Below are 68,693 nucleotides of genomic sequence, written 5' to 3'. Positions count from 1 at the left end.
ACCTGGCGGGTAGAGCTACACTAGTGACTGAGGGAAAAGACCAGATCCCCGGCAGTGTAAATGGGTGTCACTCCCCTGGAGTCAGTGGGGCCAGATCCCCGGCGGGTGTAAATCAGCACACTTGCACTGGCGTCCATGCAGCTCCTTGGCTTTCCTCCAGTGGCGGATCTGGCCCTAAGGCTCCCCGTGGCCTGACCCCGTTTGCTGACTGTTATAAATATTCAGGTCAGAACAGCCGGAGCTGAGCAGATGATGAGGCCAGTTTGGGGATGTGAAACTCCCCCGGTGAGCTGTAACCTCCCCCCTCCCAGAGCCGGGGCAGGGGGGGTGTACCTCAGTGCACTGGGGAACCAGAGCTATCGCTGGTGTAAACACACTCCAGTGGAGCGGCGGCGGATTCACACCAGCTGGGGATCTGGCCCCATTGACTCCAGTGGAGCTAGGGCGGATTGAGACCAGCCAGGGTTTGGCCTTTTCCCTGGGCCAGCTAAGCCAGACAGGGACAAGTCCCTCCACCGCCTTCCCGCTGCCTAGGGGCTCTGCACAGCTCATGACTTCGGCACCAGATGTTCCCCCGGGCAGCTCCTCACGCAGACGCCCGTCCCAGCTGGGCTTGCGTGCGATGCTGTCGGGGCTGGGCCCAGCCAGGGAGGGATTCCCTCTGGAGCTGGGACGCGCCCAGCGGGGGAACACGGTTGCGGCAGCAGGGCCTTGCTGATTACCCCCGGTCCTGGATCTCTCCTGCTTTGACCCGGGTCCAGCCAGCTCTGGATCACGGAGGAGTTCATTGCTTTGTAGCGATAGTGCCCACAAGTGCCCTGGGCAGTAGCGTGGCCTATTGGCCAGGACCCTAGACAAGGACTCAAAACGCCTAGGTTCTGTTCCCAGCCCAGTACTGACCTTGGGCAAGTTCCTGCCCTGATCTGTGCCTCAGTTTCCCTTCCCACCCTTTGACTGTTTAGACTGGAAACTCTTCAGGGCAGGGACTCTCTCCCACTCTGTGTGCAGCGCCCGGCGCGACGGGGCCCCAATCTTGGGTGGGTTCTGGGCAGCGCCCGGCGCGACGGGGCCCCAATCTCGGCTGGGGTCTGGGCAGCGCCCGGCGCGACGGGGCCCCAATCTCGGCTGAGGTCTGGGCAGCGCCCGGCGCGATGGGGCCCTGATCTCGGCTGGGGTCTGGACAGCGCCCGGCCCGACGGGGCCCTGATCTCAGCTGGGGTCTGGACAGCGCCCGGCGCGATGGGGCCCCCTGATCTTGGTCGGGATCTATGTGATGCCCGGCCCAATGGGTCCCCAATCCCAGCTGGAGCCTATAGTTGCTACCAGTACAAAGCCCGATGCCAACTCTGTCCACATATCTATTCAAGTGACATCATCATAGGGCCTAATCACATCAGCCATACCATCAGGGGCTCGTTCACCTGCACATCTACCAATGTGATAGATGCCATCATGTGCCAGCAATGCCCCTCTGCCATGTACATTGGCCAAACGGGACAGTCTCTACGCAAAAGAATTAATGGACACAAATCTGACATCAGGAATCATAATACTCAAAAACCAGTGGGAGAACACTTTAACCTGTCTGGCCATTCTTTGACAGACCTGCGGGTGGCTATCTTAAAACAGAAAAACTTCAAAAACAGACTCCAAGGAGAGACTGCTGAGCTGGAATTGATATGCAAACTAGACACAATCAACTCAGGGCTAAATAGGGACTGGGAATGGCTGAGCCATTACAAACATTGAATCTATCTCCCCTTGTAAGTATTTTCACACTTGCTTCTTATCAAACTGTCTGTACTGAGCCATCTTGATTATCACTTCAAAAGTTTTTTTTCTCTTACTTAATTGGCCTCTCAGAGTTGGTAAGACAACTCCCACCTGTTCATGCTCTCTGTATGTGTGTGTGTATATATATCTCCTCAATATATGTTTCACTCTATATGCATCCGAAGAAGTGGGTTGTAGCCCACGAAAGCTTATGCTCTAATAAATTTGTTAGTCTCTAAGGTGCCACAAGTACTCCTGTTCTTGAAGCGGGTTTAGATGAACACAGCTGCACCGATTTCGATGGCGGCTGGGCTGATAAGACGACAGTTGGGGATCTGAAAGTGACCCATCAGAGCGAGCGGGTGGCACTGAGCAGAGATGGGTGTAATGAGTTTGCAGGGTCTCGACTCGGTTCTTAGAGGGATGGCCCTCTTCATTGCAAAACCCCTCTTGCTGGCAGCCTCTGAATGGTGTGTGGAGACCAAGCTCCCGGCTGCCCCCTAGGCGGGGGGTGTGAGCGGGAAGAGGCGTTACAGCCTGGGGCAGTGGGTGCAGTGGATGGAGCTGTGCCGGGTCACGCCGGCCGGGGATCTGGCCCCTGAGAGGTTCGTCAGCGGAGGCAGAGGGTGAATGATTCCCCTTGGCTGCTGTCCCTCCCCCCAGCCCTGGGATGGGCTCCTGGCCCTGGGCTGGGTTTGCACTGCAATGGGAGACCTGAGGCACTGGCGCCCAATTCCCCTCTAAGTGATGGGAGCTGGGGGCTTCCCAGGGGTGGTTCCCCCTAACTGCCCACAAGGGTGGCTCCACAGCAGCTGGTACTGACCCACTAGCCCCAGCCCCTCCCAACCTAATGAAACGTCCACCCCAAATTTGGTTGTGCTCTGCCTTCCCTTTGCAGCCGGAATCGACTCAGCCCCTGTCGCCTCGCTATGGGTCCGCGAAGGGCTGAAATCTTGGCCGGACCCGCTGGTTTGTGTCAGATGGAAAAAAACCCACCAACGGCTCAGTTGCATTCCCCAGCCGTGAGGCTGTTGTCTTAGCAGGAAGGAATTTCCTGCCTCTTGACTTCGGTTATTTATTTTTTGGTCCTATTAATACGATCGCTATTTGCTTCCCCCAGTCTGTGGATTTCCAAGTTGTTTTGTTTTGCACTCGGATGACTGGTCGTTCCAGCGTTGCCCTGGGACAGGCGAGAGCTGGGTTCAGCTGCTGGCTCTGGCCAGACGGGGTGAGTCACTCCATGGCCTGCGTCAGTCTCTCCTCCCTTGGCCGATCAATCAGCCCAGCTCCACCCGTTTGTCCAGCTAGGAGCTGCGCTCAGGAGGGTTCTCCCCAGAGGAGGGAGCGCTCGCTCTTACGCACACGCGTGCTCTGCAGGGACCCCTCTAAGGGATGGGGAGGAGCGAGGGGCTCTATCGCCATGTGGCCCATTCGGACTTCGGCCTCTGGTGCTACCAGTTCATGCGGGCGGGTTTCTGCAGTGGAGCAGCTGGGCGGAGACCCTGCAAACTCATTGCTCCCGCCAGAGACGGGGAATCTCTTCTCTCTCCTCTGGGTCAGTTTCAGAGCCGCACAATCAGCTGGAAGTCACTGGAGCTGCCTGCAGCTGTGGCTCTGGCCCCCCCTTATTACAATAGCAGCTGTAGGCTGCAACTGACATCAGGCCTTGTGCTGCAGATAATAACCCTTCCCTCCTCTGTTTAAACTATCAGCTCCGGGGGGCAGGAATTGTCTCTCACTCTGGGTGTGTGCAGCGCCCGGCGCGATGGGGCCCTGATCTCGGTCTGTGTCTCTGCAGCGCCCAGCGACACGGGACCCTGATCTCGGTCTGTGTCTCTGCAGCGCCCGGCGCAACGGGGCCCTGATCTCGGTCTGTGTCTCTGCAGTGCCCGGCGCGACGGGGCCCTGATCTCAGTGGGGTCTGGGCAGCGCCCGGCGCGATGGGGCCCTGATCTCGGTCTGTGTCTCTGCAGCGCCCTGCGCGACGGGGCCCTGATCTCGGTCTGTGTCTCTGCAGCGCCCGGCGCGACGGGGCCCTGATCTCAGTGGGGTCTGGGCAGCGCCCGGCGCGATGGGGCCCTGATCTCGGTCTGTGTCTCTGCAGCGCCCTGCGCGACGGGGCCCTGATCTCGGTCTGTGTCTCTGCAGCGCCCGGCGCGACGGGGCCCTGATCTCGGTCTGTGTCTCTGCAGCGCCCGGCGCGACGGGGCCCTGATCTCGGTCTGTGTCTCTGCAGCGCCCGGCGCGACGGGGCCCTGATCTCGGTCTGTGTCTCTGCAGTGCCCGGCGCGACGGGGCCCTGATCTCAGTCTGTGTCTCTGCAGCGCCCGGCGCGACGGGGCCCTGATCTCGGTCTGTGTCTCTGCAGCGCCCGGCGCGACGGGGCCCTGATCTCAGTCTGTGTCTCTGCAGCGCCCGGCGCGATGGGGCCCTGATCTCGGTCTGTGTCTCTGCAGCGCCCGGCGCGATGGGGCCCTGATCTCGGTCTGTGTCTCTGCAGCGCCCGGCGCGACGGGGCCCTGATCTCGGTCTGTGTCTCTGCAGTGCCTGGCGCGACGGGGCCCTGATCTCGGTCTGTGTCTCTGCAGCGCCCAGCGACACGGGACCCTGATCTCGGTCTGTGTCTCTGCAGCGCCCAGCGACACGGGACCCTGATCTCGGTCTGTGTCTCTGCAGCGCCCAGCGACACGGGACCCTGATCTCAGTCTGTGTCTCTGCAGCGCCCGGTGCAACGGGGCCCTGATCTCGGTCTGTGTCTCTGCAGCGCCCGGCGACACGGGACCCTGATCTCGGTCTGTGTCTCTGCAGTGCCCGGCGCAACGGGGCCCTGATCTCAGTGGGGTCTGGGCAGCGCCCGGCCCGACGGGGCCCTGATCTCGGCCGGGGTCTGGGCGGCGCCCAGCGCCACGGGGCCTGATCTAGGTCGGGGTCTGGGCAGCATCCAGCCCGACGGGGCCCCCTGATCTTGGTCGGGGTCTGGGCGGCGCCCAGCCCGACGGGGCCTGATCTCGGTTGGGGTCTGGGCGGCATCCAGCCCGACGGGGCCTGATTTCGGCCGGGGTCTGGGCAGTGCCCAGCGCCACAGGGCCTGATCTCGGTCGGGGTCTGGGCGGCATCCAGCCCGACGGGGCCTGATCTCGGTCGGGGTCTGGGCGGCATCCAGTGCCACGGGGCCTGATCTTGGTCGGGGTCTGGACAGCGCCCGGCGCGATGGGGCCCTGATCTAGGTCGGGGTCTGGGCGGCGCCCAGCGCCACGGGGCCTGATCTCGGTCGGGGTCTGGGCGGCATCCAGCCCGACGGGGCCTGATCTCGGTCGGGGTCTGGGCAGCATCCAGCCCGACGGGGCCTGATCTCGGTCGGGGTCTGGGCAGCGCCCAGCGCCACGGGGCCTGATCTTGGCTGGGGTCTGGCCGGCATCCAGCCTGACGGGGCCTGATCTCAGTCGGGGTCTAGGTGGCGCCCGGCATGACGGGGCCTGATCTCGGTCAGGGCCTCCAGGTGCTATAATAAGAAAACATATTTGTACCCGTGTCATGCTGCACCTGGCAATCTGGGGAAGTGGGTGTGAAAACCGCAGACCAGGAGGTTTATCTAAACCTGCAACGCTGGGGAAAGAGGATGTCGGAGAGATTCACTGTAGTTGCACTAACGTATTTGCAATGAAATTAACAGCTCCTAAAAAATCAGAGGTTTTTCATCTCTGCTGCAGGGTTTTTTCACCTTCCTCTCAAGTGACCAGTACTGGGCATTGCCAGAGATGAGATCCTGAGCTGAATGGATTCCTGACGGATCCCCGTCATTCCTAGGTTTCATTTATAATTTGCCAACAATGACCTGGTTTCATGGGAATCCGGGAGATGTTTTGCATTCCCTCCACCAGTTTTGCAGTAAATAATAATATTTATCTTTGGCTTTTTTTTAGCAAACACCTTGAATTTCACAATTTCCTTCCAATAAAGAACAATTTTAGCAGTGACGTAATTTTCACGGCGCAACTGAGCACCCTGAGCTGAGACCTCAGAAGGCAGGACCCTCTGGAGCGCCAGGGCACTGGGTGCAGGGGCTGTGCTGGTCACAGTCTGTCTGGAGGTGACAGCTTCTATCCCTGCGGCCCCACACCCCGTCGCCTTGGCAGGCCTGCCCGTCGGAGTTCTCCGATTGGTGATGTCATGGCGAGCAGTGCCCAGCCAGGGAGGGGCTGGTTTGGGGGCCTTCTCCCCCCCTCCGGCCAGGGGAAATAGCATTTTGTAGCAGCGCTAACAACCCAGGGACTGGCTGCAGCCTCGGGGGGATAAAGGCCCTAGCGCCAGATGAAAAGGATGCGCCGACCGGGGCCAGATCCCCTGTTGGTGTGAACCACCATCGCTCCAGTTCCCCACTGACTCCAGTGGTGCTGTGACCTATTTACACCACCTGGGGATCTGGCCCATGATACCCCCCCAGCCGGGGGGCGGGGGGAGCGGCTGCCTGCGTGAGCTGCGATTGGCCGGCAGGGATGGGATTCCCCCAGCAGCGGGCTGCATTAGGGATTAGATTTGGCCTCTGCTCAAGGCTCTTGGCAGCTGGGCCCCCCCCCCCCCCCCGGGCTCTTTCCTGGCTCGCCGGTCTGATGGATGGTTTGATCCAGCATGAGCTCCTCCGGAATTCATCGGGGTTACCTCAGGAAATACGGTGAGCGCCCCCTCCCTTCCGCGCCGCCGGCCCAGGGGGTCGGTCCGTCCCCACTCCAGATAGCTGCCTTGATTCCTGTTGCGATTTTCCTTCCTGTATCAAAAACCTGGAATGAGAAGAAGCATCCGGACCGCAGTGAAACTTCCCTGGGATTCCGGGGTTGACTCTGGATTGATCCCCAGGGGGAGCTGAGATCAGAATCTGGCCCTGAGCCCATTGCAGTCAGGGGGTGCAGATCACGATCTGGCAGTCGCTGTGCTGTGTGAATAGCACCCCGGGAGCAGCACCAATTCTGCAGTCCCAGCCCAGGGACTCTGGAGTTGTTGGTGACAGGCATTAATTAGGCACCATTGTGGGGCCTGGAGTATCTCGCTGCCAGGAAGGAGAATCTCCAACCGAACCCATTAGTGCCAGTGGGTATCCCGGCTAAACGTCACCCCTTGTTTGAATGGCCTGGTACCCTCAGGTCCGGTTCTACCCCCTTCCCCTCAACTGCACCCCGATTGTAACCCCAGGCAGCCCAGCAGGGCCTTCAGCTCCCTTCGTTCAAACACCCCCGGCACCTGGGCTAAGGCGCTGGTCCAAAGCCTGTGGGTTCAAAGGGGGCTTTGGGAGGGGGGCCAGCTGGGGAACCCCCAGGATCTGTTCTCTGGACGTTGGAAAATGGTTGTTCTTTTTCTCAGTGGTGACTTTGTGAAAAGACCTGGTGGGGTTTTGAAAACCAAACCCCTAAACCTTTTGAACTTGAAAACCGCCCTGGAAAAACGAACGTTTTCACAGAATCTGGACCGTTTATATCAAACCTGATTTTTTTACAACAAACCGAAACCTGAATTTTTAACTGAAAACTATTTTTTAACCAAAAGCTTATTTTTTTTTAAACAAAAACCTCTTTTTCCCCAAATCCAAGCACTTTTACTGAATATTTTTTATTTTTCTTTGAAATGTCAATTCACATTGTCCTCTGTATGAGAAAGCCATTTTTGATCAAAAATATTTTGACGAAGAACATTTTGACCAGCTCTAACTGGTAGGGATCACAGTTGTGGCAAACTTTGCAGGGTAAATTGCTTTTGCCTTTGGAAATTAAAATCAATTCTTAATGAAACCAGGAGCCCGGTGAGTGGGCGAATGACTACATTAACAGCCCACGGAGCCATTCGCTCCCAACTGGCTCTGTCCACTGGCGAACCGAGGTGTTCTTTTTTCTACCAATCTCACCTGCCCCCAAAGGGTCACATTTTCTTCCGATGACCCCAGCAATCCCCACTTGCGTCCCTTGTCCTAGTTGCCCACAGGGATTTAGCATTGTCCCTCTGCTGCCTGTGTCTGTGCGTCCCCCCCGCGGGCCGGGATTAGAACCGCCAACCCTTGATTGAATTCTAATCCCAAAATGGCCAACCGAATTTAATCCGGGGTTTAAATCTGCCCGGTGCCCGGCTCTGGGAAGCGGCTGCCCATGCCTCCATCCCTGCCGGGCACCGCGGGAGAGTCACTGGGGCGGGTGGCTTTCTGGGGATGCTGTGACTGGCGCTCTGGAGAAAGCACCGGGCGCGGCTGGGTTGCAGATACGCGCGGGCTGCCTCCATGCCAGGCCCCGTGCCACATGCCCCGCCATGCCGGCTGAGTTCCGGCACCATCCCCTCACGTTTGCCATCTTTGAGGGGCTGGTTCCAAAACCAAAATGCTGCTAGAAGACCCTGGGTGATTACATCCCCCCCCACCAGTCCACCTCTCCCGCTCACCGTTCGACACCCAGGTCACCCTCCAATGCGTGGGGCTCTCTGCCCCCCGCCCGTGAGGCTGGTTCCACCAAGGGCCTGGCCTTCGGAAAGCCGTCGGAACTTGTGGCAGGGTCCCCGAATGCCGCCTGCAGTGCTAAGGCTCCCCCCAGTGACCCCTAACCCTCCCTTCAGCAGACAGGAACGACAGCTCTTTAGTGGGGTGGGACCCAGGCCTGGATCAAAGACCCCCGTCAAGATCCATCGGCCTCCTTCAAACGCTGCTCTGGCACCGAAAGCCTGGACGCTGGCTAGGCAGCGGTTTGTGGGCAGGCCGATCTCAGTGTCCCCTTCCGCTCCACCAGCCGTGCTACAAAATCCCCCCGCGTTTCCCGCGGTGAGTTTTCCCAGCCGTTGGCTCCTGCTCTGGTTACGTAGGAGTCGCCGTCCCTGTGTAGGTACCCACAGGCTGGGACGGAGTCCATAAGCCAAGCAGATGGTTTCTGGGTGTTTCACAGACCTTGACTCAGCCTCGCTCGGCTCTGAACCCTTTCCAATCTCCCAGCAAGCAATGGGCTCACCACCACAGATCACACCAGCGCTTGCACTGTAGCTCTCGGCAGGGGCCCCCTGCTGGTTTGTTATTGTAGGGTTGCTGATGAACACCATGTAGCACATAAATTATATACTGATGTATCATTGGTCCTGAGCACTGGGGATGTTGACACTACTTTGTTATTGTAGGACTTTTAAAAAATGTTGTCCCAGCCTCAGGGCTGCTCTAACTCATGCGCTATCCCCCCTATGGGCCCTGGGGGGCAGAGACTAGCCACAGCGCAGTGCGCCCCAGCCACACCTCTGATCTGCCCCCTATGCCCGGGGTTGGGAGCAGGGTGGGTGCCAGGCCCTTACGCCAGCTCCACTCTGGCCAGAGAGGCTCCTGTGCGGGGTGGGGGGGCTCTCAGGGGGACGATCCTGCACACTGCAGCACAGATGGGCCTCAGTGTGACTGAGAGTCAGGCCCTGGGAGTCTCTCCCGGCTCCCTGCAGGTGGGGCTGGCTCTCCCGCTCAGACTGAGCCGCTGGTGGCCCTGGGTTCACCCCCTGGAGGCTGGTGTGCAGTGAGACGCTGGTGCCAGAGGAAGAGCAGTGGAGGGTCTAGTAGTGGGGTACCAGCTGGGGACACAGGTTGATTCCTGGCTCTGCCACAGACTCTCTACATGACCTTGGACAAGTCACTGAATCTCTGCCCATGTGGGAAGAGAGTGGGGTCTAGTGATTAGAACAGGGGGCGGGGAGCCAGGATACGAGTTCTGTCCCTGACTCTGAGAGGGAGTAGGATCTGGTGGGTTAGAGCAGGAGGGGCTGGGAGCCAGGACTCCTGGGTTCTATCCCTGGCTCTAGTGGGTTAGAGCAGGAGGGGCTGGGAGCCAGGACTCCTGGGTTCTATCCCTGGTTCTGGGAGGGGAGTGGGGACTAGTGGTTAGAATGGGGGGGGGGTTGTTGGGAGCCAGGACTCCTGGTTTCTATCCCTGGCTCTGGGAGGGGAGTGGGGTCTAGTGGTTAGAGCAGGGGGGCTGAGAGCCAGGACTCCTGGGTTCTTCCCCAGCGTGAGATGGGGCTAATCTTTCCCTCGCAGCTGCCAGGCAGGATGATGAGCAGTTGGGACTTGGCCCCTCTCTGCTTTGCAGGGGGCTTTCTCTTTAAGCAATGGAAGGAGAAGTTCCTTTTCCTCTCCATGGATGGGAGTCTCCTGATCTGCCGTGATGCCCAGTCCCCGGCCGAGCTGGGCATCTCGCTCGGCACCAGCTGCCAGGCCATCCTGGAGGGCAGCGAGATCTGCGACCTGCCCCGCCTGCCCCTGGGTGCCCAGCGGGACAGTTGCTTGGGCCTCAGCCTCAGTGACGGGAAGTTCCTTCTGCTGCTGGCCCCGGACAGCCAGGAGTGCAGGTAAAGCCAGAGCTGCTCCAAGGGAGGGCGTGCCTGGGGCCAGGGGCTGGGGGCCGGGAGGGTGCATGGGGAGAGCTGAAATCCACTCAGATGCTGGGGGTGGCGGCCCAGTGGGAGCGGCGTCGGCGTGCCTCCAGCCTGGCTAAACCAGCTTTGCTGCTTGCTCCCTGGGAGAGAGTTCTGCCAATGGCCCAGCGAGACACAGTGGTGTGTCCCAGGAGGCGGCAGCCGACCGGGGGAATGAGCCCTGCTCTCCTGGGTCCCAGGCAGCAGGAGATGTGGAGCTGGCGAGGGGTGGCCAGCTTGTTAGGATGTCAGGGCTAATCAGGCTATTTCCTTCCCCCCCCCCCTCCCCGCTGCAGGCAGTGGCTCAACATCCTCCGCAAAGTCAAAGAAGTAAGTGGAATGGAAGTACAAAACACAGGGCCGGGTCCCTGGCTGGCATCAGTCACCGTAGCCAGGCTCCCGCGACGCCAGCTCGCAGCAGCTCAGCTGGGGCCGCTGGGAAAGGAGGCAAAGGCACCAAGGGGCTTTCGGGCCTGGCAGTTTCGTGGTGCCTCAGTTAACTGACTGAGGAGTGCGAGGAGGGCCAGGAAGCCGCTCAGTCGTTGCAGTTCACCAGTGGCTCATCCACCTCTTCTGCTCCGAGAACAATTCCGGTTTGGAGCTTGGGCTATTCTGGGGCCGAGTCTCAGTCACAGCCAGGTCCTTCTGTGCCGCTCTGGGGTGGGACCAGGTCCCTGTGAATCTCCCTCCCACCCCATGCAGGGATCGGGGAGCTGATTGTCTCCTTTTGCCCTACGGCCTCGGGCAGCTGCATTTTCACAAGTGGCCACTGGCTCTTGCTGCCAGCTTGAGATGCCCAGGGCCTGATATCCAGGCTGTGATGAGCACCGGCAGCTCCAGTCACAGCCAGGGGGACCCGCGGGGGCTCAGCACCTCTTGAGTAATCGGGCCCTCGGGTGAAACCCTGGCAGTCAATGGAAGTTTTGCCCTTGACATCAGCCGGGCCAGGATGTCACCCACGGGTCCCGCCTCTGCCCTGGGTTGATCTCCCCCCTTCGGATGGTCCATCTCATTGTCCCCATAGTGATGGTGCTTCCTCCCTCTGCACAGAGCTTCTCCCAAGGGTCCCCAGCAAGGTGCAAGCGGCACATCGACTCTCCGTCTAGGAAATGCTGCTGGAAAGAAGGGGGAGGAGGTTCTCCTGGCACACAGAACAGAGAAGGTACTGGGACCCGGTCAGGCGGGGCTCTGGCTTTCTTGGTGCCAGAGACCTACCGTGATAGGCTTGTTCCCAGAGTCCCGTAACTGGACCTGGGGCACTCCCACCAGGACCATGCCCCAGGTCCTGGAGGCAGGGTCTCTGCTACAATCTATTCCCCAGGACACTGCCAAGAAGAGATGAGACACTCGATCAGAGACGGCCCGATGCATGACTGTTCTCTACAGTCTGTCCCCCCAGAGCCTGCCCAAGGTTGTTTGAATGCGCCGGCGAACTGGGCTCCCACCCTCACCCCAGGGCGGCGATTCCACAGCCTGCCAGATCTCGCTGCCAGGCAGTGCCCCCTGACACTCAGCTTCACCCCGCTGGCTCCTCCTTGGGGTTCACACCCCGCTGATGCCCCTCAATGGCTCTCATGCCCTCCTCCATCACCAAGCTAGGCTTCCTGGGCAAATTTGCTCCGGGGTTTAGCCCTCATTAACTGGCCTAGGTGGGGTTCTCTGGGCTGGGTTACGCAGGAGGTCAGACCAGGTGATCACAGTGGTCCCCTCTGGCCACTCCAGTGCAGTTAAAAACAGGAATGGACATGGGTTCTTGCCACCTCATGAGCTTTGGGGCCTGGTTCTGATCCCACTCAGGCCTTATCTGCACACAAGCTTGTGCTGGTTGAGTTAAACTGGCTCACACCTCAATGCAGATGCTCTGATTTTGGCTTAGCTTAGGCCTGTTCCTAATCAATGTAAGGTAAACCAAATTAAGCCTAATGTAAAGGTGCAAAGTGAGAGCCTTCTGCACCAGAGTAATTTCACTGCTGTGTAGACACAATCTGGTGCAAATCAGGAGTTGCTGCATTATTGTTAGTATTACAGTAGGACCTAAAGACTCCAACAGAGGCTTGGTCTACACGTAAAACAGGTTGACCTATCTAACTTGGTCAGGGGGGTGAAAAAATCCCACCCTTGGTTGACATAATTACAGGGACCCAGTCCTAGTGTAGACACAGCGAGGTTACAGAAGAATGCTTCCATTGCCTTAGCTCCTGTCATGCAGGAACGTGATGTTCCTACACTGACAGAAAACCGCTTCCGCCGGCGCAGGCTGCATCTGCGCTATGGGGTTAGGTCAGCATTGTACCATCAGATCTGGGCCCCACGGCGTTGGGTGCTGCGCAAGCCCAGAGACAGCCTCCGCCCAAAGAGCTCACAGTCCCATCAGACAAAGGAAGGCTCATTCTTCCCAGGGTACACAGATGGGGAAACCGAGGCACACGGAGACAGGAAAGTGACTGGGTCACTGGCAGAGCTGGGAGTGGAACCAGGGTCTCCCGAATCCCCATTCAATGCATTAGAGCTGACATAGAACCGGGCCCAGGGTTTGGCTCTGGGCGACTGACCCTCCTTCTCCCCCCATTTCTGCCCCAGCCACCAGGAGCAGCCTGTGCAAGGAGACTTGCTCGCCCCGTTGCCTGCGCCACGGCTCCCAGATGCACGCGGGGGTGAAGGCTGCCTGCCTGCTGATGGGGGGAGCAGCAGCCGGCCCCACCATGGGCTACATGGTGACCTCGGCCACGGCCAGCCGGCCTGGGGAGATGCACCCCCCCGACTTCAAAGAACTGGGCTATCACCCGTCCGCCTGCGATGCTGAGGCCTCCCAGTATGAGACGCTGGATTACGAAGGGCTGGACCAGGACTTCGACGCGCTGGATTTCGGGGGGTTTGCCTTCTAGACACACACAATCCTCCCCCCGCCCAGATTTAAAGGGCTAAACAGAGACTGGGTGGGGATCTTGCCGCTGGCTTCATTTCCTCAGAAACTCGTCACCTCCCAGCTCAGAGTGGCAGCGCATTACGCAGCCTTACACTGGTGTCACAGGGGAGGGCAGGTGTGTGTGTGTGCGGGGGGGGGGGGGGGGCGGGGGGGGGTTAACAGGGGTATTTTCTCTTCTCCCAAGATGGGGATTTGTTTGTTTGTTTGTTGTTTTTTTAATCTCTCCCTCCGTGTCCGACTGTCCTCAACACTCAGGTTTCCCGTGTGCCCCTGCTGCCGCGGTGACTCCGGCTCGACTCCTGCCCTTGGTTATGTCCCCTCCCCCCACTAATGTTACCTTGGGGTAACTCACGGCAGGATCGGGCCCCCCGGAGTGTTCATTCTGCCATTTTTTTGCATTAAACTGTAGAAATCTCCTCCAGCCTCCCGTGGTCTCTGCTCGGCCGGTCGGTCTGCGGGGCAGGGATGAAAACAACAGCCCTGACAGGACCTTCCCAATGAGGAAGCTCTTTACAAGCATGTGCTAATTAATCTTCAGCTCTCTAATGTGGGTGAACGCCCTGATTTTAAAGAGAGGGAAACTAAGGCATGGAAAGTCCCAAGTGATTTAGCTGCCTAAGGCCCTGCCACAATAGAAAGGGTCGTGAAAGCTGCACAGCCCCTTAGTAGTGAGCGTGCTGCTGGATTGGTATCACGGCGCTGTATAGGGAGAGTTATTCCCATATGGTTCTATGGTATAACTGTGTCCACACTGGGGCTTTTACTGGTGTCACTATCTGGGTAAAAGACACAGTTATACCAGTGCAACTTTCTCCTGTTAGCCCAAGCGTAGACCCAATTTCAGATGGGATGGAGGCATTTAGGACCCGAGGTCTCCTTGGCTTTCAGTGCTACTGAGACTCTTAAGTCACCATGGAAAGTTGTACCTGGATTGACCCGCACCAGGTCACATGGCAGGTCAGTAGCAGACCTGGGACTAGAAGCCAGGTTTCCTGGCTGCCAGTCCGGGGCCTTAACAACTAGCCCACACAGCCTGCTGGGGCCCAGCTCCTATTAGCCGGGTGAAATGCATGCTCCTAACCGATAGAAATCCATGACAGGTCGGCACTAGCTGGCTTCAAACACTACACATGCCGTTTTTTACCAGCCCTGCCATAGTGGTTCAGAACATGGCTCCATCCGGACTGGGATCCTGCTTCTAGCAGTGGACAAGACATGGTTTTTCAGAGAGACCACTGCTGTTCAAATGTGTACAGTGTCCTACACTGACAGAAAACCGCTTCCGCCGGCGCAGGCTGCATCTGCGCTATGGGGTTAGGCCAGCATTGTACCATCAGATCTGGGCCCCACGGCGTTGGGTGCTGCGCAAGCCCAGAGACAGCCTCCGCCCAAAGAGCTCACAGTCCCATCAGACAAAGGAAGGCTCATTCTTCCCAGGGTACACAGATGGGGAAACCGAGGCACACGGAGACGGAAAAGTGACTGGGTTACTGGCAGAGCTGGGAGTGGAACCAGGGTCTCCCGAATCCCCATTCAATGCATTAGAGCTGACATAGAACCGGGCCCAGGGTTTGGCTCTGGGCGACTGACCCTCCTTCTCCCCCCATTCCTGCCCCAGCCACCAGGAGCAGCCTGTACAAATCCAGGGGGACTCAGATAGAGATAGATGGGTGTGTCTGGGATGGAGGAATGGATGGACGGATAGATGGGTGTGTCTGGGGACGGAGGAATGGATGGACGGATAGATGGGTGGGTCTGGGGACGGAGGAATGGATGGGCAGAATCTATCCCTGCTTCCCTGCCCACATATAACAAGACTACCTACCCCCCCATACATATCCATTTATGAAGCCATTTAAATCCATTCCCATCTGTCTAATCTTGCATTAATGTGTAGGGACTGCACTCACTAGGTGACCAAACAGCGTCTACACAGGGAAGTGTTACCAGTGATACCAATACAGTTATCCAGGTCTAGCTATACCAATATAAGGGCCTGTGTGAACACTCTTATTCTAGTATCAGAGTAGCTTTTTTATGATTTGGCTTAAACATCTTCCCATGCAACATAAATGAAGCCAAAACCAGGCACTCTTATAATTGAATAACCATACTGGTTTAAATCCACCCCTTTGTTACACCTGAAAAGTTCTCCCGTGTAGACTACTATGGTTTAGGAACCAGTTTTGCTGGTTACATTTGTCTGAGCCTTCCTCCTGCTCTCTCTCCCGGAAAAACCAGATCTTGTCCACGGCTAAAGGCAGGATCTCAATCTGGAGGGAGCAGGACCAGTGAGAAGCGGTTGGTGTCCTGTTTGCTGGAATTGCGTCAGGACTAGTGGGGGGCGTAGCCCCCAAGGAAGGAGTTGTTTACAAACCAGCCACACTGCTGCTGACATCACGCTTGTACGGGAGCCAGAAGAGCCCGTCAGCCAGGAAACGAGGACACCGCCCTCCTCTGTGGTAACGCCTGAGTCCTTAGCCCTGCCTTTTGGCTTAGGTCCATTGCTTCTCCTGACCGAACAACACGAACAAGCAGAGTGCCTCAGAGAAGGCTGAAAGCCCTGGGCAGTAGGGTGTTTGGATTGTGCCCATAGGCCGCATGGTTAGCTAACCTCTCTTTCTGTCACCATATAGATGAGTATCTATTGCCATGAGTGTATGCGTCCGGCTGTTGCCAAATACGTGCGTACATATATCTAATACCATATACATGTATCTGTGCCTCCATTGCCGTATGTTCGCACACCGTCATTGGGTGCACCCCCATCTATCGACTCTAAGGTTCTTCTACATAGCCTATCCCCTCCCTATCAAAAACGCCACTTGCCTCGCAACCTACAATTCCTTCATGGTCCCAGAAGGTGTCCACTGTGCAGGCCAATAAGCCGTGCCCACCTGCCTTAAGCGTCAAGCACTGAGCGGCAAACTGAGACGCCAGATTTGAATACAGGTTTAGGTGTGTGCAGAGAAAGGGTTTTTCTTGTTGTTCAGAGCTCTCTCTGGTGTGAAGGGGACACTGCATCACTCGCTCCCTTGATCAAAAGCTGACAGATTAAACAGACACCAGGCGGGGGAACATTCTCCATTGTTTTTAGGTCAGAACATACATCGTCAACTGATTTTCAGGTTTTAATCCCCTGATGTTAGTAGTCTTGGGCTAATCCCTCAGGATTACACTGCCACGAGGGAATGTTGTAAACAAAATGGTGCCCGTTTCACCCTCACATTTTCTGGAGCAAGATCAACAATGAAAAGAGAGAAACTAAGAGAGTGAAGCCGAAAAAAGAGAGTTCTGGAGTGATATTATTCAGGTCACACCTGCTCTGCCGCTGGACTGCTGGGTTACCTTGGGGCAAGTCACAGCACTGTCCCGTGCCTCAGTTTCCCCATCTATAAAATGGGGATAATGCTACTTATCTCGTTTGTGATGTGCTTTGAGATCTACCAAGGCAAATGCTGTATAAGAGCTAGGTATTATTATTACTGAGGATGCTAGGATAGTGCGAGATGATCTGGATAATGCTACAGCACTGGGTGGGAGTCAGGACTCCTGGCTTCTGTTCTTGGCTCTGGGAGGGGACTAGGTGCCAGGATTCCTGGATTCTATCCCTTGTGGCTCACCTGACCGGCAAGTTCCTCCTGTGTCCCTGAGAACAACAATCTTTGTTACCACCCTTTGTAAAGCTCCTGACGCATGAAGGTAGATATTGTTACAACTGCCATCTCTCTGCTGTGCTAGCAAAGCTCATTTGTTCTTGTTCCTCACCTTGGGCAGTGACTGGTGGACCCAAGAGACACTGACCTCATCCCAGAACACCCCTTGATTCTATATACTGAGAGCTGTCTGCCAATGAGCCAAGCGGTGGTGCTGAGGTTCAGAAGGGAGCATTAGATCACCTAGTCTTACTCCTGTCTAACCCTGGCCAGAGACCTTCAGCCAGGGATTCTTTCATTGAGCCCAACCGTTTATGGGGGTGAGCTAGTGTTTCTCAATGACCGATCCATGGACCGGCGCTGGCCCCTGAGATCTCCCTGATACAATTTAGTAAGGCAGCAAGCCAGTCCCTGGTATCAAGAAGGTTGAGAACACTGAGCTAGAGGGTATCTTCTCAGAAGAGACATCCAGTCTCAATAGCGAGATGCCAAGGGATGGAGAATCCAACACATCCCTTGCTAAGTGGTTTCAATGGTTAATTACCCTCACTGTTAAAGAACTGTACCTTATTTCCAATCTGAAACTTGGCCAACTTCAACTTTCAAGCCTTTGCCTCTTGGTCTGGTCAATTAAAGAACCTTCTAGTATTAGATTATCTTCTCCGTGTAGGTAATCAGAGACCGTGATCAAGTCATCTTGTGACCTTCTCCATGATAAACTAAATGGTCCGAGGGTAACATTTTTAAGCGCGCCTAAGGCCCCAATTTTTAAAAGTGATTTGAAAGTGAATGGGATGTAGGTCCTAAAGTCACTTAAACTCTTGACAGATTCAGAAATTAAAAGGCCAGAAATGATCTAGTCAGACCTGAGGATTTTTAAATTTTGGATTTGAATATTTTACTCAGAGCTCCTTTAAAGGCAGGTTTTTCTGACCACAAATCATTCCTTCAGCCTTCTCTGAACACTTTTCAGTTTTTCAACGTTCTTTTTGTAGTGTGAGACCAGAACTGGACACAGTTTCAGCATTGGTCGCAACACTGCTCTAAATCGTGGTGCTATTCAAACACCGCTATTAACATTGGGAATGAGAATCCCAAGGAAGTATGTGAATCAGTGCTTATTTATAGCAAAGGTAGTTTGGGATCATTATCTGTATATTTGGGGTTTCATGTGCGAGCAGAAACCTTGCCTATGAATCTGAATTACCTGGCAGTTTTGACTTAAACTGGTGTTTTCAGGAAGTGACTAACTCCTACAGCTGGTTGAAATTATTTGTCCAAAAAGTTTTCCCAAGAGAAAATGCAGTTTTGTCAAAATATAAATTTTCCATGGGAAAATGTCAATTTTGGGAAAATCAAAACCCAACTTTTCCTTTCCAAGTGTTGATTCAGAATGAAGATTTTCACTTAGAAATGAAATGGGAAATGTCAAACCAAATGCAATTTTTCATTTCAAATAGACATTTCAAAGCAAAAGGTTTTGTTTCAACGCTTCAAAATCAATTTTGAAACATTTTTCATTCTGCAAATATTTTCAGTATTTCATTGTGTCATCACATTTCAGGACAAAAACAAATATCAAAATATCAGAATTTCACATGGGACAGAAATTCCATTTTTTAAACCAGTACTACCCAATTCCAAGCAAGCATTCTCTGATAGATTCAAAACCAAGTGCCATAGCTTGTTGCTAGCATATCAAGCTTGACTGACAACTTTAGTTAATAAACAATCTGAATTAAATATCCATAGTTTTCATTAATATTAAAATTAACTTTCTAGAATAGGCTAGAATAAATTACTGTACCAGTATGTAACAAATTTTACTGTGATAGAATTCTCTCTTGGTAAAGTTGTATAGGATTTTACATTTTTTCTTTGAAAAGCAATAAATATTGTTACTTGACAGCTTTTATTTTTCATTCTGTGGCTTCCGAAATGACCACAAGATCTCAGTTAATGAAACTGATGAACTTAAAAGAGTCTAACAAGGAAAAAACAAGAAACTCCCCCACTTCCTCACACCATGATATGGTTAACTGAAATAGACCCAGGTTTCAGAGTAGTAGCCGTGTTACAAGTACTCCTCGTTCTTTAAAATAAACCCAGGAGTCCTAGCCCCACCTGCTTTAACCAGTAGATCCCACTCCACTCCCAAAGTCGGCTTAGAACCCAGGAGTCCTAATTCCATTTGTTTTAACTCCTAGAGCCCACTGCACTGCCAGCATGGGACTAGAACCCAAGAATCCTGACTCTAAGGCCACCGCTTCTAACTACAAGCCCACATTCTGACTTACGTGGGCTAGGACGGGGGGGAAAAAGTATCCCAGGAATCGGAAGGGCTAGACCTCTCCTACTTTAAGGCATAAACCAATCTCTAACTACTGGGGGGTAGGAAGAAACTACCCTATGGGCAGGTTATTCCATAACTGCCCCTTAAGGGATCTCTTGTACTTTCCTCTGAAATGTCTGCACTGGCCACTGTTGGAGATGAGTTACTGGGATGACCACCTGCTCTGATCCACTCAGTCTGGTGCTATGGGTGAGAATCTGGATTTCAGAGGAGCAGACAAGGACCTCAGGGTCCTTGCTGGGTGAAAACCCAGATACACAGTTAGTAATATGATAAATGCAGCAACGCTGCTGCTGTCCACTGAGCCCTGAAGGGGTTCATTCCGGATCGGAGGCTTTCTGATCCATACAGGTGGGGGTTCGCGTACCTGAGAAAAGTTGCAAAAGGCATTGTCCTTCTTACAGCTGTTTTCTCATCCAAGAAATTACTGGGGTTGAAGCTTTGTGGGTTGTTGAAGTGTTCTGGGTGTGGGGAGCAGAGCCCAGAGCAGTGTAAGCACCTGTGCCCTGGATAAGGAAGGTGGGGACACACCAGCAATGGGAGAGTTAAACCCTTTACAGCTGAAACAACGAGGAGTCGGGTGGCACCTTAAAGACTAACAGATTTATTTGGGCATAAGCTTTCGTGGGTAAAAACCCCTCTTCTTCTGATGCTTCTTTACAGCTGGGTTTTCTCCTAGCAAACAAACCCCAGGGCTGCTGTGAATTATGGAGAAATCACGCCACTTAGCGGCCAGGGGCATGCCAACAGCTCTCCCCCGTTCCTGCAAAAACCCTCTCAGATAGGTTGGCTGGTGCGACCCTGCAGCCCTCAACGAGCCCTCACTCTTCCTGGGGTCTGTTCCCTGGAGTGAATTGGGAAGATCCTGCCACTAAGTAAATTAACAAAGGACAACTCGGATCCTCTGCATTCGCTGGGTTTGTCCCCACGGTGAAACACTGACACGAAAATCCTCCCACATTTGCCTCGCTGATTATCAAACAGTGACAGAAAGTCTCCTCACAAGTCACCCCTCTCTAATGAATGAAGGAAATAAAATGCCCCTCTTGGGAGAGAAACTGATGCCCTGAGTCACTACCCTACGTTGAGGGGCTATATGGCACCAGCGTGGGGGGCTGGCCTGGCAGGAGGAGACCATCCCTTTTCTAGTTATTTATCAAACAGTGATCTGCTGTCCCACCCCATTTCATCTCTTTTTTCCTCTCTCCCTTTTACACTGCCGCAGCTTCTGGGGGGACAGACCTGCCCTTTGTCATCATCTCTGAGACAGGGGAGGACATTTAATCCAGTCATCTCTCCCTCTCAGATTTGAGAATCAAATTGTTTTCCCTTTTATATCAATAAAAGTCGGCCATCTTCCTAGATTGTTATATGATGTCTGCCATTGACCCACTCCCAGCTGCCCCAGAACCTTCCGGCCCCATCTCCCATCCCAACAACTGCCCTTCCCTCATGGCCGCCCCCGCCAACTGCCCGGAACCTTCTGGCCTCATCTCCCATCCCAACAACTGCCCTTCCCTCATGGCCGCCACCTGCCCAGAACCTTCCGTCCTCATCTCCTAACCCAACAACTGCCCTTCCCTCATGGTCGCTCCCTGCCAACTGCCCGGAACCTTCCGGCCTCATCTCCCAACCCAACAACTGCCCTTCCCTCATGGTCGCCCCCTGCCAACTGCCTGGAACCTTCCGGCCTCATCTCCCAACCCAACAACTGCCCTTCCCTCATGGCTGCCCCCTGCCAACTGCCTGGAACCTTCCGGCCTCATCTCCCAACCCAACAACTGCCCTTCCCTCATGGCTGCCCCCTGCCAACTGCCCGGAACCTTCCGGCCTCATCTCCCAACCCAACAACTGCCCTTCCCTCATGGTCGCCCCCTGCCAACTGCCTGGAACCTTCCGGCCTCATCTCCTAACCCAACAACTGCCCTTCCCTCATGGTCGCCCCCTGCCAACTGCCTGGAACCTTCCAGCCTCATCTCCCATCCCAACAACTGCCCTTCCCTCATGGCCGCCACCTGCCAACTGCCCGGAACCTTCCGTCCTCATCTCCCAACCCAACAACTGCCCTTCCCTCATGGTCGCCCCCTGCCAACTGCCCGGAACCTTCCGGCCTCATCTCCCAACCCAACAACTGCCCTTCCCTCATGGCTGCCCCCTGCCAACTGCCCAGAAACTTCCGGCCCCATCTCCTAACCTAACAACTGCCCTTCCCTCATGGCTGCCCCCTGCCAACTGCCCGGAACCTTCCGGCCTCATCTCCCATCCCAACAACTGCCCTTCCCTCATGCCGCCACCTGCCCGGAACCTTCCGTCCTCATCTCCTAACCCAACAACTGCCCTTCCCTCATGGTCGCCCCCTGCCAACTGCCTGGAACCTTCCGGCCTCATCTCCCAACCCAACAACTGCCCTTCCCTCATGGTCGCCCCCTGCCAACTGCCTGGAACCTTCCGGCCTCATCTCCTAACCCAACAACTGCCCTTCCCTCATGGTCGCCCCCTGCCAACTGGCCGGAACCTTCCGGCCTCATCTCCCAACCCAACAACTGCCCTTCCCTCATGGCTGCCCCCTGCCAACTGCCCAGAAACTTCCGGCCCCATCTCCTAACCTAACAACTGCCCTTCCCTCATGGCTGCCCCCTGCCAACTGCCCGGAACCTTCCGGCCTCATCTCCCAACCCAACAACTGCCCTTCCCTCATGGTCGCCCCCTGCCAACTGCCTGGAACCTTCCGGCCTCATCTCCCATCCCAACAACTGCCCTTCCCTCATGGCCGCCACCTGCCAACTGCCCGGAACCTTCCGTCCTCATCTCCCAACCCAACAACTGCCCTTCCCTCATGGTCGCCCCCTGCCAACTGGCCGGAACCTTCCGGCCTCATCTCCCAACCCAACAACTGCCCTTCCCTCATGGCTGCCCCCTGCCAACTGCCCAGAAACTTCCGGCCCCATCTCCTAACCTAACAACTGCCCTTCCCTCATGGCTGCCCCCTGCCAACTGCCCGGAACCTTCCGGCCTCATCTCCCATCCCAACAACTGCCCTTCCCTCATGCCGCCACCTGCCCGGAACCTTCCGTCCTCATCTCCTAACCCAACAACTGCCCTTCCCTCATGGTCGCCCCCTGCCAACTGCCTGGAACCTTCCGGCCTCATCTCCCAACCCAACAACTGCCCTTCCCTCATGGTCGCCCCCTGCCAACTGCCCGGAACCTTCCGGCCTCATCTCCTAACCCAACAACTGCCCTTCCCTCATGGTCGCCCCCTGCCAACTGCCTGGAACCTTCCGGCCTCATCTCCTAACCCAACAACTGCCCTTCCCTCATGGTCGCCCCCTGCCAACTGCCCGGAACCTTCCGGCCTCATCTCCCAACCCAACAACTGCCCTTCCCTCATGGTCGCCCCCTGCCAACTGCCCAGAAACTTCCGGCCCCATCTCCTAACCTAACAACTGCCCTTCCCTCATGGTCGCCCCCTGCCAACTGCCTGGAACCTTCCGGCCTCATCTCCCAACCCAACAACTGCCCTTCCCTCATGGTCGCCCCCTGCCAACTGCCCGGAACCTTCCGGCCTCATCTCCCAACCCAACAACTGCCCTTCCCTCATGGTCGCCCCCTGCCAACTGCCTGGAACCTTCCGGCCTCATCTCCTAACCCAACAACTGCCCTTCCCTCATGGTCGCCCCCTGCCAACTGCCCGGAACCTTCCGGCCTCATCTCCCAACCCAACAACTGCCCTTCCCTCATGGTCGCCCCCTGCCAACTGCCCAGAAACTTCCGGCCCCATCTCCTAACCTAACAACTGCCCTTCCCTCATGGCTGCTCCCTGCTAACTGCCCGGAACCTTCCGGCCTCCCCTAGCAGCCTCTGCCCTTCCCTCATTGCCCCCAACTGCCCCAGAGCCATCTGGCTCCATCCTCCCCACCCTTCCCCGGGAAGAGCGGTGTCGCCCAGGGCTCCCTGATGCCCGTGTCAAAGGTGGTGGTGGGGGGGACAAAGTGCCCCTTTCTCTAATGATCTAACAGATCTAAAATCCCCTCAGATCGGAGCCCCTTTCTGGCTCCCTTTTTAATCTGGGTCCGGAGGGAAATAGCTGCCCTCAGTTCCCACGTCTTTCAAGCTGCCAGCCTCCAAGCGTGAGCTGCGCTGTGTGACAAAGGCCCAGCGTATTAATATTAATATCTAATCCCAGGGGGTTTTACCCTCCAATGATCAAAGACAGAAACATCTTCATTTTCTCCTCAGATTTTGCCCTTTCTGTCTAATTCTTGACTATTATGGGGAATCCCCCAGATATTGTCTTTTTCGCTCTCTTGTTCTCAAACATTTGTCAAAGCCCTCAGACTTCACCCTTTCTCTCTCTAAAATTTAATATTGATATAACCCCCCCCTCAGATTTTGCCTCGCACTCTTAATATCAAATAGATTTTGGCATTTTCGTAATGATCTAACGTTGATATTTGATATATTAAAATCCCCTCAGCATGGTGGGTTTCCCGCCTTTTTTAACTGTAGCAAATTCTCCTTGGGGCCAATTCCCAGTTCGACCTCTGGTTTGCTGGACGGCCAGAGACATCTCACTTCACTGCCCAATGCCTCAGTTTCTCCATCTGTAAATAGAGGGTAAAGATACTGATCTGCTTTGTAAAGCTCTTTGAGATCTGTGGATGAAAAATGTTTTATAAGAGCTAGTTATTAATTATTATTATTATTGGATTAATGATAACCCAGATGATTAAATTAGTTTATTAAATCAGCAGAGAATGTGGACAGAGACCAGGAATCTTCCAAAGGGACATTTCTGTAAAGACGTACAGTGGCTGAGAAGGAAGAGCATCTTGAAAAGTTAGCCAAGGAACTTGCAATGAAAGGCCCCCCGGAAACTTTGCAAAAGACTGGGTCCAGTCAGACAGGAGACCCTGAGAACAGGAACTTCCGAACAGGGGGCTAATCAGCTGCTTAAACTGTTCAAAGTCCGAAAACAGCAGGAGAACATGGGAAGACAAGGACAGGTGCTGAAGAGAAGGAGATAATGATGTGCAGATAAAACTGCAGCAGGGGATTTACAGAGTGCAATGGAATCATGCGAGTTGAGAAGCAGCCAGGGCAGTGGGGTGAATACCTGCCCCCCCCCCCCCACACACACATACACACTCTTGCACATAGTGTTGGGGTGGGGGGGGTCATTAATGAGAGCAACTACCTGGGTTTTACAGCGGATCTGAACGGCACCCGTACTATGGCTTTGCTGGGACAAGGGGAGCTGAGGGAAGATCCCCACCCCGCCGAATGTCTTTAAATGTAGAGCCCCTGTTTCCATACTGATGGAGTCTTTAATTGTCCTGATTGCTCTGAACCGAAGAGCAGGGACGAACAGACAGAGCTCTCCCTTTTCCTTTAGCCCAGACAGGTTAGTCCAGACTAGGTCTGGCTTTTAGGGCACCCAGAATGCACCAGTGTGTCTCACTGCTACTTGACAAGCAGTTCCTCTTTCACCCAGAGTGAGTCAGAGCTGGAGGTGTGGGCTAGTCTGGCTCTGTGCTTCATAGCCTGTATCCTCCGGGGGCTAGGAGAGGCCAAGGGGCTGGTAGGCTCCCCACAGGACCTCCAGCGCTTCCCATCATAGGGTGAAAAATCGTCCTCCCCCGCCGCCCAGGAAAGATGTGGAGCAAGACATTTTCACTGGCAAACATTCGCTGGGGAATTTTGATGATGGGTCAGGAAAGGCTGAAGCGAAATGAACATTTGTGTGTCAGTTTTTGATAGTTTGGGGGTTCCCCTCTGTAAGGAGCTTGACTCACCGCCGCGGCGCCTCCTACTGGTCATCCTCAGGGAATTAGCTCTCCCAGCGCCCGGAGCGCCCTCTGCAGGCCGGTGATCCGCCTTACCGCTGGCCCTGTGTCCCTCCCAGGACCCCGGTGCCCCGTTTACCTGGGGTGCTGCCCCTCTGGCAGTAACCCCTCACAGCCTCAGGGTCTCCCCCTCCCAGGGGAACCCCCACCCACTATCCCCACTTCGCCTCAGTGTTCGGCTACTGCCAGTCCCCATCTAGCCCCTGCTCACTAGGGCAGACTGCAGTATACGCCACTCATCATAGGCAAAGGGGGTTCGGACCTGCTGCCTCTGCCTACACATGGGCTGCCCTCTGCAATCCCCAGTACCTGTTGGCCTTATGCTAGGCCGCCCTGCTCCACTCAGGTACCCTGTCTCTAGCTCCCTGCAGCCAGGCCCTTCTCTCTCTGAATGCAGGGAGGGTCACCACCCCGCTACACCCTCCTTTCCCCCAGTTTTTCCCACTGGAAAAGATAGAATAAAGTAGACAAAGGAGTAAAATTAGGGCAGGGGGAGTTAGTTTTAAAAAAAATCCCTCTCTACACACTCTTTTTCTGCTTTTGCCACCTTTTCCACTGGGAACAGAAAGGAAGATGTTTGAAAAGAGAGAGAAATGGAGGGGGGGGGGGGGGCCCTCCCCTCCCCTCCCCTCCCCTAAAATCCCAAACTTTTCAGAGATCAGAAATGAAAAAGCCAATTTGGAACAACACCTATTCATTTTGAATTTCCCCGTCGAGAAAGTTTAGTCCGAACCGACATTTGCTTGTTTTGATTGAATAATTCCAACCAGCTTTCATTTTGACCCCCCGGAGGGGTCGGGAGGGATTCGAATTCCTGGGGGCAGGCCAAGGCACCTTCTGGCCCCACGCTGGTCACTGGATGGTTTTGTGGGAACTAGGCCGCGGATCCTGCCAGCACTTCTGCCCGTGTTTAACTTTAGCCAGAGCCAACACGCAGTTTTGTTCCGACAGAACGCCGCTGGTTGGAGGGGGGCGGTTACACCGCCGTGTGCACACAGTTGTGTACAGTGTTGCTTTGTGGATTTGAGGCCGTGAAGGAAGCCCTGGTGGACCGAGGGGACGAGTTCAGCGGCAGAGGGGAGATGCCGCTAAATCCAGGCGATAACAAAGAGATTCGGTGAGGCCTGCTTGATCCAAGACCTCTCTCCACGCTGCCAGCACTGGAGCTGGTTGGACAACAAATCCCAATTTTGTCGCGAGGGGGAAATTTCCATTTTTAAATGAATTCATTTATTTTGGTCCCAAAAGTTGGAAACGAAGCTGTTCGTCCCGTTTCGAGTTAAAATCCTTGTTTTGTTTGTCCCAGAAATAACCCCAAGATTTTTTCCCCTCCTACCTTTTCTCTATTTTACTCCCCTTTCCTTGCTTTATTCCACTGGAAAAAATGGGAGGACAAAGAGTGGAATAAAAAGTGGGGATCCCGCCTCAAAAAGAACCCAGGAGTCCTGGCTCCCAGCCCGCCCACTCTAACCACTAGACTCCACTCCCTCCCTTGGCTATTATTCTGACCCGTGCTCACATTCTGAGGGTTCTCAGGCTATTTTCAGATAAAAGGCACCAGGAGCTCGACCAGGTGGTCGGAAGGAACCAGGCTCCATGGACAGAGGATCGGCTCCAGCTGCCAGACACCAACGCTGCAATCCACGAAATCCAGTGCTTCGCAGACCTCCTCCCTACCCACGTGCCGCACCTGGTGATCAGGGACACGGCGTTCCGTGGACACGCCCTGCCCCAGGTGAGGAGCGAAGGGGCTTTGCTGGCCGTTGAATCCAGGCACAGCAGAGACTGAACACCCAGTACCGCTTCATCCCTAGCCCTCGGGGTGCTTTGGCCTCATCCCCAGGGTCCAGGGGATGCGGGGGACACCTGCTTGCCTCCGGTGGCACAATGACAGAACCAGGAATAGATCTCAGGTATCCTGAGTCTCAGCGCCCTACTCTAACCGCTCCATCACACTCTCTTCCCACACTGGGCCTAGACCCCAAGTGCCCCAACTCCCAAACTCCTGCATCGCTCCACTCAGCGAGTCCGAGGTCCTGAGCGTCCTGTGCCGAAACCAGGCTCCAGATCAGTGGGCACTGCCCCACGGCACAAGCTCCCCACTCGTCCAAGCCCATCGCGAACGGCCCAGAATTCCATTGCTGGGCATCCCGCATCTCTGCCCCGGGCGGCAGGGTAAGGCAGGTCAATATCCCTAAACACACATGTTCCTTCCCCGCCGTGTTTGCATGTAAGCGGGTGGAAGGAAACCTCTCTCCCATCCTGCTCTCCTCTGTGTTTCCTGCCGTATGCTCTGTGCTGAGCGATCCAAGCAGCTGGCAGCCCCCGGAGCTATTTAATCCCAACCCTTTCCTCGAGCGTCAAGAAGAACGCGGCTTTCATGCCCTTTTCTGCAGATGAAGCCTGGATGGAGGTAACATGGAAGACTGTAGATTTCCCAGTAGCTATGTCTGCTTAGCCCCTGGGCTGTGGGTGTAACGGGAGGTTAATGGGCTGACGGGTTGGTTTATCTGGCAGGCCAGGCTATTCCAGTCCTAGACTCCACTCCTCTGCCAACGCACCTTCATTCTCACGTGTGCCCTTCACTCAGCTTCATCAGTGCCTCTCAGCTGTAATCTGCAGCACCCCTTTCTATTCCTCTTCTGGGGAGCCCCTTCCACAGAGCCCTGCCACACAGCACCCCCGGGCCGTTCCAGTCCTAGGGCTCCCCCCACACAAAGTCCTGTTGACGCCCCACAGCCCTGACCTGTAGCCTCCTGTTCTGGTCCAGCCCTGAGACCAGAACTCCACAGTCTGGCTTGCTAAATGGAAGGGGGTGTGCGTAGATGACCATTAGAGACCTGCTGATACTGAAAAGTGCTGGTTAAGTCTCAAACCTAGGAGCCACCTGGCTATTTCCTTAGTGTTGCCCTGTGAACAGCAGAGAGGGAAGGGGAGAAGGCTTTGATTGTCTAGAATAAGAAGCAAAACAGCTGTTCTCTGGCCTGGTACCAAAATAGAGTTTATTGATATGCATGCCCCGCGTTTGGAGCAGGAAATACAATAGACAGAGATTCAGCCCCAAAAGCCCCCAGCTATCCATGTGTGTACAAAGAAATGGGAAGTAACTGGTGGGGCTCACCGAGCGAGAACGACCTGTCCAAGGTCCCACACACAGTACCTGAGCCAGGAACAGGATCTGGCTGTCCTACTTCCCCATCCGCCTTTCTAACCATTAGATCACGCTCCCTCCCCTAGCCTCAGCTCATGCTTTCTGAATCCGAATGGACGCTCATATTTTGTTTGTCTCTAGTCCCTGGCATGTGCAGATCTCAAAGCACGTTGCAAGCACTAATCAGTGAAGTAGGGGTGGGGGGGTGGGGGTTACCCTGTTCTTCCTGACCTGAAGAAGCAGGGTTTCCCTTCCCTTCTGGGTGTCCCCTCTTTCGGCTTCAATCTGCTGTTCCCACGGCAAGGTTTTTTTCTGATGAAAAATGTCTTTGACCAAGATACAAATTTAGTCCAAAGTTTTTATTTTACAGCAAAACACGTCAAAACGTTTCACATCATCTTGGTGGGCCCCACTCACTCCCCTTTTTATTCCCCCTCCCCCACTCACAGCTTTCTGAAATAAAAATATATCTTTAATTTTTTTCTCGAAGGACGTGTCTGTTTGTTTTGGCCAGTTCGAGCTCCCACATCAGTTTCAATCGAGTTCAGGCACCGTGCATGCAGGAGTGTTTGCAGGATTGGGACCCACGTATATGGTAGAGAGAGGGAAAGAACCCAGGAGTCCTGACACCTACTCCCTTCCCAGAGCCAGCAATTCTGAGGATTTCTAGCTCTCGGAAAGTAGCAGGGAGTCTAGTGGTTAGAGCAGGGGAGTAGGTGTCAGGACTCCTGGGTTCTTTTACTGCCTAATGCTTGGGTCCCAATCCTACAGACACTCATGATCACAACGTCCTAATCCTCTCCTCTAATAAGCCACGCTCCCGAGCCCCACCACCTAAGCCAGGAATAGAACCCAGGCATCCTGACTACCAGGCGCTTGCTATAACCACTAGACCACACTCTTTCGAAGGTGAGAACAGAACCCCGGCATCATGCCCCGAGTCCTGCGCGTCAACCACAAAACCATGAGCATTCCCCATTCGAGGGCTCTCTCCATACCAGAACTGTACACGACTTCAGGGATATCTTGGCATTAAAAAGAAAAAACGTGAGTGAACGCCTGCGGTAACTTGTCCAGGAATGTGCAGCGTCAAGACCTACAAATGAGATTGTAGCATGGAAAAGCTTCCTCGTTTACACAGGTCCAGCCTTGGGGCCATCACACGCGTACCCTGTTTGTTTCCCAATCAGTAACTGCTCTCCCGGCATGTCCGCTGACGACTCCTCAGCGTGGGAGGGCACAGACCCTGTACTCGGGAGGTATGTTCCAAAATCCACTCGCTTTTGGGGTGAGGTCAATGTCCTGGGGGTCAACGGGCGGCTGCAAGGTGAAGCGCTGCAGGACGGAGGTAAAGACCAGGAAGAGCTCCATGCGGGCCAGACCCTCGCCCAGACACACCCGCTTCCCTAGGGGAACAAAGGCAAATACAGGACTCCTGGCTGACTGTCCCACACCCCGTCCCTTCCATGCACAGAGCTCGGCACCCTGCAGTGAGTTATCCCCGACCACAGTCCCACCCACACTCCCCCAACTTAGCCTTGAAGGAGTTCATTTGTTAGGCATGAGGCCCTGATCTATGGGGGGCTGGGGAAGGGGGAGAAATGCTGGTACCTGAGGAAAAAGCCATAAAAGCATGGTTCTTCTTAAAGCCGCCGTTCTCGTCCAAGAAATTCCCCGGGTCGAAGCGTTCTGGGTCGCTGAAGTGTCTGGGGTCCCGGAGGGCAGAGCCCAGCACGCAGAAAACATCTGTCCCCTGGTAAGAGAGGTGGGTCTGGTTGTTTGGCCAGCTCTAGCTATCACAGCGAGAGCGTCCTCATCAGTTTCAATCTATTTTAGCCATGGCACACGCGTGAGTGTTTGCAGGATTGGGACCCACGTATACAGTGGAGGCAGGGAAAGAACCCAGGCGTCCTGACACCTAGTCCCCCGTTGTAACTGCTAGGCTGTTGTTCTCTTCCACAAAGCAAACCTGCTTTGCCTTCTCCCCATGAGCATGGGGATGCGGCTTGTACAACCCGGCTAGCCAGGCGTGAGGTCGCCTCGGTGCACTGCCGGCCACTCCCAGCCGGTCAAGCATTGCACCCCTGGCCGGGTCTCCCCAGGCCTCGGCCTGGCCCCTCTCCTCTGAGCCACGCTGCAGCTGTGAATTATGGAGAAATGGCGCCACTTAGTGGTTGGGGAAACCCCAACACCCCAGCCTGATTGTCCCACCCATGGAAACAGAGATTTGTTGTGATCTTTTAGAGAAAAAAAGAGAAGCCGATGGAGATCCAGGCCTGCCAATGCCCAAGAGCACCCCTGTAACTGTATTTCACATGTGTGCACACGCACATAGTTCCTCTTGTCCTGCGCAAGCCCAGTTGAAAATCATCTTATCCTGGCAGGGGCGGCTCTAGCTTTTTTGCCGCCCCAAGCACGGCAGGCAGGCTGCCTTCGGAGGCATGCCTTCGGAAGGTCCCCGGTCTCGCGGATTCGGGGTACCCGCTGACGAATTGCCGCCGAAACCGCGGGACCGGCAGACCTCCCGCAGGCATGCCGCCGAAGGCTGCCTGACTGCCGCCCTCGCGGGGACTGGCAGGTTGCCCCCCACGGCTTGCCGCCCCAGGCACGCGCTTGGCGCGCTGGTGCCTGGAGCCGCCGCTGTATCCTGGTGTCTGTTTAAAGCCACATTTCGAATGCAGCTGTCTCTGGGGTGCAGGGCGATAGCTAAGCAGAGCGCAACGCGAGGAGTGGGAAACAGAAATGTTCACGGACACTAGGGCAAACTCCCATGAAGGGTGGCCGCCGGGGGTGTGTGCTTGTGGTATTTTAAAACGTAAACGGGGCGTTGGCACTAGGCTCTGGACTCGGCACCTTGGGGAGCGTGTACCCCCGGAACTGGGTGTCTCGGATCACTGCATGCGGAATCCCCAGGGGGATGATGTTGCTGAAGCGCTGGATCTCGTGTATCACGGCGTGGGTGTAGGGCATCCGGCTTCGGTCCTCAGCGGCGGGGCCACGGTGCCGCCCGACGACACCATCGATTTCCTGATGCACCTTTTCTGTCGAGACATCAGCGGAAGGCACGTTACGGGCACAGGGAGCGTGGGGCATGGAACACCCCAGCAAAGTTGTGGTCTAGGGGCAGGTCATGGTATCTGCCCCGCTGCTGCCTGAACCGTTCTTAGTAGTATTTCAGTAGCACTGAGAGGCCTTGGCTGAGACAAGGAGCCCATTGTACGTACTCATGGTAAGACCGTCGCTGCCTGAAAGAGCTTCAAATCTCAGTAGACAAGATACAAAGGAGAACTAACCAGCATGGACTTAGTGATCAAGGGCAGTTCACGCAAGGGTCAGCAGCTGACTTCCAGTCTAGTGAATTAACCACAAAGTCCACCCCATCCGTTAGAGCCGGGGGGGGGGGGGGGAGGTGCTCCAGATTCCAACCCGGCCCCCGCCCCAGCTCCACCCTTATATACAGCAGAAGAGTTTCTTAAAAGCCAGTGCTTTCATTACAGAGGCTAAAGCAGGGGTAGGCAACCTATGGCACAGGTGCCGAAGGCGGCACGCAAGCTGATTTTCAGTGGCACTCACACTGCCCGGGTCCTGGCCACCGGTCCGGGGGGCTCTGCATTTTAATTTAATTTTAAATGAAGCTTCTTAAACATTTTAAAAACCTTATTGACTTTACATACAACAATAGTTTAGTTATATATTATAAACTTATAGAAAGAGACCTTCTAAAAACGTTAAAATGTATTAAATTAGAGTGAATAAATGAAGACTCGGCACACCACTTCTGAAAAGTTGCCTACCCCTGGGCTGAAGACAGGGAAAGAGGACAGACAAGGGCTCTGGATTTGCTCCTGGTCCACGCAGTCTCCATCCTGATTGGCACAGTTGGAGTAAACAGCTGGTAGCAAAACAGTGGCAACCGGAATATCCATTTTGCGGGCAATTTGGTGATTTCAAAATTTGTTTCCATTCCAAAATGGAACCACCACAAAAGAATTTAGGAATTTCCTGGCAAAAATAATGCTTAAAAAATCATTTTGGGTCAAAACCCTTTGGTTTGGATTCTGAACATTTTCATTTCATTCTGGGTTGTAATAATAGAAAGTTAAGAAAAATCAAGATGAATAATTGGAATGTTTTGCTCCAAAACTGTCGAACTGGGACACGGCTGTTTACTGAACACTTCCTTCTGATCTCTCTTTTCTAAACGCAATGTTGTTGAAATAGAGGGGAAGAAACCCATTCTGTCGGAAACCTTTAAACCAGCCCTACTAATTACCTTGTACCTCTGGGTATTTCATCAGGAGCAGGAACCCGTATCTCAAGGTGGCGCTCACCATCTCCGTCCCACCGAAAAACAAGTGGACCACACTCAGCGCCAGGTTCTTTGTGTGGAATTCACTCTGCGGATTTTGCTTTTCCTTGAAAGAGGAAATAAAAAAAATCTCAAAAATCTCGGAGCTAATGATGCCCAAACAGCAGGGTGACAAACAGGAAAGAAACATTTGCACTGCCAGAATTCATGGCTGAGGTCTCTGGTTTACGGCCAGACCAATACACTTATGAGTTAACCTGAAAAACTCATGAGGACGTTCATTTGATCTTTCAATATTTCTAACGTAGTATTTTGAATTAACAAGCAGCCTTAAAGCCTCAGATCAAACCACCGCTATTTCTCTCACAAAATACCCTAGGTCAAAGGATGGGGGCTGCTTGAAGGCACCCAGCATTGCCTGGGTGTGCACATCTCTTGCAGGCGCTGCCTTGTGAGCGAAGGGGTTTCAATGCCGTTGCTTGAGCACGGGGATAATTTGCACGGGAAACGTTGTCTGGTAACCATGGGCCTGACCCTCCAGGGCCCTGCACCTGGTGGGGTCGTTTGCCCCGGAACAAGTCGAGCGGGTCTAAGACGCTACCCACACCCACGTTGCACTGGGGGTAAATAACTGCTCTGGGTGCAGGGCAGCGGAGAATCGGGGCCAGTGCGTCGAACTCCTGCCCCAGGAAAGTGACGCCAGGGAACTATGGACTGCCCGTCACTTGCGGTGTTCCTCAAGGGAAAGGAAAGCCAGGGCTGGCCGGGATGAAGATAAAGGGGATTCTTTCTACAGGCTGTTGGTCACAGACAGATGTGGTGATGCTCTCTGACTCTGGTTCCCAGCCTGTGCGAAGGAACATCCCAGAGGCCACTGAAGACCCTTCCTAAAATACCGCCCTGGCCCCCACAGCTCTGTACCTCTTCCATCTTGATGAGGAAGGCGTCAATGTAATCCCGAGGGCAGTCAGGATCCAAGGTCTTCTGGTTCCTCTGCACCCGCTCGGTGACGAAGTCGTGCAGCACCTCGACGTGCTGAAGAATGCGGTTGTGGGGGCCGGGTAAGAAGCGCATGATGCCTGGAAACATCTCGTAGAGCTGCGGGGGGAAGGCGGGAGAGACGCGGGAAGCTCCGTTAGCAGCGCGTAGTGGGAGGGGGCGGCCACTCGTGAGCTGGCCCTACTGGATGTCACGCGGGAGCGGGCTGCGCAGGCAGCCAGCCCACCTCCGTCTCGCTGCTCCCATGGCTGGCTCAGGGCAGCCCAGAAGCTGCAGCAAGCGGCGAGGACAGGGCCGCCATCCCCAAGCGTTCAGAAATCATGAGATTTGAAAAGAAGATTAATGATGGCTTTGGAGAGCATTCCGTGGGCCGGATGCTCGGCGTGGCGCTTTCAGGCTCTTCTCGGCACACACGAGGGCAAACTCACGTTAGAAAAAAAAGAGGCGGGCTAAGAGTCTGACCCAGAACCCGTGACTCCAGGAGCTGGGGATTTTAGAAAAGACACCAGAGCCCCAGAGGATGGGGATAGAATCGCCGACCTGCGTCTTTGGTTCTGGGCTGGGAGGAACCCCGCTTCTGCCCCTCCGAGACGTCCCGCCTCCTCAGCTGGGATCCCACAGTCTGATTTTGTGAGCTGCTCAGCCAGGCCGGATAGAGTCAGTCCCATGTGTGCGCTCCAGATCCAACAGGCTGGCTGCGCCGCACCCCAAAGGCATAGGTATGAAGCTCTGCAGCAATCGGCCGTGCTGGACCAGGCCTGCTGCTTTGCCCTCCACACCCAGGATCCCACTGGCTTCGGCGTCAGACTGGGCCCCGGGAAGGCACAAGGGACGAGGGAGGGGCTCAGAGGGGGACACCAGCAGCTGTGAAGTTGGCTGCCCTCTGTAACAGGTGTCTGGTGGTGCACTGGGGCCAGTGGGAGGGATAAGGCCTTGGCACTTTTGTAGGTCCGAGCCCCGGGTGATGCCTTCCATCCTACTGCAGGAGGGTGGGGAGCGGTCAGGGATGGAGGGCCAGATCTGCACAGATGCAGACAGGCGCCCAAGTCACACTGGGCGGTGGGGTGCCTAGCGTACTTAGGTGCATCTTTCGGCACCTAAATACCTTGGAAAATGCAGCCTGGATTCCTAGCCCCCTCCCTGCTCTCCTTCCAAGGATCCCTTCGCTCGCTGCCACTCCAGGACCTGTCCTGGGCTGCATAGACCCCCCGCAGCCACAGAAGTATCACCCACCTGCGTCCAGGGGCCGCTCAGCTCCAGGAAGAGGCGCTGGATGACGTCGAGTAAGCTCAGGAAGGTCTGGTCCTGGTAGTCGAAGCGGTCCCCGAAGGCGATGGAGGAGATCACATTGCCGACGGCGTGGCTGACGGGGCGGCTGGGGTCGAAGGGAGAACCTGGGGGGGCAGAACAGACTGCGCTGAGCCGCCAGGAGCGGCAGGAGGGGGAATATCCCTCGCCGATCGAAGCCGTCTGGGGTTACTGCTTCACCGCGAGGGGCACCGAAGCATGGGGACGGGCCGTGCCCCCTCCTCGGCGCCATGCTGGGACCAGGGGGATTTTTCATTGCCCAAGGCACGAAGTGAGGGAGAGGCCGGGAGAGGAGCAGGGCCCTGCAGGCCAGGTTTTCAGAAGAGCTCAACCCCGGGAGTCTCCAGCGAGAGCAACAGAGACCCCCTGGGGGCCCCTCCTCCGCGTGCGGAGAACCTAGACCCTCCATCGAGGCCCCGCAGCCCCAGGCACGAACCGTTGGTTTTCCTGATCTCCTCCACCAGAGCCCGAGCTTCCTCCGCCATCCTCTCTTGAAGGGTCCTTTTCCCCATCCCCAGATTCCGCAGGGTGGCGACCGAGAACTGGCGCAGCTGCTTCCACCGCTCGCCGTTCGCTAAGATGACCCCTGAGGATGGGAGAGGGACACAGAAGGGGCGGAGGGACCAATGACAATCAGCCAGCGAGAGAACGGGGTGGGGTGGGGGGGGTTCAGCACGAACATGCCTGTGAACGGCAAATGAAGTGGGCCAGTGGGATCGTCGAACTGGGTGGGACCCTTCAAAGTCATTATTCTCGAACGCTGCTGTTGCAAAACAGGCCCAGCTCTGCTAACTGCTGCATCCGGTGAAACCGGCTGAACCCCCCAGGGCATCTCGCTGGCTTTCTTGGCATCAGACTTGTTCTTTTAACCCACCGGGTAAGTTCTCATCAGGCAGTTGGACTCTGTCTTTGCAGCTTCCCGCTCCTGAGACACAGCGAGTCTAGACACGGTGGGTCCAGGTGTGTGGGAGGAGCTGCCCCAGACGTGATCAGGGTAGGGCAGACCCCGACCGACACAGGGGAAAGGTGAAAGGAGCCAAAGGAAGACTGGCCTTGTAGTTAAGGTGCCGGTCTGGCTTCGGGGCCCGATTTTGCCACTGGCTCCCCTGTCTGTTGTAGAATCCCCATTTTCCAGACGAGTAACTGAAGTACTTGCAGGGGAAGTGACTCACGCATAAGCACTTCGGTTTCTCGCGCGTAACATGCAAATCCAGCTGCGCCCCCACCTCCCGGGGTGCACTGGGGATCAGCTCTGTGAGGAGCTCTGGGGAGGGGGGCCGTGTGATGCCTTCCGGAGACTAACCTCAGGGACGACAACAGGGATCAGAAGGGTGACGAGCCGCTGTCGAGCGTGAAGCCCAGGGGTTCTAACGTGGAGCCCTGGGCTGAAATCGTGGGGAACGTTATGAGGCAAAGCACAGGGGAATGCACTTTAGGAAAGAACAGAGGCTGAACTGGATGGGACTCCATGGCCACTGATTTTGGTTGCCCAGCGTGAGACCCCTGGGGTCTGAATTTAAAGACGTGCTGAGCAGCGGCAGCTTCCATCGCCCCCGGTTGAAGTTGTGGGTCCGGCACCTCTGAGCCCCCCAAAACCGAGCCCCTCAATACCACTGGCTCCTTCTGAGGGTATTGGCCCCTGATTCCGGGTGGCTCTCGGGGGACGTTGGATAGCTCCCTAGGGGACCTCTGGCATTTCTTATCTGTCACTTCCACCCAGCCCTGCGACACCCACTCCAATAAGGGAGGACGGGCCAGAAGTGGGGGAAGGGGCGGGGCAGGGGGCGGGGCAGGGGTGTTCGGTTTTGTGCAGTTAGAAAGTTGGCCAGCCTAGTTTTGAAATGTGTCTTTGTTCCAAGCCCTTTGGGAACCTGTCACCAAAAACCTGCCAGCCAGACAAAAAGAACCGTGAGCGAGCGAGTGCCCGCGACCCCCAAATAGCCCAGCGGGGGGTGGGGCGCTCCCCTGGGTCATGCCAGAGCCAGCTTCTTGTCCCTGCTGTGTCCGATTCGGAGCCGCGAGGTGAGCCCAGACGAGGGCCGTTGGAGAGCTGGGAGGAGGGCGGGACGACGCGTCGGCAAGGTTCGGAGGCTGACAGCCATCCACAAAGAGGAACGCGATGGCTGCCTCCCGCTCACCATAACCATGGAAGATCCTGTCCAGCGTGGGCATGCCTCCTCTGCCACTGAACTCCTCTGCGTGGCCCACCAGGGCTTCCTTCACCGCCTCGTGCCCGCACAGCACCACCACCCGCCGCGGGCCCAGGTGCACCGAGAACACCGGGCCGTACTTCTCCCGCAGCTGCAAGGGGAAGGAGTGTCAGTGGGACGAAGGAAAGAGCAGACGCTGCCCTGACGAGGGAGGCATACGGGATGTGTGGCTCAATATCCCGTGTGAAAACTTCCCCCCTTCCTAGTCCAGGGAGGCCCTTTGGGAATCAGCGAAAGCGATGTCTGAGGATTTGACACCTACATTTGTCCCAGGGGTGACTCAGCGACCCTGCATGATTCTCATTTGCCTCTTAGCTGTGACGCGCCCCTGGCCCAGTTATCACCGGGCTGGGTGAGGTGCGAAAACCTGCCTAGATTATACAACAATATGATTTTGTCTGTGCATTTATCGAATGTATCACACCCCCGAGACGCCGATTACTCACGGGGCATTCAGGTGGGAACTGGAATTACGGTTGTTGCTTCATTCTCTACAGAAGAATATACGTAGAAAAAGCTTTTAACGAGGGAATGGCACTCGCTCAGGGGGGGCTAAACCTTCGACTGCTGTTAGACAATGACTGAGCTCTCTGGGGCTTAGAAAGGACTGGGAGACTCCTGGCTTCACCCGCCTGGAGAACAATGGGCCCTTTCGAGAGAGGGCAATTCTGTGCGAGTTTTTCTGATGCTCTGACGCATCAGCCTCGGTTGACAAAAAGTGACTGTTCATCGTATCCCCCCCCCCTCCAAAACAAGCTACTTGTTCTCAACTGGCTGGGCAGGTGGGGGTAAGCGAAGGCCAGGAGGCAGAGGGGAAAACTGATACGCTGCTTTGCATTTCTCTGACAATACAAACCATCCGTAAATAGTGAGAGCAGTGAGCGCATACCAGCGGATCTGACCCTTCAACTTCATTACAAGACTGAAGGTTGATCATTGATACCTCCCAAAATATCCCATGGTAACATCCACATTCAGGTTCTTGTTTACCGTCGATGTATGGCATTATTAAGTGAAACACACACACGTGGACATTCCCAGACAACGACTCCGTTAAGATGGAGTTACGGTTGAGAATACATCAGTAAAATACATGACATAGGGGAATTGTAACTAGCCCATAACAACGCATTATAAACCCAGGAAATTCAGAGTGAACGTTAACTCTGTCTTGGGACAAAATAAGTGGGAAAAATGTCTAATGTGCCTGTAAAAATCTGCTTCATCTTTGCTGAGCTCACAAACACTGAACTTAATCGTACGTGTATTGGGGGGTGCCAAAGGACAGAGTTAAGGTTATTTAACATGTTCAGATTTCTTTTAAGTGTAACCTTAATTGGGTTTATAATGTTCAGTTGTAGGAAAATTATTTTACTCTAAGGTTAGGATGACCAGACAGCAAGTGTGAAAAATCGGGGCAGGGGGTGGGGGGTAATAGGAGCCTATATAAGAAAAAGACCCCAAAATCGGGACTGTCCCTATAAAATCAGGACATCTGGTCACCCTACCTGCGGTACAGGTGAGGACTCTGAACCTTAGCTCCCTTGGCTGTAGCTTTTTCCTGGAAAGGTCCAAAGGGTTGACTTTCACGTGCCGCTGACTTACCGCCATCAGTGAGGTGAACAGGTCTCCCCCGCTCAGCTGCAGCGCGTTGCCCAGAAGCGGCAGAGGAGTCGGTCCGGGGGGAAATTTGCTGCTTTCCCGCTGCCGTTTCCACTCCCAGAGGAGAGCCAGGCACAAAGCGCCAGCAGCCAGGACAAGAGTGGCTGCTCCCCCCAGCTCCATCGCGCCAGCCACCCGAGGGCCAGGAGCAGCCGGAGGGTCAGACATGGGTTCCAGGAGCTGAATCTCGTGGCACCTGGCAAGGATGATCTAGTTCACCTGATGCTTGGACGTGTCTGTATTCCCCAGAGCTGGGCGCAACTCAAAAATTGGCAGTCCGGGGGTGATTTTGCCAGCCAGTCACTGGGGCGCTGGCCTTTTTAACGCCTTTGGGATCACGAGGGGATTGGAAAACATCCCGTGTCAAAGCTGTTCTGGGATCCAGGTCCTTGGGGCTGTTCTGTTTGCTTGTTTAAGCCCAGGCCATGTGGCCGAGTCTTATGATCTAGGCAGCGGAGCAATTATCTTCCAAAAAACACCCAGGCAAGATAGCTGGGGATGGGCAGCCACCTCCAAAGAAGCCACGCAGATGTTTCCGTGTGCGGGACACTGAGCCGAACGCCGATCTCCCTCACGCTGCCTCTGCAGTAAGAGGTGCAGGTAAGTCTCTGCGTGTCTAGCCAGTGAGAAAGCTGGGTCCTGCTCCGGAAAAGGACATGGGCACCGATGTGTCCGCACCCCGGAGATCCTCCAAGCCCGCTGCTTGGCTGCTGCCTGCAGTCCCGAGCAAGCGCCGAAGTTTCTAGGAGTATGCGGCTAGCCATCCTCCGACTGGGCGTTCCCGGCCTCGCTTGTGGTAGGCGTGTTCCGAGCCCACCTAAACCACATCAAAGGGCCGGAGGAGGAGGCACTCCCTTCGTCGCCTGGAGCCCAGCAGCTCCAGAGCTCTGCCAGGATGTGGGCAGCTCCCCTCCCCGCTCTGCCTGGCGTGGGGCTGGGAGGTGAAGTTGGACCCCGGGCTCCGGGCTCTCTCTTTGTCTCTGTGGCCCGGTGCGTATTTAATGATTTAGACACAGCGGGTGTAACGGCGAGGTCACCGGGCGGCCGTTAAAGCCGCGTCAGGTGGGTGGGTTCAGATGACTGGGGAATATGGGGGACCCCTTAGCTCATGCTAAGGTCCTTCAGTCCTAACCGCTAGCCCCCTGTTCTATTCCACTGCCGGGACCCACCTCTGTCCTGAGCCTGGGCAACCCCCAGTTCTCCCTGTGCCCTGCAGCTAGTGCCCCTCGGCCCAAACACCCAGCCCCCCGACCTCTCCGGAGAGCACAATTCTGCCTGCCTGCTCTCGTGATTCGGGGGATCGATGTGCGACGTAGGAACTGTTCTTGGGTCGCACACACAGGCACCGACTTTACAATGTGCTGGGGGCTGCTCAACCCCTGGCTCTGCTCCAGGCCCCGCCCCCACTCCACCCCCTCCTCCAATACCCCACCCCCACCCGCCTCTTCCCACCCCTGCTCTGCCCCTCCCAGCCTCTTCCTGCCCCATTCCTCCCCCGAGTGCGCCGCGTCCTCCCCCCAGAGCCTCCTGCACGCCGCGAAACACCTGATTGAGGAGGGAGGGGGAGGTGCTGATCGGCATGGCCCGCCGGGGGCAGGAGGAGTGTGGGGGGGAAGTTCTAATAGGGGGGCTGCCATTTTTTTCCCGTGGGTACTCCAGCCCCAGAGCACCCACGCAGTCGGTGCCTGTGGTCGCCTGGCCACCATCTTCCATTCAGAATAACTGCAAAGAAGCCACGTGGCTGAAACAATAGCAGTGCCACCCCCCCCCCCCCAAAAAAAACCCCAGGCGCATGGAAAAGCTGCATCGAAGCTGAATCCCGCGGTGAAGGGGTTTTGAATTCAGGAGCCAGGGCTTTGATTGGTGGGGCTTTTTTGGTGGGCGTGCATGCGAGCGCAGACCCGGGACAAGCTGCAGTTCCGTTGTACAAGGCGCTGGTGAGACCACATTTGGAGTACTGCGTGCAGTTCTGGTCTCCCATGTTTAAAAAGGATGAACTCAAACTGGAACGGGTACAGAGAAGGGCCTAGGATGATCCGAGGAATGGAAAACCTGTCGTATGAAAGGAGACTCGAGGAGCTTGGTTTGTTTACCTTAACCAAAAGAAGGCTGAGGGGTGATATGATTGCTCTCTTTAAGTATATCAGAGGGATAAATACCAGGGAGGGAGAGGAATTATTTCAGCTCAGTACTAATGTGGACACGAGAACAAATGGATATAAACTGGCCGTCGGGAAGTTTAGGCTTGAAATTAGATGAAGGTTTCTAACCATCAGAGGGGTGAAGTTCTGGAACAGCCTTCCGAGGGAAATAGTGGGGGCGAAAGACCTCTCTGGCTTCAAGATTAGGCTTGATAAGTTTATGGAGGGGATGGTTTGATGGGATAACGTGATTTTAGTCAATAGGTCAATAACGTGCCATCGCTGGTAATTAGTAACAATGGTCAATGTTGGGATATTAAAAGTTACTACAGAGAACTTTTTCCGGAGGGTCTGGCTGGAGAATCTTGCCCGCATGCTCGGGGTTCAGCTGATCGCCATATTTGGGGTCGGGAAGGAATTTTCCTCCAGGGTAGATTGGCAAAGGCCCTGGAGGTTTTTCGCCTTCCTCCGCAGCATAGGGCAGGGGTCGCTGGCTGGAGGATTCTCTGCGACTTGAAGTCTTCAAATCATGATTTGGGGACTTCAACAGCTGAGTCAAGGGAGAGAATTATTCCAGGAGTGGGTGGGTCAGCTTTTGTGGCCTGCATCATGCGGGAGGTCAGACTAGATGATCATAATGGTCCCTTCTGACCTTAAAGTCTATGAGTCTATGGCAGGAAGGAGAAGCCAAGAGGAGCAGCAGGAAAGCCCAATGCAGACGGCCTGATCGAGCTGGCGGAAAGCGTCCGGTGCTGCGAGCGAGGAAGCTGTCTCCTGTGCTCGGAGAAGCAGGACTTCGGGACTCCATTGTCAACGGCTCCTCCCGGCTGCAACAGCCTGCAGGGCCCCCAGATTCCCCTGGCCGCTTGGGCCAAAAAGGGGTAACGAGATTATGGAGTTGGGGCTATGAAAACTCCCGTCTCTCCATGTGCCCCATGGCTGGGCAGCCCTTACGCCGGCCTCGCTGGAAGAAAGAGTCGTTTGAGCGCCGCAGCCGTCCATTCAGGGTGACGCAACTGGGGTCGGGCTGGGAGAAGATGCGTCCTTCTCTTGTCTGCAGGGAGACATGGGAAGTGAAGTGAAATTCCCCAGGGAGGACAAAGAGACAGATGGCAAAAGCTGATTATCAAAGGACAGACCCACCAGTGCCGGAACTGGGGGGGGGGGGGGGGGAGGGGAGAAGGGGGCCATAGCCCCCCCTTTTTAACAAAAGAAACATAAGTGCAGAATTCATGTCCCCCGCAGATTCCCCCCCGCCCCCCGAATAACAGAGCATACCGGGGAGGTGCTGCAATTACACCGCTGGCCCACCAGGGGGTGCTGTGGTACCAGAAGAGAGGACAGCTGGGATGGGCGCTGAGGGCTGGGGCAGAGGGTTGGTGTGTGTGGGGGGGTGCGGGCTCTGGGGTGGGGCTGGGGATGAGGGGCTTGGGGTGCAGGCTGCCCCAGGGCTAGGGCAGGGAGAGAGGACTCGCCCCAGCTCTGGGCAGGGGCTGCGGGATGGCGGCTCTCCCCAGCCAGGGCAGGTCCGGGCTGGGGCCCCGAGCGCCTGCGTAGCTTAGAGGGAACGTTAGGCCCCAGGAGTTTAACCCCCCGGGGACCCAGCGGCTGGTTCCTCTCACAGCTCTGGGGAGGGGCCCGACTCGGCTCTCGCTGGCCTCAGTGGGGAGCAGGCGTGTGCAGGAGAGAATCCCACTGAGGAGTGTGTAGAGACCCTTCCCCTTCGAAACACGAAACGCCCTGGGGTGAATGGGGCCGGCCCCGTGCTGGGGTGAATGGGCCGGAGCTCCATTGGGGTGAATGGGGCCGGCCCCCTGCTGGGGTGAATGGGCCGGAGCTCCATTGGGGTCGATGGGGCCGGCCCCCCTCAGGGGTCAATGGGCCGGAGCTCCATTGGGGTCGATGGGGCCGGCCCCCCGGTGGGGTGAATGGGCCGTAGCTCCATTGGGGTCGATGGGGCCGGCCCCCCGGTGGGGTCAATGGGCCGTAGCTCCATTGGGGTCAATGGGGCCGGCTGCTGCTGAGTGCTGGGCGGGCAGCAGAGTTTCAGGTTCCTCTGTCCCCACTCCCAGGGAGCTGGATTTCACCCCAGCTGAGCCGGGCCTCTGGCTTCCTACCCGGCGGGGGCGTAATCATTATCCCCCCACCAGCAGTGCCTGGGGCTCCCTGGCGGAGATCAGGGCCCCCCACTTCGCTTGATGTTCTACACACCCGTAGAGCTCACGACTTAGCCACACAAAGGGTGTGTGTGGGTGTGGGGGAAACTGAGGCACAGAGCGAGGCAGGAACAGAGTCCAGCTCTCCTGCGTTGCAGCCCAGAGCCGGCTCCACCCTGGCCCGCTAACCGACAGCGTCTGAATTGTGGGGGAATCGCAGGTAGTGGGACCTCAGCAGTGCCCAGAGGCCGTTCTGGCCCTTGGCACCGGGGGGCAAAGTCCTGCCCCTCGCTGCAGAGAGTTGCTTGCAAGCCCTGGGATGGATTCTCAGGGGGCAGGTCCCCCCCTTGGATATGGGGCAACATCCCAGAAGTCTTTGTTCCTCTCCTCAGCTCTCGCCCATTCTAGCGTCCGTCTGCCCCCGGCCTGCTTCCTGCCTCAAGGGACAAGACGTACAAAGAACGAGGATCCTTGTGGCACCGTAGAGACTGACAAATGTATTTGGGCCTCAGCTCTTGTGGGCTGAACCCACTTCAGCGGCTGCCCGGAGTGGAGCATACAGGAGGAAGAGACACTCCTCTACCCCGCTATAACGCGGCCCGATAGAACACGAATTCGGATAGAACGCGGTAAAGCAGTGCTCCGGGGGGGGGGGCTGCGCACTCCAGCGGATCAAAGCAAGTTCGATATAACGCGGTTTCACCTATAACGCGGTAAGATTTTTTGGCTCCCGAGCAGGGCCGCCCAGAGGATTCAGGGGGCCTGGGGTCTTCGGCGGCGGAATTGCCGCCGAAGACCTGGAGCGGAAGAAGCTCTGGGGGCCCGGGCCCCGTGAGAGTTTTCCGGGGCCCCCGAAGCGAGTGAAGGACCCCGCTCCAGGGGCCCCGAAAAACTCTTGTGGGGGTCCCTGCGGGGCCCGGGGCAAATTGCCCCACTTGCCCCCCCCCCCCCCGGGCGGCCCTGCTCCCGAGGCCAGCGTTCTAAGAGGTGTAGATACACACAGAACATGAACAAATGCCATACCAGCTGTAAGGAGACTAATTAAAAAAACCTTTTGTAGTGATAATCAGGGTGGCCCATTCCAACAGTTGACAAGAAGGTATGAGCAACAGTAGGGGAAACAGATTACTGTGTGTAATGACCCAGCCACTCCCACTAAAACTATCCCCCCAGGCTAATCTTTTCCCCTACTGTTGCTCACACCTTCTTGGCAACTGTTGGAAATGGGCCACCTGGATTATCACTACAAAAGGTTTTTTCCTCCTGCTGGTAATAGCTCATCTTAATTGATTAGTCTTGTTATAGCTGGTATTGCAACCCCCACTTGTTCATGTTCTCTGTGTATATATATAGCTCTTCCTACTGTCAGGGCCGGCTCCAGGCACCACCTTGCCAAGCAGGGGCTTGGGGCGGCCACTCCGGAGGGGGGCGGCACGTCCAGCTGTTCGGCGGCAATTCGGCGGACGGTCCCTCACTCCTGCTCGGAGTGAAGGACCTCCCGCCGAATTGCCACCGCAGATCACGATTGAGATCGCGGCTTTTTTTTTTTTGCGCTGCGGCAAAAACCCTGGACCCGGCCCTGCCTACTGTATGCTCCACTCCAGGCAGCCGCTGAAGTGGGTTTAGCCCACGAGAGCTGAGGCCCAAATACATTTGTCAGTCTCCTTGTTTTTGCTGATACAGACAAACACGGTGCCCCTCTGAAGAGGTAAAAAGACACTCGGAGCACAAGGAAACTGGATTGTATTTCAACCGCTTCTCTTTGCCAAAGGGGAGTCGGTTTCAGACAGACCACGGACACGGCGAGTGTATCTAGTGTGCCTTGCACACACACACACACACACACACACGCAGAGCAGGGCTCAGTCCCTCCAGCAGGGGGCAGTACACACACACACACACACACACTCAGGGCACAACCCCCCTGCCCCTCCCAGCAGGGAATACAGACACACACACACACACACACACACACACAAGCAGAGCAGGGCTCAGTCCCTCCAGCAGGGGGCAGTGTCTCTCTCACACACACACACATCAGCCCCCCCTGCCAGGACACAGACACAGACACGCACACGCAGAGCAGGGTTCAGTCCCTGCAGCAGGGGGCAGTACACACACACACACACACAGGGTTCGGCCCTCCCGGCCCCCCCAGCAGGGACACACACACACACACACAGAGCTGGGCTCACACACCCACGCGGGATCCTCCACAGTCATGCTCCTGGTTTTCTCATGTGCACAATGCTCCTGCCTGGCCCCGATAGTGTTTTGCACCAGTGTAACGCGCTGTGCGAGGTGCAGGCCGACGGGGAACTGGGCCTGGCCGCCGTGGCACGGCTGCTGGCGTTCAGCGGGGGATGAGCTGCAGCTGATACCCGCGCGGCACCTTGCCGAAGCCGTGGTACTCGGGGGTGATGTCAAGGTCCTGCGGGCGGGTGGGCGAGCGGAGGGTGAAGCGCTGCAGGATGGAGGTGAAGAAGAGGAAGAGCTCCATGCGGGCCAGGCCCTCGCCGGGACACGCCCGCTTCCCTGCAAAGAGCCACGGGCGTTATTTGCTTGGGGGCTTTGCGTATCCCCCTGTAAAGAAGATTGCGGATGCACATCCCCGGGGCCCAATTCCCAGGCCCCTCTGGTAGGAATGGCTCCCTCAGAATCCCCCCAAGCAGGGGCCTCCCTGCCCCGTGTGGCGCTGGCATAGCGGCCCTGCACCCACCCTGCACAGCCGCCAGCATATGGGGTGGATCGGAGCGTGGCCGGAGTGCGCTGCACTGGGGCTATTCCCTGCCCTGCAGGGCCCATAGGGGGTGGATTGGGGGTGTGGTCAGAGTGCGCTGCGCTGGGGCTATTCCCTGCCCCATAGGGCCCATAGGGGGCAGATTGGGGACGTGGTCAGAGTGCGCTGCGCTGTGGCTATTCCCTGCCCCCAAGGACCCACAGGGGGCGGATCGGGGGCGTGGCCGGAGTGCGCTGCGCTGTGGCTATTCCCTGCCCTGCAGGGCCCATAGGGGGTGGATTGGGGGTGTGGTCAGAGTGCGCTGCGCTGGGGCTATTCCCTGCCCCATAGGGCCCATAGGGGGCAGATTGGGGACGTGGTCAGAGTGCGCTGCGCTGTGGCTATTCCCTGCCCCCAAGGACCCACAGGGGGCGGATCGGGGGCGTGGCCGGAGTGCGCTGCGCTGGGGCTATTCCCTGCCCCATAGGGCCCATAGGGGGCAGATTGGGGGCGTGGTCAGAGTGCACTGTGCTGTGGCATAGGGGGCGGATTGGGGATGTGGCTGGAGCATGCTACACTGCGGCTATTCCTGCCCCGTAGGGCCCATAGGGGGCGGATCGGGGGTGTGGCTGGAGCATGCTGCGCTGTGGCTATTCCCTGCCCTGAAGGGCCCATAGGGGACGGATCATGAATTAGAGCAGCCCTGAGGTTGCTGTAAGTGACACCTGGACCCAGCAGCTCCAGGCTGTGTGGTGCACAAGGGGGTTTAATGCCCCGTCCTGACCACACCTGGGTTCAGCTTCCCACACACACGCCAAGGACTCCAGGGAGTGCCCCGGGGACTTCAATTTGCCCAGCTAATGGACAGAGGAGGTGCTCCGATGCCAGGGCGAGGAGCCCGGCTCTGAAACCGTTGGGTGCTTCCCAGGAGCACGGGAATTGCGACCCTTGCTCAGCCCCCGGGGCAGTGGGTTTTGCTGTATGAAGAACCAGCAGGGACTGACCTGAGGGAACATCTCCCCGGCTTGGAGTCTGGAGGGGGCTGGGGAGACAAGGAGACCCCGTCCTTCAAAAATCCCACATTGCCACCCGCATCACACATCCCGCCGAGCCCTCGCTCATTTGCTGGTGTTCACCCAGCACAGGGGGCCGACGCAAGCCCTACGCCCCATGGAAGTCCTCGAAAGAGGCCGTTGTGGGTGTCTAGGCCTGTGCACGGGGGCAGGATCTATGCTGGCGGCCTCGGGCAGCGTCGTTTCCGGCGCGCATGGCACTGCACCGCCGGGAGACGGAGCTCTGCTTTTGCCCCCGGGCGGGCGCCCTGCGAACGCAGCTGCTAAAGGGAGCCCAGAACTGACCTGCGGAGAAGGCCATGAACGCCGCGTTCTTCTGAAATCCACCCGCCTCGTCCAGGAAATGCCCGGGGTCGAAGGTCTCCGGGTCTTCGAACTGCGCGGGGTCGTGCAGGACGGAATGCAAGACGGGAAAGACGGCCGTGCCCTGGAGGGGAGAGTTCGGACCCGGCTTAGCGGAAACGGCTCCAGATCCAAGAGCACGGATGCTTATGGGCCTTCCCTAGAGATGGACAGCGCCTGCCTCCCCAGAGGTATTTGGTCCTCCTCAGGGCTGGGCTTGAGGCCTTCTCATGGGCCCTTCCTGCAGCCCCCTTGTGCCGGGCGCTGCACAGACTCAGAGCAAGAGACGGTCCTGACCCAGCGAGCTACAGTCTACATAACCACAGGAAGGATCCTTAGCCCCATGGCTTGGCTGTGCTATAAATAACGCCCCTCTCGTTAAACCAGGCCAGTGTCACGGTAACAACCCCCGACAGCGGTCGTTAGCAGGGTTTGAACCAGTGACTTTCAGCCTCATTCTCAAACCAGCAGCAGCTATTCTTGAGGGGACCAGCCGCTAGAGGGCAGCAAAACCAGCTTTGCCAGCAAGTCACACGAGGCCTCGTGCTGTCATTTCTACCCCGTGCAAGGTTGGTGCACCAGGCGGATCATTCCAATCCAACAGCTCCCTTGCACAAGCGCAGCCGCCAACGCCGGGGGCAGGGCGTTGGGGAACGGGGCCCCACGAGGATAGAGCGGCAGCCGCCCGACCCTTTTCGTCTGAAACTTTGTTTGGTGAAAAACGCAGCTACGGCGACACTGAAACGGTTCAGGAATTCGTGGCCTTTGTGCCAGATTGGTCTCTCTGGGGGGAAAACTCTGTTTCGTGGAATAGTTCTGAAACGAAATGGGTTGTTTTTTTCAGTTGGAGCCCACTTTTCATTTCAAAATGTCCTGTTATTACAAAAATAAATGTCAACATCTAAAAACGGGCGAGAGTGAGACAAAACCTTTCCTTCGACCGGAAACAATTTCCTTTTTCTTTTTTTACTCTTCTGTTCTCTGCAAAAATGCAAAAATGGTTCATTTTCGGTCCAGCCTGAAACAATTTTTCCCCCCGGCTTTTTGAAAAGACCCAAGAACTGAAAGATCCCGGCTCCGCCCCGTTCTATCTTGAAGACGCCCAGCTCGGGTTTTGGACGAAGGGGATCCATGTCATGCGTACCTTAGGGATGGCGTATCCCCTGAACTGGGTGTCCCGTGTCACCGAGTGGGGAACGCCCAGAGGAATGATGTCCGCGAACCTCTGAATCTCATGGATCACAGCGTCGGTGTAGGGCATCTTGGACCTGTCCTCCATGCACGGCACGCGGTCCTGGCCGATGACTCGCTCAATCTCCTCCTGAATTCTTTCTGTACAAACGAAAGAGTTAAGAGATGAGCCGGGCAAAGGTCACTTTTCCTGCCATTCCCTTCTCCTGATGTGCTGGCATTTCTCAAGTGTCAGCCCGGCAACGCTATTCAAGGCTGGTCTTACGGTGATGGCAATGGGCGAATGCTCAGGTGAGCGAGGTTCAAGTCCCAGCTAGCCCTGCATAATACAGCCACAGAGAAGGGATAAGTGAGTCCCTAAAGGACTGGCGGCATGGCTTTGTGCTTAGGCGAGCCAGACTGGAGTCAGGAGTGGTAGGTTCGATTCCTGGGTGAGCTGTGACAAATCTCCAGGCCTTGGCTTCCTTCCTTTAGCTAGTTGGACTGGAAATTCTTTGGGGGCAGTGTCTGGGCAGCGCTGGGTTCCTCCTCTCTGGGGGTGTGTTTTGGTGCCCTGGAGAATAGGGCGCTCGCTATTGACACCTGTTGGTGAACAGGGAGAAGAGCGGCCCGGAGCTGCTTGAGAACACCAGGTGGACCGAGGCTCGGTAGAGCGGGAGCTCTCTGCTGCCATCTGCTGGTGAGCGTGGGGACAAATGGGCCAAGCCTCATTTGCATTTCACTCATGTGACAGTTTGGGGCAAGTTGGTCAAAAATCAGTTAAGTTTTAATTCTGGGGATAATCAAACATGTTTATCCCAGCTGGGAAATGAAAGGACAAGAGAACTGCACTGAATGTGGCTAGGGTGAGGGGTTACCATAACTAAAATAATAGTCTGGTGTGGGTGGGTAAGTAGAATCTGGGCAAGACCCAAAGGAGAGAAAGAGCAGGGTAATGAACGTGCATTGGTTGCTGTATGCAAGGGCTTTGTGCAGGGTCTGAGCCCCCAAAGTAGCCCTTCCTGTAGGGGCCAGAGATGGACCTGCCTGTGGTTTGCACCCTGCCAGCCTTGGATAACAAACGGGAAGTGGGGCACAGCGGAGAAGGGATGCGGCTAGTGCTAGAGCACATTGCCTCAATCTCTACTCACAACTGTAGATGAGGTGGAAGGTCGAGTTACCCTGGGGTGGATCTTACCTAACAGGTGCTGTTGATTTAATTAATTGCTGGTTTTCCCAAGTTTTTGTCTGTCCACCCCCCACCCCCACCCCCCGCTCCTCCCACCCGCTGAAGCTCAACAAAATCAGACTGGAAATTTGGTGGAAGTTTTTAAGGCAGGGCCATTAGCGGGCGGAACGTCTTCCCAAAGGCTGGGGAGTTCTCCATCACTGGCCATTTTCCAGCCAAGATTGCTTGTTTCTCTAAAAGCTTGGCTCCAGTTCAGAGGGGTTCTCTCTGGGGCGTTCCAGGGCCGTCGGGGTCCCTTCTGGCCTTGGAACCTAGGGATAAAGTTTTCTTTGTTTTAACCTCCTGGACAGGTGCTTGGATGGGGAAAGTGCTGCCGATGCAGGGTTCCCCGGGGAGGCGATTTAGTTTCCTCGGGTTGCTGGGTGGGGGCTGTTTGTGAAGTGCTCAGCCGGCGCCCCTGGACAGATCTAGTAGAGACCTGTGACGGGAGGATACTTCAGCAGAATCAGCAGCCCGTATCTCAGCGAGGTGCTGGTGGTTTCCGTGCCCGCGAAGAATAAATCCAGTGCCGAGAGGATCAAATTTTCGTGGTGGAATTTGGTGTCCGGATGGTTTTCCTCCTAGAGACAAGGGGTGCAGAGGAGAGGTTGTGAGTCCCTTGCAGGGCAGAACTGCGGCTTTCTCGAGCGCTCGGATTTCATGCGCTGGGAGGGTGGACTAGCAAGGTGGATATTCTGCTAACGCTGGATAAATGCAGATGTTCTGATGTTGGTTTCAGCCAGGCTCTCTTTGGGTGAGGGTCACCCGAGCCCGTTCTAGATCTTGCTGGGAAGCAGTTTTCCTGTCTTGTGAAAATGGTCGAGATTTTGGACATTTTTTTCCCCCTGTCCCGAATGTCAGAATTTGGAATGTTTTCGGGAATTGAAAATCTGACTAAAACGGGTCGTTTTGCTTCAATTTTGAGCGTTTTTTTTTTTTTTTTAAACTAATAAATATTTTGTACTCCGCTCGAATTTCAAAACAAAAAGTCACGTTCAGCTGGAAAACTGAAAATTTTCATTTGGAAATGGGGCATATGGACAGTTTTGAACCTTAAAATTTTTTCTACATCGAGAAATTCCTTGAAACCGACCCTTTCCTGTGGAATGATTCGGTTTTGCCGAATTGGCATTTCTCAACGATCAAATGTTTTTCTCGCTGAATTCCCAACCAGCCCTAGTGATAGGAACAGGTGGAAGCTAAACCAGAATCAATGTGTCTACACGGGGGCTTCAGCCCAGTTGGGCTAATCTGGTTTAACCAAACCAGGCCTGGTTTACACAGGAGGTCAGACTAGATGATCACACTAGGATCCTCTGGCCTTGCAGTCAATGAGCCGAGGAGTGCCAGCCAGTGAGCGCCAGGCCAGCCGTCGCCGCCGCTAACGGCCCTGACCTGTTGCATCCGGATGAGGAAGGCGTCTGTGTAGTCCCGCGGGGAGGACGGGTCCAGGGTCTCTTTGTGCTTCCGGACGACCCCGGCCACGTAGCGCTTCTGCTCCTCAAAGTTCTCGAAGAGCCGGTTGTGAGGGCCGGGCAGGTGGTTCATGACGGCGGGGAAGAGGTTGTAGAGCTGCCGGATGTAACGAAGGGGTCGCAGTGGGTGCCAAGCGATTCCCTCGCGCGGGGGGCGAGATCCCCCAACCCCCCGGAGCAGAGGGCTTAGTACCAGGCCTAGGGCACTGCTGAGGTCCCCCTTCAGCCATGCCTAGGCCTGGGGGGTGTTAAGTGGGGCCTGGGGGAAGTGGTTAAGCAGCACCTAGGCCCTGTCGGGGCGGGGAGGGGGCTACGCACCCCTTAGGCCTGGGGGGGGAAGTGATTAATCAGTGACCCCTAAACTCCAAAGCAAGCGGAGCGAGTTGGGATGGCTCAAGCCAGGGCCTGTGTATCTGGGCATCTGCCCACGGCTCCAGGGCAGGAGGACGGGGGGGGGGGGGCAGGGGCTGGTGCATGCTCAGGCCAGTGGGGTTCAGTTCCTGTTTGATGCTGGGCGAGTCGTTAATGACCGGGATAATGCAGCGTAGGGCGTGCTTGGAAAATCTGCGGTGACACCCAGCTGGGAGGGGTTGGAGGACAGGATTAGATCTCGATTGGGGTCTGGGCGGCGCCCGGCGCGACGGGGCCCTGATCTCGGCCGGGGTCTGGGCGGCGCCCGGCGCGACGGGGCCCTGATCTCGGCCGGGGTCTGGGCGGCGCCCGGCGTGACGGGGCCCTAATCTCGGCCGGGGTCTGGGCAGCAAAGACCTTTCCCCCTCTATGTGTCCTTTCGCCCTCTATTGGCTGGTCCACAGAGCGGATACACACTACTACCGCTACCAGCCGAGGGAGCTGCTCCTTTAGTTCAACCGGCAGAGCGGCCTGTGCTCTGGGGCTGGAGCTCTCTGATCCAGTCCCTGCTGACGACCCACCTGGGGGGAGGTCACAGGTGGGATGCAAAGGGCCTGCCCGGCCGGGCCTCGCTAACCCACCCCGCAGGGGCTCTTACCTGCACCCAGACGGTGTCCACGCGCCGGAAGTTCGCCTGGATCAGGCCGAGCAGCGTCTGGAACTCCTCATCCTCGTAGTTGAACCGCGCCCCGAAGACCACGGAGCAGATGACGTTGGAGACGGAGCGCCGCAGCATGAAGGCGGGGTCCAAGGGCATCCCTGGCGGCCAGGTCCGAGAGCTGCTTAGTCGTGGGGCTCGGTCCCACCGGCGCAATGGGGCTGGAGGAGCAGAGAAAGCCCCCCCGCCCAGCGCGGAGAGCCTGGGCACACGGCCGTGGAGAGCCTCCTCCACGCCAGCCTCAAATGCCAGGGGCACGGCTGGAGCGGGTCTGCACTCCGGAGATCCCACCCCGGCCCGTGGCATGGCCATGGCAGCAGGGGCGTAACTTAGAGCAGCCCCAGTGCTGCTGCAGCGGGGGAGGCGCACATGGCTTGTGTCAGCACCAGGCCCTGAGTCTCTGCTTGGGCGGTGCCTCCCCCACTCCTGAAGCCCCAGTGCCTCCTGCGTAGGGTGCCCAGAGAGCAACTGTGAAAAAACGGGACGGGGGTGGGGGGCAATAGGCGCCTATATAAGAAAAATCCCCCCAAAACGGGACTGTCCCTTTAAAAACGGGATATCTGGTCACCCTACTCCTGGGATGTGTAGTCCAGGTGCCTCATGCTTCCGTTCTGTTCTCTTCTCTTGGCCTGGCTCTCTCACGGGACTACATCTCCCTTGATGCACCACGGCTTTGACACATGCCCCCCCACCAAGAGGGGAGAAAGTGATGCATCGTGGGAGAGGTAGTCTGGCCAGATTGCCCAGGCTGTAGAGGAGAATGGGAACATGAGGTACCCGAACTACAATTCCCATGAGGCCCTGCAGCATCATTTTGAATGGATATTTTACGGTCAAAATTTTCCCTTGGGAACCCCCCAGCTTGAGTAAGAACACAGGAAAAAGGAGGTGGGAATTCCCGGGAGTCTGGAGTCATGGGACAAGGAACGGGGGGGACAGTGGGAGACACCCACGTTGGACCAACCCTAGTTCTTTGAAAATACCAAAGCCAGGATACCTTCTGTCTTCCTGAACTCCTCCAGCAGGTACTGGACTTCCTCCTGGATCCGCTCCTCGATGCTCCTCTTCCCCATCCCGAAATTCCTCAGGGTGCTGAGGGCAAACCGGCGCATCTGGCGCCACGTCTCCCCGTTGCTGAAGAAAAGCCCTGGGCACAGACAGAAAGGCACTCCCTGGGCATGCGCCTCCGAGCGAACGGGGCTCGAGTCTCAGCCCCGCGCCGGAAATGAGCTCCCCCCACCGATCACTGCGGAGAAAAGTTCTTCTACAAGAGATCGTGGGTAAAACGCCGCGCTGCCGTTTCTCGTGGCTTTGGGAGTTTTTCCTTAAAGCCCCAGCTCCTGGAGTCCCGTGATAGCTGAGAACCTCAGCTTTTATTTAAAGAAGTTCCTACCCCTAATGGGTGTGGGGGTAAAAGCTTGAAAAGGTGACCCCTGGAGACTCAGGAAACAGGAGGTGAAAGAAAAGGACCTGACATTCGTTATTTTTAAATAGCCGGTGATTTGGCTTTTAAAAAACCCTCAGGGTTTTTTGGCAGCTGGCTCATGAATTTTTGAATGCTTGGGGCTGGCCCAGACTCAGTCGGGGAGAATCGCAGGTTTTCTGTCTGTCTCTGCACACCCCCTTCCGTCTGTCTCTCCGTCCCTGACACCCGCAAGGAGAGTGCCTGAGCGCTCCCCTGGGGAAATCGAGAGCGGGAGCAAAGCCCCCAGTGGACTCCAGGCTCTGTGTTGAGGCTGCTTTGTGGGGTGAAACCTCTGCTGGGGGGTGAGGGTGTGATTTGGGTTTTTCAAAGGTGTGAATTTCCCCTTGGGGTTGCTTTGGTCCGGGGCTGGGTGTGTTTGGGGTTTTCCGTCAGCGTCCCAGGACGCTGATTCCCGACCTGAGCTGCTGTGACGCCGTGAACCAGACTGTTCCTCACCATTGCCCTTGCTGGTCCTGTTCACAAGAGCTAACCCCTCTCGGCCACCAAACTCCTCCGCTTGGTCCACCAGGGCTTCCTTCACCGCCTCGTAACCCCACAGCACCACGGCCCGCTGCGCCCCCAAGTAGATGGTGAACACTGGGCCGTACTTGTCTCGGAGCTGCAGAGGGGAAGCGGATGTTACGTTCGGATACTCGGGTCTCCTACACGTGCATGCGCTGGGCCGACGTTTAGCTAATTAACCCCAGATGGCAGCGGGCGGGTGAGCATTATCACCGACCCTGTTCTAGAGACAGGGAAACTGAGGCACCAAAGCAAACTGGTTCATCCACGGCCACGCACTGGGCTGGTTGAAAAACTTCCCCCGAAATGTTATTTTCCCTGGTTGTTTTCAACCAAACACAAATGTGCAGCTTGGTGAAGCCCGGATGGGTGGGGCTGGAAACGTTTGGTTTTTACTTGCCAACGTCCCAGAAGTTTTCACTTTTTGACAAAAGGTTGAAATTTTCCACGAGGTGGAGAAACCCCAACCAAACCGAGGAACATGCTTCGGATCCGCTCTGGGTTAGAGCTTGTGCTCGCCAGCCCGGTGCCCGTCCCACCGACCCACCCCGGCCTCGGGTAACTCACCCACCATGGACTGCGCTGTGGGATTCATTCAGCCAGCGCCGCGTTTCCTGGGTGTGCCGAGCCTCAACGGGACTACGCTGCCCGGGAACATATCCCCCCCAGCGAGGGAAGCAGCCCGTTCCCGGCTGCGTATTCAACATGGCCAAGCAGATGAGCTCTTAGCCGTAAGGGCTGGTCTGTAGCCAAAATCATTCGGGCGTCTGTCCCATCACGGCCTCCGAAAGGACACGCCTGGGGCCAGCTCTAGTTACCCCAGCTACAGATCTGCACATGCCCGGGAGCCGAATCAAGCATTTGGCCTGTAGGAATCTCCTGCCTCGCGGCCCAGTCGGGTGCAGGGAGGCGGCAGGACAGGGTGGCTTGGCCCTTTGCCTGTTAGGCCGGATTCGGGAGGAGCTGCTGCCCCCCAGCTCCGTGCGGTTCGTCCTAGGAAGAGCTGGGGGCGGCCTCCCCCTCTGCTGGCCCCCGACGCGCCAGGCAGAGATCCTGAGAGCGAGTCCCTGGAGTCGGGGTTGTGTCTCCCTCTGCCACCACGAGCCCGACGGCTCCTGCTCCTTGGGGCGGAGGGCAAGAAATCACTCGGGAACTGAACTCACCCCCAGCAGAGAGCGTAACAACGACGGTCCCCACAACTGCGGCAAGTTGCCCAGGAGGGGCAGCGGGCGTGGGCCCGGGGGCAGGCTCCTCTGCCCGGCCTGGTGCCCCCTCCACAGCAGAAAAAGCAAGAAGGCCGTGAGCAGGATCAGCGGGAAGGTGAAGCCGGGCCAGAGATCCATGGTGCGGGAAGGAGGAAGAGGAAGCGATATGTACACACCCCTGGGTGGAGTTCGACCAGGAGCAGGAACTGAAGGGATCAGAGACGGCGTCGATTCCCAGCCCCAGGGGCCTGGAGCCACACGGGCCTCGCACGCGGGGCTGGCTGGAAACTTTCCTCACAGGAGAACTGGCGTTTGCACTGGACAGACATGACGGCACCAGGCATCTGCATCCCCCCAAAAAGCTTGTTTTGTCAGACCCCTCCCCCAAAACTGGGGGGAAATATTTGTTGATGAAAAGTTGCATTTTTCCACTGAAAATTTCAACAATTTTTATTTTATTTTCATTGTAATTTTCCAATCGTGTGTGTGTGTGGGGTTCAGACAGCAGTACCCGCTGTATAAAGAGACTGTCCGTGGTAGGTTCTGGATAGAAATCCCGGGTGCCTGGGAATGGAGAGTGTTAAAAACTAGCGGGGCTAAATAACCAGGCCGGGTGGCTCCCGGCCTTGCCCGGCTAGAGAATCGTGCCGAGCACTCAGCCCGTTCTGGCCCCCGCCGGTACCAGCGAGCTAGGGACCGTCGCCGCGGGACCAGGCTGGCCGGAAAGCGGGAATTTCACCGCGTGAGGGGGGGGAGGTTTCAACACTCGTCTTCGCGCCGCGGCGGGATGAAAACAGGCCTTTGGAAACTGTTCACGGGAAATCACCGGGGAGAGCCCCTCTTGCTACCCCAGAGCTCTGGGGCCCGCACATGGGACCTAGGAGCCCCAGGGGTAAATCCGAGCTCTGTCTGAGTCCGGGTCCTGAGCTAGTGGCTGTTGCAGGGGCTCACTTCTGGCTCTGGCTTTGACCAGCGAGTCCCTCCCGGCCCTGAGGAAAGCGTCACAGAAACAGACATTGCCCTGGAACGGTTTCGTTTTGACGAATCAGCATTTTCTGACGGGGGCGGGGGGGGGGGGGAGTTCGTTGAAAATAGCCCCCCCAGTGCTACTTAATCACTAGCACGAGGATCAGTTCCTGGGCTGGGGGCCAGACGACCTTTCTCCCTTAGCTGTGCTGACCACAGGGGTCCCGCTCTGAATCTAGAGGGTACAAACGGCCAGCTGCTGCTTCCGGTTCCCGGCCGGGCCTTACTCCGTGTCCGCGGCCCCCCAGGCTGACAGCCCGCAATGCGCGAGTTATTTGAAAAGACACCACTTCAGAATGGCTTTTTATTGATTTCACAGCCGTTCAGAATGATTAGCCTCATTTTACAGGTGGGGAAACTGAGGCACGGAGCGGGGAAGCAGGTCTCCCGAAGCCCAGCCCTCTAGTCACTCGGCGACCCTGCGAGCAAACCGTTCTGCTAACAGCGGCTGCCCGTCTCTCTGGCGCACGGTTCCACCCTCGCTCGGTCCCGGGGGCCATCGGCAGCAGATGTGCCCGGATCCCGGCTGAGCGTGGCGCTGTCATTGGGTGAGCAAATTCTCTCCCCCGCGGAGTCGCAGGCTGGGGCATGTGGAAGAGAGGGAAGGTTTGATATCGATCAGAGGCCTGCTGGGTGCTAAGCAAAATGAGCTGGATTGAGGGTCGGAGTGGTTGTAACCCCATTAACCTCTGTCTAATTTGCGTCTTTGGTAGGGTTGCTGGCCTAGTGGATGGGGGGAAGCAGTGGTGGATTAGCCACTGGGCCTCTGGGGCCCGTGCCCAGGGGCCCCGGCCAACTGGGGGGCCAGAGCCCTGGCTGAGCGGGGAAAGCCCCCAGGCCCCGACCCCGCTCTCCAGCAGCAGCGCCGGGCAGGCACGGCAGTGAGGGAAGCCCCCGGTGCCCCCTGACCCTGTCCCCGGCAGAGGAAGCCCCAGCACCCGGCCCCCCGCTGCGGCCCTGGGACTGGAGTTGCTCTCACTCCCCGCTGTGGCCTGGGGCTGTGGCGGGGGACAGAGCGTCTCCAGTCTTGGGGCCGCAGCGGGGGTAGAACGGGGGGACCCTGGCTGGAACAGGGGCGGGGCCCGGGGAAGGGGAGAGCTGTCTGCAAAGCAGCGTGGAACCCTGAGCGAAGAACACCCCCCCCCCCCCATTGTTTGATTCCTGCTGTGTTCGGGGAGACGGGGCTTGGTACTTTGCAAATAAACGGAGCATCGAAGAACTACCGGATTCCTCTCTCCCACTGCTCCTCCCCACGGGAACAGCCCCCCAGGCCCTGCATTTTGGCCGGCAACTCAAGTCCAAGAAGCGGCGAGTCTGTCTTTACGTTGCTGGGTTTGGCCCTTTCGAGGCCCCCGCTGTCCCCTGCGGACGATCTTTGGGCAGCTCCTCCTCCGCGTGGGTCCCTCCGCCGCGCGGCACCGCACAGAGCTGGTAGGAGGGAGGTACGTGGGCAAAGCCGCCGCCGCGCAGCGTGAGGTCGATGTCTCGCGGGGGGACAGGGGACTTTAGGGTGAAGTTCTGCAGGATGGCGGTCAGGAAGATGAACAGCTCCATTCTGGCCAACTCCTGGCCCACGCAGCTTCGCTTCCCTAGGGAGGAAAACGAGGGGTGAAATTAACCACGCCCCACCCTGGCTATCTTTATAGCAAATCGCTACCACCTCGCCCTCCCAGGTTGCGGGCGGGGAGAGGAGCCTGGCAGGGAACCGGCGGAGAGCTAGCGGGGTAGGCGAAGGGAGCAGCAGCCTGGGGAGGCAGGGAGAGCGGGGTTCTGCTCCTGGCTTTGCGGCATGGCCTCAGACAGAAAAGAAGGTGTGTTCGTAACTTCGGGCTGGTCTGCGCCGGACAATGAGACCGACCCAGCTCCGGCGCTCGGGGGCGGGGAAAATCCACCCCCCTGAGTGAGGCAGCTAAGCACATCCCTGATCTCGGCTGGGGTCTGGGCGGCGCCCGGCGCGACGGGGCCCTGATCTCGGCTGGGGTCTGGGTGGCGCCAGGCCCGACGGGGCCCTGATCTCGGCTGGGGTCTGGGTGGCGCCAGGCCCGACGGGGCCCTGATCTTGGTTGGGGTCTGGGCGGCGCCCGGCGCGACGGGGCCCTGATCTCGGTCGGGGTCTGGGCAGCGCCTGGCATGACGGGGCCCTGATCTCGGTCGGGGTCTGGGCAGCGCCTGGCACGACGGGGCTCACACTTTCTTACTGCTATGGGAACTGAATACGAACCTTCCTGCATCAGCTAACCTGTAACTGAAATGGGTTAGAAGGAAGCATGTTATTCTGTATTTGCCCAGGAGGGGCGCCTTGCCCGTGTCTCAGAAGCCGCAGCTGGGGGGCCGCCGGGCTCGTGCGACGTCCCCTTCGCCCTCCCAGCTCTGTACCTGTGGAGAACGGCATGAAGGCCTCGTTCGCCTTGAAGCGACCCTGCTCGTCAAGGAAGCGCCCGGGGTCGAATCTCTCGGGGTCCCTGAAGCGGCTGGGGTCCCGCAGCACAGAGCTCAGCACCGGGAACACCTCCGTGCCCTGGCAGCAGAGAGGAGGAGAGGCAATGGGTAGAGCGGGGGGGGATGAGGCATCAGGACTCCTGGGTTCTAACCCTGGAGCGGCCCCTGACTCAGTCTCCCTCTCTGCAAAATGGGTCTAATGATCCCAATCTTGCTTTGCATGACGTGATTGGCGACAATTCCGCTCGCTTACCCCGGATTGAGATCGGTGTAACGCTGGCTCCAGTGGAGTTACTCCAGGCTGACATTCGGGGGGCGCGGAGGGGGGAAGGGAATCCGGCCCCGTACAGACATCGCGAGCTGTTACCTTGGGAATGGCGTATCCCCTGAAGTGGGTGTCCCGGGTCAGGGCGTGCGGGAGGTTCATGGGAATAACGTCGCTGAACCTCTGGATCTCATGGATGACGGCGTCGGTGTAGGGCATGCGGCTCCGGTCCTCCACCGCCGGCACGCGGCTACGCCCGATCACCCGGTCAATCTCCTGGGTCATCTTCTCTAGAGAGAGGCGAGTGGGACATAGAACACGGCACGGCTGGAGACGCCAGGACGCCCCATCGTGGGCCGGGGAATGGAAGGGCTTTGTTCCTGGCCAGTCCAAGAGCCTGCTTTGCAGCACGGCCCGGGGCCTGCGGGGTGGTCTCGAGGGTCACCCCATTGGCCAGGCAGCTTCGGTCCAGAGAAGACGTGTGCATCGGGGTGGCTCCAGGGAGGTCAGCGGAGACGAGGTACGCCAGCTGCAGATCTGACGCCCCTGGGGTGAGGGGCACGGCCCCCACGTTCAGAGAAGCCAGGATAACGCAGCCCAACGTGTCCCTCCGGGGGTCAACCAGCCAGTGACGCCCATTGGGTCCCTCACCGTGGAGAAGAGCGGGGTGACGACACGGGGGATTGTCTGCTCAGGATGCTGGAGCAGACAGACCCTGCGGTTCTTTCTGGCTCTCTAGCTCCTGGCCAAGGTATGACCCGGAGGGACCCTTGGGAAGGGTGGAGGATGCTAACGTATGGGTAAGGGGAACGGGGCTGAGAACCATCAAACTCCTTCCACGTCGGAATACTCCAGATGGGGCCAAAAGTTACCACCCACTCAGGCGGGATCCTCAGCTCCACCGGAGACATGGGAGCGAGGCCCGTTGACGCTAGCTGGGGATCTGGCCCATTCATTCCAAGCTTGCAACCTAATTACCAGCTTCCCGCCCACTCAATTACCTTCTACCTCCGGGTGTTTCAGCAGGACGAGGAGTCCGTAGCGCAGGGTGGAGCTGACGGGCTCGGTGCCAACGAAGAACAGGTTGAACGCCGTCAGGACCAAGTTCCTGAGGTGGAATTCCGTGGCAGGGTTCAGAATTTCCTTGGAAAGCAGAGGCGGATATGTGGGTTATCACCGGGTAGGGACAGATCCTCAACTGGTGCAAGTCAGCATAGCTCCATGGAGTTCAGTGGCCTTTGGATCCATCCCCAACCCCGTAGGCCACTGCCCCTTTGAACAGTCATTTGACAGATGGGGTGAGAGACTGAGCTGATGCCCCCAGCCCCTTGGATGCCACAAGGTGCCAGGTTACCATGGAGTTGCCAGGTTACCATGGAGTTGCCAGGTTACCGTGGAGGCGCCAGGCTACCATGGAGGCAATAAGGGACCAAGGAGAGTCTAGGTGACTATGGAGGCCCTGTTGGAGAGCTGAAATGTATGGGTTACGTAGGAACAATAATGGTCATGCCCAAGCCTGCGGGAAGTCACCATGTGTCTTAAGGTTTGATGAGTATTTCCACAGGGACTTGTTTATGGGCTAGGAGGGGAAATAAATGTCTGTTAAAACCACAGGAGGGACCCGAGGAAAAACTGAGTGAGTTGCTTGCTAAATAACTGATACTGGTGTGTTTATACGAGGGGCCCTCCCAGCCCGGGGCCAGAAGAAGAAGTTGAGATAAACAAGAAAGTGCCATGAAGGACAAGAACAGGAAAGCAGAGAAGGGAAAAATAACCCTGCGCCAAGCAGCCAATCCGTGATGTGGTGGCTCTCTCTGGGTTGTAGGCGTGCTGATAATTAACCAGTGAAATGGCTAATCTCGTAGATGGGTGTGATGTATGCTGTGTGGGCGTCGCTGGGTTTGATGCTGATTGGAAGATATATAACGCTTAATGGCGACGGGGAGAAGGATAATGAATACGTGGGTGGGGGGGTACATATGTGCTAAAATATAAAGGGGTATTTGGAGCATCGTAGGAACAATCCATCCCGACCCGCCTATGCCCCAGAAGACGGTAACTGATCATTATAGTTATTGATTTATTTTGCCTATTTACTGCCCTAATAGTAGTTGTTAACCACAAGAAATGTTTTTGGTTCAAATCAAGGTTTGCATCCCTAAAGCTGGGTGTCTGAGCCCGAGCGGGTTACAGTACCCACATCAGCTCTAGGAGACCATGGAGATTCTAGGTTTCCATGGAGATTCTAGGTTTCCATGGCGGCACTAAGAGACTGTGGAGATTCTAGGTTTCCATGGAGATTCTAGGTTTCCATGGCGGCACTAAGAGACCATGGAGATTCTAGGTTTCCGTGGAGATTGTAGGTTTCCATAGAGATTCTAGGTTTCCATGACGGCACTAAGAGACCATGGAGATTCTAGGCTTCCATGGAGATTCTAGGTTTCCATGGAGATTCTAGGTTTCCATGGAGGCACTAAGACCGTGGAGAATGTAGGTTTCCATGGAAGCACTCAGAGGTCATGGAGGTGCTAAGGTATCGTGGATGGACTCAGATATTTACTAATTAATTATTCACTTGTGTTACCATAGCGCTAGCAAGCCCTAGTCGTGGGTCAGGCCCCATTGTGCTCGGTGGTGTACAAAGACAGAACAAAAAGATGCTGCCCAAAGAGCTTCAGATCTCAGGATCAGGCAAGAGAGCACACCGGGGACACAGGGAACCCCGAGGCCATGCGGGCCAGCGTGATAGGCCGCGGTTCCAGCACACAAGCGGCCGAACAGTGGTCAGGTGTTTTGTGGGCATCAGGACAAAGGGGAGTTTAAAAACTTGCTTTGATTCCCTGAAGTACGGGGCGATGCCTGAACCGTACGTGTGAAACAAAGGACACTGGGGCCTCGTCCGTCCGTCTTAGCTTCTCTCTGTCCAGACCTTTTCCATCTGGAGGAGGAAGCAGTCGATGAAATCCCGCGGGTTATCACGGTCCAGAGATGCCTGGTTCGCTTTGATCCTCTCCAAGATGAAGCTGTTGATGTCCTCCAGGTCTCGGAAGATCTGTTTGTGGGCTCCTGGAAGGAAGCGCATGACCCAGGAAAACATCTCGTAGAGCTGTAGAGTGGGGTATGGAAAACGGTGTTAAAATGGGGCAGCTTTAAATGCTCCGGGGTTTCCTAGTCCTGCTGGCAGGCATGTGGCTCTACAGGGAAGCGACTAATCACAGACCGCCTGGAGAGGGTGGGGTGAGCTGTGCCTCGGTGCTTGAAGAGCAGCCTGTTTTGTCTCTCTCTGTTTCTGGGTTCTCGTGTGTTATCATTCCAAATTCTCCAAAACAGGGTTACATTGCAACCTTCCCCCAAGAGTGTTTGATGTTTTTATCCAACCTCTCTGTTGGTGTGTCGTGAACATAATATATAGGGCAGAGAAAACCAGGGGGACGCACGTGTGACATTCCAAACTCGGCTTCTCTCGAGCGCCAGCGTTTCAGAGGTTTCAAGGCCAGAAGATTACTCTCTAGTCTGATCTCCTTGTATATTTCCTGTTTCCTCTCATTCTCCCACACCGCCTCTTCCCCCCTCCAGACCCCGCCCCCACTCGCTCCTCTCTGCCCCTCCCCCTCATCGCTCGCCCTTATTTAAAAGGGATGGGGCCATCGCCCCCCCGGTGCCCCCGGCTTGCAGTCCCTTCTAACCCTATGACTCTATGAAAGAGGCCAGTGATACACTGAGGGTAGGAAAAGTAGTAAAGGGTTTGATCTGCAGCAAGGGAGTTTTCGGTTAGAGATTAGGAAAAACTTTCCAACTCTCCGGGGAGTTGAGAACAGGTGACGTAGGGGGCTGTGGAATCCCCGACACTGGCGGTTTTTAACAACGAGTTGGGGAGACGCCCGTCGGGGTCGATCTAGGTTGACTTGGTCCTGCCTGAGCGCAGGGAGCTGGACTCGGTGACCTCTTGAGGTCCCTTCCAGCCCCACGTCTAGGAGTCTGTGGGGCTGATTCTCAGGCTTCTCTGCCCCACTCCTGCAGGATAAAGGGGGCCAGGGTGGCCCCCTGGGGATCCTCCTCCAGGGGGTGTCTGGGAGCTCTGGGTCCTATCCCTGGCTCCTGGGCCGCTCACCTGTCCCCAGGTGGAGCTCAGCCGCACGAAGACCTGGTTAGTCTTGGCCAGCAAGTCGAGGAAGCTCTCGTCCGCGTAATCGAAGCGCTGGCCGAAGACGATGGAGCAGATGACGCTGGAGGCCGAGCGGCTCAGGAAGAAGGTGGGGTCGAAGGGCGAACCTGGAAGGAGAAGAGGGGATGGGACATTCAGCCCGTCCAGCGGCTTTGGTACCAGAACGTCTGACGGCTTCCAGCAGGGAGGGGCACAGGGCAGGGCATGAACAGGGAACCCCTGCAGCTGCTCCCCGACCCGGCCGGACAGAGGAACCCAGAAATAGACGAACCCTTGGTTTTCCTGAACTCCTCCACCAGGCGCTGGGCCTCCTCCTGGATCTGCTCCTCCACACTCCGCTGCCCTGGGCCGAAGTCCTGCAGCGCGGCGAGGGAGAACCGGCGCAGCTGCCGCCACCGCTCCCCATTGGCGAAGAGCAGCCCTGGGGATCGGAGGATTGTGCGAAGCGTCCCGTCAAGGGCACAGGAAAGGGAACCGGGAGCGCGGTGACTGGCCAGCCTGGAGGGGTGTGGGCAGCGCTGCCTGTGCAGAGCGCTGGTGAGAACCCCGCCCATTGCTGGCACGCCAAGGTGCGCCGTGCGTGTGGGTCTGTAGCTGGGGGAAAGAAGACAGCGGTGGACTTGCCCAAGCTGGCTCACTGAGTCAGTGGCAGAACCAGGGACAGAACCCAGGAGTCCTGGCTCCCAGGCCCCCTGCTCTAACCACCAGACCCCACTCCCCTCCCAGAGCTGGGAATGGAACCCAGGAGTCCTGGCTCCCAGCCCCCACCTCCTCCAACCACTAGACCCCACTCCCCTCCCAGAGCTGGGGAGAGAACCCAGGAGTCCTAGCTCCCAGCTCCCACCTCCTCCAACCACTGGACCCCACTCCCCTCCCAGAGCCGGGGAGAGAACCCAGGAGTCCTGGCTCCCAGCCATCAGACCACACGCCTTATATGTGGCCTGCAGAACTCACCAAACCCCTGGACAACCTCCTCGAAGGCCGCCAGCCTCCCTCTCCCGCTGAACTCGTCGGCTCGATCCTCGAGGGCCTCCTTCACGGCCTCGTACCCCCACAGGACCACGACCCGCCGGGGGCCCAGATGAACCGTGAAGACTGGGCCATACTTGTCCCGGAGCTGCGGTAGAAACCAGGGCGGGGGCGGAATTGAGAGCTGAATCCGTCTCCAGGCGCTAGTCTGTTGCAGGGGCGTGATTTGCTATGGGGCAGGGGGGCAGTTGCCCCCCTCCCGGACCTTGCTTTGCCCCCATGCCCAGCTTTTCCTAGGCCTGCACGCGCCGGGTTTTGCACTCTTCCCTGGCCAGACTTTGCAGGCTATAATCGAATCCCATGTCAAGTTCTACACGCCGACACAAATTCCCGCCCGCCCCCTCCGCATTTTTCTGAAGTGATGCCCCTGGTTTGCAGTCGCTGAGCGTATCGATCGGCTTTCTCGCTCACACCCTGTTCGTGCAGCCACCGCCCGGCTCGGCTAGTGAACCGTGCAAAAATCCTTTCACGGTTATTTATCTATACAAGCCACCGCCCCGTGTCCTCCCCCTCGCTCGCTCACCCCACCCAGCCCCTAAACTCTCCTTGGCCCCAAATATCCACCCACGCCTCGCGCCCGAGCCTGTGCAACAGCGCACAAAGCTGAGATGCGGCGACCTCTGGGGCAGACTGCATCCGTCGCCCGGTGTTCCGCGCTATATGGACGTACAGCGCCTAACGCACCGGGGTCGTGAGCGTTGTTTGGGGCTCCCAGGCCTACGTAATAAGGGGGGGAATAAATCAAGAGGCCATGCTGCCCAGCAGCACAAGGGAGAGAATTTGAGCCGAGGATACCGCAGCAAACCCTTATCCTCGTGCGGGAATGGTTCCCGGTGGCGGTGAAGCATGCTAGGATTCCTTTCACAGTCGCAGTAGCAGGCTCCTAACCGCTCCCTGGGAAGAGCAAACGCGGGATGCAGGCAGACGGGACCTACCTCCCTGAGCGAATTCACCATCCCCTCAGCTTTCAGCTGTAGCGCGTTGCCCAGGAAAGGCAGGGGAGCGGGGCCGGGGGGAAGGTGGCTTCTTTGGGACCTTGGTCTGCGCACAAGGAGGTAGATCAGGCCGGAAATACAGACCAGCAGCAGAAGTGTGGTTATGTATCCGCCCCCCATCGGGTCCTGCGGTTGTGTGTCGCGGACGTCAACCAGAGAGGTCTCTGGCCCGCGTTCTGCGGGAAGTCCGACTGGATGATCAAAATAATCCCGCTCTGGCTGTAGGATCTATGAGAAGCAGCCGAGCTGCTCGGCGGAGGCGTCCCGGCAGCCCGGGGATCCCAGGCTTTATACTGGCTGGTTTCAGGCCGGCTGGGCGGTATTTACCCAGGAGGGGTTGTAACGTGCATCGGGTGCATACGGTTCTTATCTGGGGCCGCTGGCGTTGTTCAAACATGGGCGCAGCCGAGAACGGGTTTGGATCAGACCAAAGCCATGGTGGGTGCTTGGAGGACTCAACCGCCGGGCGATCCAGCCAGGTTACGGCTTTGGGTCGTCCATTCCCCCGATAAGGGGACTGAGGGAAGGTCTTGTGTTGAAAGCCCCAGGCTGAGACTCGGGGGATCTGGCTTCAATTCTTCTCTGCCACAGAGTCCCTGTGAGACCTTGGGCAAGCACCTGCCTCTCCGTGCCTCAGTTTCCCCATTTGTGAAGGCCCTGATCTCAGCCGGGGTCTGGGCGGCGCCCGGCTCGACGGGGCCTTGATCCCGGTCGGGGCCTCAAGATGCAGTCATAACACCTGTAATACTAACCGTACGAAGCCAGGCATCCTCCTCGCCAGCTGTGCGTTAAGGCACACGACTGACATCTGTCCGCGTGGTTCTTTCTCTCTCTGCTTCTCCCGCAGGGGAGCACCGTGTGTGCAGGGGGTGGGGGCTGTCCTGTGTACACAAGCTCAGGGGGTTGCGCCTGTTTCATTCTGGCTCGTGGGACCCTTCTGCCAGGTGGAGCCGGCAGCCAAGGCTGGGGTCACTCCTGAGGGTTTGCTCTTAACAACAGCCCTGACCCCGTGACCTGGGAAAACCTCCCGCCCTCCCTAGCTGCTGTAGGAGGCAGGACTTCCCCACTCGCGAGCACGCAGTCTGTGTGCAACAAAGAAAGGGGAAAGGAAGGACTGTCCCTTTAACATGCCACCCCCCTTCTCTGCACCCCAGTCAGCCGGTTAGCGAAGATCCAGAGTTCAGAGGTGCGTTCCCGGGGGATCAAACAATGCAACTGGTTCCCAGCCCCCGCTGGCCACCGCCGCTCGCGGGACAGCCCGTTCTCATGTCCCGCCACTTAACCCAGCCCTCGGGGAACTGTGCAGCCACTGCAATCTCTGGGGTGTCCTTCGCTGTCCCCCCACGAGGCCTGAGGCTTCGCCCCCAGGCCTGCTCCCTGCTCTACGACCCCCAACCAGATCTCTGCATTGAGTCTCATCAGCTGTCCTGCACCGCTGGCGAGGGGCGGCTCCAACGGTGCCTAGGGCTTTTTACGCAGAGTTTGCACCCCCAGGGAGAAACACCCCCCCTTGGCATCCCTGCCCCCCATGAAGCCAGTGAGGTGACCCCCCGCCCCAAGCAGGGCCTGCTGCATTCAGCCCCGGTGCCCTTTCCTCATACAATGGGGGTCACCGCTCCTTCCCCCCGGCCTTCAAACCCTCCGCGATCTGTCACCCCGAACCGGCCAGGCGGGATCCTTTGGGGGCAAAGCCGCGCCAGGCGCTGTGCGTGTCTGTGCCAACCCGGTCTGCTCCTCAGCTCTGTTCCCTCACAGCCCTCGCTCACGCCTGCCACTGTCTGAGCCTCTGCCCCCTCCCCCCCGACCCCTGCCAGGCTCCCCGCCCCGCGGCTGAAATCCGTGTGGAAATGGAGGCTGGTGCAGGACTTAGTAGGCCAGCGATGCATCCAATGGGCTTGTAAAGCAGCGTGTTACACCAGGGCTTTACAAGCTGTGATGCTGTGGACAGCCCCAGCCGGATCTCCCTCCTATTCTACGACAGGGGCTAGTGGTTAGAGCAGGGGGCTGGGAGCCAGGACTCCTGGGTTCTATCCCTGGCTCGGGGAGGGGAGTGGGGGCTAGTGGTTAGAGCAGGGGGCTGGGAGCCAGGACTCCTGGGTTCTATCCCCGGCTCTGGGAGGGGAGTGGGGTCTAGTGGTTAGAGCAGGGGGCTGGGAGCCAGCACTCCTGGGTTCTATCCCCGGCTCTGGGAGGGGAGTGGGGTCTAGTGGTTAGAGCAGGGGGCTGGGAGCCAGGACTCCTGGGCTCTATCCCAGGCTCAGGGAGGGGAGTGAGGTCTAGTGGTTAGAGCAGGGGGGCCTGGGAGCCAGGACTCCTCAGTTCTCTCCCCAGCTCTGGGAGGGGAGTGGGCTCTAGTGGTTAGAGCGGGGGGGCTGGGAGCCAGGACTCCTGGGTTCTCTCCCCAGCTCTGGGAGGGGAGTGGGGTCTAGTGGTTAGAGCAGGGGGGGCTGGGGCCAGGACTCCTGGGTTCTCTCCCCGGCTCTGGGAGGGGAGTGGGGTCTAGTGGTTAGAGGGGGGGGGCTGGGAGCCAGGACTCCTCAGTTCTCTCCCAGCTCTGGGAGGGGAGTGGGCTCTAGTGGTTAGAGGGGGGGGGGCTGGGAGCCAGGACTCCTGGGTTCTCTCCCGGCTCTGGGAGGGGAGTGGGGTCTGGTGGTTAGAGCAGGGGGCCTGGGAGCCAGGACTCCTGGGTTCTCTCCCCAGCTCTGGGAGGGGAGTGGGGTCTAGTGGTTAGAGCAGGGGGGGCTGGGAGCCAGGACTCCTGGGTTCTATCCCAGCTCTGGGAGGGGAGTGGGGTCTAGTGGTTAGAGCAGGGGTGGCTGGGAGCCAGGATTCCTGGGTTCTCTCCCCGGCTCTGGGAGGGGAGTGGGGTCTAGTGGTTAGAGCAGGGGGGGCTGGGAGCCAGGACTCCTGGGTTCTCTCCTGGCTCTGGGAGGGGAGTGGGGTCTAGTGGTTAGAGCGGGGGGCTGGGAGCCAGGACTCCTGGGATCTCTCCCCGGCTCTGGGAGGGGAGTGGGGTCTAGTGGTTAGAGCAGGGGGGCTGGGAGCCAGGACTCCTGGGTTCTGTCCCAGCTGTGTGTGATGGATGAGGGCAGCTGTTTGCATTTTTTCTGCTGTGTCATTCCCCCATTTTCCAGAGCCAAATACTGATGCCAGGACCCGCTGTAGACTCTGTCCTTGCTCGGGCGGAGAGGAGCTCACAGCCAGCCGCTGAGCCAAGCCCCAAGCCCCACTGAGGAGAGGAGAAGCAGCAAAGTGGTAGAACCTGATCTACCCCCTCAGGGACACCAGCAACTGCTCCCCTCCCCCCCCAGGTCACTGCAAGGTTGTGTGTGCAGCAGCAGCCGTACAACCGCTCCCCCGTCTGTTTGCACTGGGGCGAGCTGTGGGCATGCAAAGCGAGTGTGCACCGGCGTGTGCTGTAACACAGCCCCAGTCCCCCCTGCACGGTCCCCATCTGCTGTGAGAATCACGGGCTCCGTGGAGCTCTTCGCCAGGCCCGGGGAAGGTGCTCGGCGCGTCCCAGTGGTCCACGCCGCAGCGAGCTGCCAACGCTGCTGGGTTGTGCCAGCGGCTGAGTGCTGCTGTTCTCGGAGCGCCCGTGCGGGCGG

At 57.1% G+C, this 68,693-nt stretch overlaps 3 protein-coding genes across 3 annotated transcripts; all 3 read right to left on the bottom strand.

Moving 5' to 3' along the window:
* Window positions 1-29,337: 29,337 nt before the first annotated feature.
* LOC135892951 (cytochrome P450 2G1-like) lies at window positions 29,338-38,769 on the bottom strand. Its single transcript, XM_065420724.1, has 9 exons — window positions 38,545-38,769; window positions 36,868-37,030; window positions 35,166-35,315; window positions 34,655-34,815; window positions 33,344-33,520; window positions 32,387-32,528; window positions 30,967-31,154; window positions 29,725-29,866; window positions 29,338-29,519 (listed from the first exon to the last, which is right to left on the bottom strand). Exons 1-9 carry the CDS (start codon window positions 38,767-38,769, stop codon window positions 29,338-29,340), a joined length of 1,530 nt encoding a protein of 509 aa, XP_065276796.1.
* Window positions 38,770-45,251: 6,482 nt separating this feature from the next.
* Window positions 45,252-55,304, bottom strand: LOC135892954 (cytochrome P450 2B4-like). Its single transcript, XM_065420728.1, has 9 exons — window positions 55,125-55,304; window positions 53,896-54,058; window positions 52,972-53,121; window positions 51,915-52,075; window positions 50,826-51,002; window positions 49,870-50,011; window positions 48,177-48,364; window positions 46,976-47,117; window positions 45,252-45,433 (listed from the first exon to the last, which is right to left on the bottom strand). The coding sequence occupies exons 1-9, from the start codon at window positions 55,302-55,304 to the stop codon at window positions 45,252-45,254; spliced, it is 1,485 nt and encodes a 494-aa protein (XP_065276800.1).
* Window positions 55,305-57,512: 2,208 nt separating this feature from the next.
* On the bottom strand, window positions 57,513-65,205 carry LOC135892950 (cytochrome P450 2G1-like). Its single transcript, XM_065420723.1, has 9 exons — window positions 65,026-65,205; window positions 64,016-64,178; window positions 63,333-63,482; window positions 63,008-63,168; window positions 61,826-62,002; window positions 59,898-60,039; window positions 58,999-59,186; window positions 58,569-58,710; window positions 57,513-57,781 (listed from the first exon to the last, which is right to left on the bottom strand). Exons 1-9 carry the CDS (start codon window positions 65,203-65,205, stop codon window positions 57,513-57,515), a joined length of 1,572 nt encoding a protein of 523 aa, XP_065276795.1.
* Between the last annotated feature and the right edge of the window lie 3,488 nt (window positions 65,206-68,693).

This window comes from Emys orbicularis, chromosome 21 (genome assembly GCF_028017835.1).
Source record: "Emys orbicularis isolate rEmyOrb1 chromosome 21, rEmyOrb1.hap1, whole genome shotgun sequence".
In the NCBI taxonomy this organism is placed as follows: Eukaryota; Metazoa; Chordata; order Testudines; family Emydidae; genus Emys; species Emys orbicularis.
The sequence above is the reverse complement of the archived record's forward strand: the minus strand, read 5'-3'. Positions and strand labels throughout refer to the sequence as shown.

Coding starts and splice junctions, on each gene's coding strand:
- LOC135892950 (XM_065420723.1), bottom strand. CDS start 65,205: ATGGGGGGCGGATACATAACCACACTTCTGCTGCTGGTCTGTATTTCC. Junction 62,003..63,007: donor TGAGCTCCACCTGGGGACAG/GTGAGCGGCCCA, acceptor CCCACTCTACAG/CTCTACGAGATGTTTTCCTG. Junction 59,187..59,897: donor GAAACACCCGGAGGTAGAAG/GTAATTGAGTGG, acceptor GCCTCTCTCTAG/AGAAGATGACCCAGGAGATT.
- LOC135892951 (XM_065420724.1), bottom strand. CDS start 38,769: ATGTCTGACCCTCCGGCTGCTCCTGGCCCTCGGGTGGCTGGCGCGATG. Junction 29,867..30,966: donor GGGGGTACACGCTCCCCAAG/GTGCCGAGTCCA, acceptor CTCTCTTACCAG/GGGACAGATGTTTTCTGCGT. Junction 29,520..29,724: donor TTTTATGGCTTTTTCCTCAG/GTACCAGCATTT, acceptor TTGTTCCCCTAG/GGAAGCGGGTGTGTCTGGGC.
- LOC135892954 (XM_065420728.1), bottom strand. CDS start 55,304: ATGGATCTCTGGCCCGGCTTCACCTTCCCGCTGATCCTGCTCACGGCC. Junction 54,059..55,124: donor TGTTACGCTCTCTGCTGGGG/GTGAGTTCAGTT, acceptor TCCCCTCTGCAG/CTCCGAGACAAGTACGGCCC. Junction 53,122..53,895: donor CAGGACCAGCAAGGGCAATG/GTGAGGAACAGT, acceptor GTCTGTGCCCAG/GGCTTTTCTTCAGCAACGGG.